The sequence below is a fragment of the Malus domestica genome, chromosome 02 (genome assembly GCF_042453785.1).
Source record: "Malus domestica chromosome 02, GDT2T_hap1".
NCBI lineage: Eukaryota > Viridiplantae > Streptophyta > Magnoliopsida > Rosales > Rosaceae > Malus > Malus domestica.
In genome coordinates this window covers 2,854,601-2,919,519 of record NC_091662.1, presented here as the reverse complement: position 1 = coordinate 2,919,519, position 64,919 = coordinate 2,854,601, and the positions used below count along the sequence as shown (strand labels likewise).

Sequence of the window (64,919 nt, the reverse complement as noted above, 5' to 3'; positions counted from 1 at the left end):
AAGCAAGTACAAGAAATAACGATTCCGTATGTTATTTTCTTTTTTGGATAGATTACCAAGTTTGTTTATAAATGAATTAGCTGGGATGTTCTTTTCTTCAACCTACCACTTTTTTCGTAGTTGTAGCATGTGCATCAAAGATAAGATAATCCAATATTTCATGGGTTGGTTTGCAGTTGGTACATCAATTCTGGTCATCCCTCCAATTATTCTTGCTTTGACGCTGGAGAGGTCCATAGATTTGGATATTGTGCCCATGGATAGAGGAAAAGTACGAGCGTCAGCGTCCTACGGCTTATGTAGTTGATCAAATCAGATAGTCCTTCAGCATGTGTTTTTTTATAAAAATAATGAGTACTTCGCATGGGTTGAACGATTATTATGATCAAATGTTTTGAAAATGGCAAGAGGGTGTATATGATCCTTTATCTTATGTCATTGGTGATGTAGGTTAGACATGAGAAATTAAAATTTCATTTTATTTCTATTCGATCGGGTGTTTCTGTAAGCCAGCTACAAAAGGTTTTGACTCCAAGGTCTTGATAATTAATCAATTTGGTCGAGGTTTTTACTATATATAATATATATATATATATATATATATATGTATGTATCAAACAAACCACAAATTAAACCACTATGGAGTGATCTAATGGTTAGGACGAATTTCAAGCCCGTATTTCACATGACACGTTCTGAGTTCTTTTCTAGGGGAGTGTGAATCACATGATAGTGGTCAGGGAAATGCTGAAATGCCTCTATAATCTGTGAGTATTTTTGGCTCCAGAAAGGGTGAATTGCAGTAACGAAACCACCAGTTGATCCTTAAAAAAAATAAAAACAAATAAAAAAGCAAACCATAAATTCATATATATAGTCTTTATAATGTGCGAGTCGAAGACAATACATTCTTCAACTAAACGGAAACAACTACAACTTCGTAGAAAACCACTCTATCTGATGATAGCTGATGCTTTGGTCATTACTCTCCAAAATCCTGAAACTCTCTAACTCTTGCTCATAATAAAATGGTTTAGAAGAATTTCAAATACAATATGTAACATATAAGACAATTTTTTTGGAATACCTATATACACTTAGGGGGTGTATTTAATTGGGATTTTGAGGGATTTTAATTCTTTTAATGAATTCAGGGATATTCAATCAGGATTTTAAGATAGTTTATTAAAATACTTAGAAATCCAAGTGTATTCAATTAGAATTTTAAAAAAGTTTATAACATTCTAGGTGTATTCAATTAGAATTAGAATTTAAAGAATTTAGAAAAGTTGAGCAATTAGAGGGAATTGGAGAGATTTTGTAGTATATTTTAAGCATCCACACCCATGAGATTTCGAGGGAATTGAATCAAAATTTTACATAGAATCTCTACAAATAAGTTAAACTCCATAAAAATTCATTGATTTATAAATCCATTAAAATCTCTCAAATTCCCAATTGAATACACCCCCTTTAATCTCGACACATATTTAATTGTTGAAAATTGTCAATTTCAACCGTTTGTTTCAATTTTCAATAATCAAATCTGGATTAGCATTAAGTGCATGCAACTAACTCAAGAAAATTGTCATATCTCATATACTATCGTATTGGATCTTTGATTCCGGAGCAATCATTGGAATATGAATAGAAATGTCAAAGAAATATGGGTCGTTTTATTCCTACATTTTATAAAAACACCCCACGTTCAAAAGAATCCTCGAAAATTCCAACTTTGTCCCTCTTTTTTTCTGAAGATACCCCCACCCCGTAAAGAAGTCAACAGCAAACAAGCCTCTCGACGCCCAGCTATCTCTGAATACCTCCGTCATCGACATGGGCACGCCCGATAACTCCCATGCCGTTGGTAACAACCCATCACCTCAACTCATCCAATTGGATAACCCTTTAGCCCCATCACCTTCGTCACGAAAGTAGCCGGTCAACACCATCTTACCCGTCTCTGGTGCATAAGTCTATCGTCAAACATCCTAACTTGCCCACCCCATCTCCAAATTTTCTATTGCCAAACTTCACCAACCATCCAAAATTCCAAATAAGTTGAAGAAGTACGTGCAAGTTGTTGGGAACTGGCGAGAGAGAGAGAGAGAGAGAGCTAGGATATGGTGCCATGGTGAGAGGTTGGTTTTTTACCCTAGAATTCTGTGGTGGTTGGCTGTCAACATGTGGAATAGTAGGGTGTGTGGCTTTTTTTTGTGCTTCTTAGTACCAGTTTGGCACAACTGAAATTATAAAAAAAAAAAAAAGTAGGTATGAAAAAAAGTTAAGATTTTTTTAATGCCTGATAAACACATTTAAATCAGGTTTTTTTCACCGTTGAGGGTGAAAAAAAAGCCAAAATCCTGAAGCAGCAAATCAAAGCTTTGAAAAAACAGTTTTTTTTTCAAAACATGTGGAGCTACAGGGCAATGTTAATAAAACTTTCTAAATTCCAATAACACCCTCGTTAGTTTTGCAAAATGACAATCCTTGTCCCTAAAACAACTGGAATGATCTCTTTCCTATTCCCTCGTTCTCCCCCCGCATCAAATCCCTAGGACCGTCGTTGTCCCTCCCACTCTCGCTCGACACCGACCACCACTGCACCAACGATTATCCCTCTCTTCCTTTCAGATCCTACACGATCAAATGCAATGATTAAATAGTAAAATAAACTTTAAAATAAAAACCCAAAAATTAATTTAGTTGACGGAAATGCTTAGGGTGATAAAAGGACCGATGATTTCTCCGGTAACAGGAATGATGATTATCATCCGCAAGGAATTCATCAAATTAACACCCAATAAATTAATAAGATGCCAACCAATCTTATTTGCACGACACAAAGAAATTCATCAAATTCAATAACAAAACCCTAATTTAAAACCCAATAAACAAACCATTTATTTATTTAATTTTGTACCTCAACAAATTTGTCCGTCCTCGAAGGTGTGGTCGGAGACGTTGACTCGAAGATCCGGTGAAGTAGAGATGAGGGAGGATGAGCAGCGGAGAAAATGAGGGAGAGGAGTGAGAGTGAATGTAGGAGAGATTATAAATAAATAAATTATAGAAGAAAAAAAATAAAAAATTATAACATTTAATATTATACCATTTTTAACATCTACACAGCAGTTTTATATAAAAGTTACCAAACACTTGAATACTGATTTTTTTGTAAAAGCACTTTTAAAAAAAAAGTTTACTAAACACTTAACTGATTTATTTTACAGCTGTTTATTTTCATAGTACAGAAAAAAATAATTCTTTTAAAAACACAGTAATACCAGACCTTAATTTAGATTAAGTAGAGGTAAAAGAGAAGGTTCATGCAAAAAAATAGAAGCGTAGAGATTTTTCATAAGATCATGGGTGTTATTTACAAAAGTCAAATCCTAAAAATGTGTATCGGTGCAAAGCTGTATATTTATAGGAGGTGGATTGTTTGCCCTTCCATTTCCACACTTTTCTCATCTCTTCATATTTGTATAGTTATGGTTAAACCATGTCAATATTTTATATTGATTTTTTTATAAAAATAATAAAACAAAAAATAATAGAAATATAAAATATTAACGTGGCTTAACCGTGACCATGCAAAACAGGAGGAGATGAAAAAAGTATGGAAATGAGAGGGTAGACAATCCACCACCATATTTATATATAGGTCGTACCTGGCTATCTCTTCTTTACATCAGCTACTGATTCAATGAAAAAAAACCTGAAAAATGTACTTATCAATGATTAACTTGTATAAGATGACGTAAAGTGCAGTTTTAATATAGAGTAAACTGCCGATTTGCCCCCTGAACTATCACCCAACTTTCGATTTCCCCCTGAACTTTTTAATTGGAAAATTAAGGACTTAAACTAATTTTTTTGGCCAATTTGCCCCCTGCTGTTAATTTTTCATTCATTCCACCCAAATTTCTGTTAAATGGAAACAAGTGCACAACATGTGTGGGTAGTTCGGTTGCTTCATTCTTTAAAATAATTGAAAACCTTAGATTTCTATAATATAAACCTATGCAAATATGTGCGATTCTATAACTTTTGTGTCTGAATGTGTAGTGAAGTAACGTTTTTGTTCACAAATGAGAGTTACGTGGTTTGCACATGATAAGAGTTAACGTTAATTTGGATGAAATCTATTAAAAACTAACGGTAGAGGGGAAATCGGCCAAAAAAATTAGTTTAAGTCCTTAATTTTTCAATTAAAAAGTTCAGGGGGAAATCGAAAATTAGGTGATTGTTCAAGGGGCAAATTAACAGTTTACTCTTTTAATATATCGTCCGCTAAATTAAGGTGGCCAACAAAAATGAATTCGAGAAGATATAACGTGTAAAATAAAATTGAGAAACACCTACCGTGCGGCTAAAGACGCGTGGTGAGTTGGCTATGTCGTATGTAACACCTTTAAGACATATAGATAATTCATGTATTTGTCCCCTAGCCGTCTTTTTGAGTGTTTCTCAATTTTTAAAATTTTTAATTTAAAAAAAAAAGTTAGATCAGCAAGTTGACTTTGAATAATGTACAATAAATTCTTTTCCATCCATCTAATTCACGTCTCTAGGAGCTTATCCCCCAGATTCCAGACTTTGGTTTCTCCAAAAAATGTCCAGAACTCACAATCCACGGCAATGGCTTCCAGTCCTGCTCAATCTCCTCTTCCTCCTACAGCTTTTCGACACATCAAACGCCGACGTCGGCACTGCTGCCCAGTACCCTCCTCCGTATTTACGTAAGTACAAACTCGCACGCATACACGTGTAAACGACTTTGTGAATACATATGTTCTGACACCTGACTGTAAATACATGTGTTTTATATAGCGACGCAATGTTTTGGAGGCGATTCGTCGCAGTTTCCCTCGAGTAATCTATTCGCAGCGGCCGGTGACGGAATATGGGACAATGGAGCGTCGTGTGGGAGGCAGTACTTGGTGAGATGCATAAGTGCGGAAGAAACGGGGACGTGTGTTCCGGACAAAACGATTCAAGTGAAGATTGTGGACTATGCCGGAACTATTAACAAAGCATCGGTTTCGGGCACCACCATGGTCTTGTCCCAAACAGCCTTTGGATCTGTTGCTAATTCGACGGCTAGATCCATTAACATTGAGTTTCAACAGTTAGTCCATCCATTTCTCTTCACCTCAATTCCTCTTTATATTTTGTTTTGTTTTGATAGCTAGAACATCTTAACTATTCCTCTTAATTTGCTATCTGGGACAACATTTAATTTAGGGTAAAGGAATTCGTTGCTTTGCTTAATTGTATGTATTTGATTATATATGGCTCCATCCCTATGCAAATGTGGATTAGGCAAGTTAATCAGGGTAGAGTATCAACCTCTTGCACTTGAATTCGATCCCCTTCGTCTGGGTTTGAATGCTCTAATACATCTCCCTATTAGGAAAAAAAAAGGGAGATTGGCCAAATACCTACGGTGAATGCACTTAAAGAACTGCAGATTTTGACCGCATTGTACACCTTTATTTCTGGCTATGTATATGAATGTGCATAAAGAAGGGACAGGGCATATCTCTCCCTTTTTTTTTTTTTAGGGGGGAGAGGGAATAAGATGCAGCAGCACCTCACGAATTTCTTACTGATCATTTTTTAAATCTCAATTACTAAGATGATCATTTTCATTCAGCATCATGTCGATATCTTATAGTTATTATAAGTTTTTAATCGATATGTCGCAGATATTAATTTTAATCATCTCAACTATTAGGATATTATTTCTGATTGTTTTAGCTAATTTCTCTTTAAAGGGGATATTATACATACATGATACATATACATATATATATATATATATATATAATATATAACTCCATATATAGCTGGACAGAAGCTGTGTATATTTTCTCCATATGGAGGATGTAAGATTTGTGTTTCTATTTTTTAATGTTCTTGTTTTTGTTTTTCTATGTAGGGTATGATATGGAAGATGCAGAAATGATGGAGCATGGGTTTGAATTTTCAATCATATTCTTCTGCAGGAGTGGAACGTGCAAGCTGATGGCGGAGAAACTTCATGCGTTATCGTATTTATATTTTGATTGGGCAGTGTTTTCACATATTTTTTTTTACTTTTTCACGTATCTTCTATTAATTTATAAGGAAAACTAATGAAAATTGTTTGAAAACTTTGAGTTTTAATGACAAGGACTAAATAAAGGGTAAAGTGAATAGTAATAAATTGACTTTTTAGTGTAAATATGCGGTTTTTCGTTAAAGTGAACAGTACCGGGAGCTTTTCGTTAAAGTTTTTTTTAAATCCTTTGATTTTCTTCAACTTATTGTTTGATATATGTCAACAATCCGCAATAAAATAAATATGCTAATAATAAATACGAATAAATATATTCCAAAGACTCAACAAGATGAAATATTAATTAAGCATAGTAACAAAATATCGAGGCTTATGTACCGCAATGTCTTTGAAACATAAATTTCGCCCCTACTCAGTGCTTGTAGTTCTACGGACGTCTGCTTCACTAGGATTCAAAGATCTAAGTCAGAAATTCCAGAACTGGAAATTGACTTCTGACGAATATTCATGTGGTTCTCTCAACAAGGATGTTTATGATTGCATGAGAAGATTTATGATTTTTTCTGTGTTATAAATGTTATGCAGATAGATGTATATATAATGTGATTATACATGTTCGCAACAAGTATAAGGAAATGATGCATCTGTTGGGAGACATCTACTGAAAATGGTGTTTTTGTTTCTGTGTTTTCACACTTCAGACTTCATCTGAAAAAAATGAAAAATAATTAATTAATTTAAATTCGAAATTAAAAATAATTAATTAATTCCAAAAATAAATAATTAATTTAATTATTAGAGCCCCAATGCCCAAGGCCCATCTTTTGACAATTAAATATATATTAATTACCAATTAATTAGTACACCTCAAAGCCCAACCCCAAGGGTGAGCCGAATTTTAGTCTTCACCTATTACTCCAATAACTTTCTATAAGGGATAAAACCTTATAAAGTGATAAAATCTTTTGGGAATGACCAATGTAGGACAAAAAAATTTCTACTCACACTACTCAAATTTCCAACACTTATTCGATTCGACGGTCAAAAATTATGAAGAGTATGAAAGGTAAAAAAATTGTAGATTTAAACAAATGGAAATTTTGATACAGGGAGAATCTAAAACCTTTTGAATTTTGTTTGGTCATCCGTAAATTGTAGATTTAAACAAATGGAAATTTGATTATTTTGTTAAACGGTGTGTACAAAAATATGTCATTTTCTATTTTATTCTTCGTTATATATGTAATACTTTTCATTACCCAGGAACTTTCCTGCTGCTTGCTGCTCTTTGGAAGCTACCATATCTTGTCGACTTGTCTATGTTTGGTGGTGTGAATTCAATAATTTTAGCATAACGTTAACATCTATTAACTAATATAGTTCGATTATTTTGGTTAATTAATTAAATTGGTTGATATCATTAGAGTATATTTTTCTCCGATCCTTCTGGACGTATTTTTCTTGTCGAAATTCTTCTGGATGTATTTTTCTTGTCGAAATTCTTCATGTACGTGTTTTACTAGTTTCGCACAAGAGTTTGGACACTAGATTTGCGCGTATCGATCTTTGGTTTACCCTGTCATCTATCTACATCAATATTAATATTATCAAAAACTTCAACAATATAATCATTGAGTGGTTCAAATGGTTTTGACTATGGAACCAAATTCCTTCCGAATTCTTTAAAATTGAATTCATTAATCAATGAATTCAGATCGTTAAAATTTGATTTAACAGTTACAAACAGAGAGTCATTCTAAAAGTTATAATAATTGTACTCGTTTGATCAAATCTTAACGATTTAAATTCATTGATTAGTGAATTTAATTTTGATAAATCCGGAGATGATCCAATTCCTTAACCACGTAACCCTTATAACAATTAGCAGTGCCGGCGCCCGCAGCAGATTTTTTCACCACCGTCATCATGCATATGATGTTATGTAGCCTCAGTGCAATTATGAATCCCAGCACTTTGAAAATTATCCGCATGAAACGTGTGGTAGGTGTCTGTGTCAGCTGCACGGTGGACTGGACGTGTGTGTGGATGCTTGACTTGTATGGAATTTAGGTACGTGGAAACTAATGGCCCGTATGCATGGGGTCGGGCAAGCACAGTAAAACTTCAAATGAGTCAAATAAGCCAGAGACTAGTAGTGATCAAATGACTTAAAAACATCAAATCTGGGGACCAGATCATAATGTAATATCCCAGCGTAGTCAACACGTTCACACATTACATTTGGTTTGTATCTGGTGGAATTTGGACAGCGCAGGCCCAGTGCTACCAGGGCCACTGTCTAAGGCCCAAAATTGAAAGGCGCACCTAAAACATCCAACTAATTAGGTAATAGGTATAAAAAAAAATTAAAAAATTATCCAAGAGCCCAAAATAACATAGAACGGCCCAGGTTTTTCCGTTCCACCTCACCCCTGGAAACACACAATTATAAAAATTTAAGACAAAAATACCCCTCATCTTTTTTAATATTTACACATCTAAATCATAAAACAAACCTTAAGGGGGCGTTTATTTGGGCTTGTTAACCTTCACTAGACTGGACTGGACTACACACTAGTGTAGTCCCGTGTTTGTTACTTACACGGACTAAGTTTAATGGGATAAACCGGGACTCGCGTGGACTATCTCCTTCATTAGGAGGTCTTAGCGAGATCCCTAAAAAACCATTGGATTGCTAAGACCTCGTCTGCTTGCTTTGCCAACATCGCCTACACCCACCAACTCAAAACCCAAAATATCCATCTCTTCGTTTGCTCGTTTTGAATCTCGAAGACCCTAGAATCAAGTTGTGCTCTCTCTCTCCTCTCTGCTTTCTCTGCTCTTGTCGTCGTCCGTTCACCTCCGAGTACGCCTGGGCCCTCGCCGATAGACATAGACAGAAAACTTGGCATGCGAACAACCATGGTCGATGCCCACTTCTATCTGCAACCACAGCTTCATCTCAGTTTTCCACACATTTACACAAATTTGATGGAATAAAAAAAAACCCAGATTCGGTGGAAGTGCAAAATCAACTTTCGAATCATGAAACCCAGATTCGAATTGCAAATTGCAAATCCCAAAGAGAGAGATTTCTGAAAAACTAACCTATTTTCAATAGAGGGAGAGAGTGTTCAGGAGATAGAGTTCTGAAAAATTAAGAGAAAGGAGAGGGAAGAGTGTTCGAGAAAAAGGAAAAGGAAAAAGAAAAAGAAAAAGAAAAAGAAAAAGGAAAAAAGAAAAGAAAAGAAAAATATTATTTAGTTTGTTAGTCTGACACTATCAAACGTTTCACTAAGATAGTTCAGCTTAATCTAGTCCAAGCCAGTTCAGCCTAGTCCTTGCAGCTAGTCCAGTCCAAGACAGTCCGGTGCAATAAACGCCCTCTAAAATTCTATCTTTCTTTCCATCTTCTCTGCCACTGCCTTGTTTCTCTTAGTTCTCTGGCAACCTTCCTCCTCATCCTCTCCCGTAGGCTCTGTTTTCTCTTCCCCACGGAGTGGAACTCAAAGCTTTGCATTTCCAGGTTCCATGTTCGATCTTGCTCTCTGTAGAGCTTTGATTTTGTGTATGGGTTTTACTTTTTTGTTTTCTTAATTTTTCCGTGGAAAATTTCAATTTTCCAGGAGAAAGTTCCGAACACTGCTGCTAGTGGGGATGGAAGCAGTAATGGAACATTCTTTAGAGCTGTTCTGTTAGTTCGAAGAGGAAAGGTACACTTTATTGTTCCGTTAATCATTAATACACTGTATTTGCGTTTAAAAGACCACTAATTTGAATGAGACAGAATGCCTCTTTGTTCATAGTGGAAAGTGATTATTGAGAATTTTAAAGTTCACATTTTGTTATACAATCAAGTCTGCTTCTTAGTTTTTATATTATCTGTGTACATAATACATACATATACATATATATATATATATTATATATATATATAATAATATTATATTAATTGTAGAAGAGAAATTTTTTGAAGTTCTCGTTGTAGCTAAAGGATATAATAAGTGGCAACCAGTAAGACTGCCTGAACACTTTGGTACCGTTTGGTACGTGGGACAAGACGGGACATAATGGGACGAGTCGTTCCGTCCCACGTTTTGTGCGCCTAAAAACTGTGGAATAGGTTGTCTCATAGGATAAAATTTGGCTGATTTTTCGTTCCACCTCTTCTCTTTGGAACGACTCGTTTTACATCCGTGGAACACAAATTTATAACATTTTATGACAAAATTTCTCCTTATCTTTTTAATATTTACATAATCTGTTCCGTCATGTCCCGTCCCATCATGTTCCGTCCCGTCCCGTCCCGTCCCGTACTGTCTGTGTACCAAACGGTAACGTTCTTTGGTTTATAATTGTATTTGACCTATTCTATTTTGTTTTCTTTTGTTCCCGGGCACAGTATGATGAAGCACGTGAATATGTTGAGAGAGCTAGGAAATGCTTGGCAACAGAGCTTGCTGCTTTGGTGAGTCTTCTATATTTTTTTTCCATCATATTATGAGTTCTTGTGATTGAGTTTCACATGATGGGGTTGAAGCATTCAGTTGGAATTTAGAAATAATGACCATATCGATTTCAATGCTAATATATTGTCTATGTCTGAATTGTTCTGTATGAGTGCATGAAACTAAATTTACTTAATCCAAAGTAAAGGTTTGTGGGGTTCTGAGCTTTACAGAAAAGGGGGTTAATCTACCAGTTTGGGACCTTTGCGCTTAATGTGATTGATATGAAACATTAATTACTTGTGTTTGTGGATTTGCAGATGGATACCAGTGAAGATTTCGAAAACGTTTTTCTAGCCAATCCTTACAAGTTAAGGCGTAAATTGATGAATACCTCTATTTTATATGATTTGATGAATATATAATTGGATTGGGATGTATTGGATGTGTGTTTAATGTGTTATGTGATTGGTTTTTTTTCTTGCAACTGCTACACCAAAACAAATTAGAGAGTTAATGAAGGTTGATAGCAATGTGATTACCCTCGTTAAATATTTTTGTTTAAACATATGTTTCTGTATAAAAAAAAGGCACATTTTGAGCTTTCACACTGGGTACCAAAAAACTCAGGACTGGCCCTGAATTTGGAGCTGATCATCGGCAGTTTGTGGTGTTTGTAAGAGCAATTCTAGCGTTGTAAAGGTCTTCTATGGCAACTCACTATTGAATCCACCTAATAACAGTAAATGCATTTAATGAACAGTAATTAACTTTTACATCTTCACTCCTAAATTGAATAATCATGGTAATAGGTAATAAAATATTAATATTTTTTCTCACCCAATCCATCAGACATCCCCATCACCATTTCCCTTTCTCCCCTCATTTGACCGGTTCTTCCTCTCTCTCCCCCCCTCTCTCTCTTTTCTTTCCATCTCTCTCTTCCTTTTTCTTTCTTTCTCCCTCTTTTCCAGCTCACTCTCATGAGCTCTCTTCCTCTTCAAACCTTCAACGAATCAAGCTCAAAAATAATATTTTTGGAATCCCTGGAACTCAAGGAACCCAACCATGGCCTTGCATGCAGGATTGGTGCATGGTGCGAGGTCCTACCTTTGAAGTCGAGAGCTTGAACTCTCAATCTCGAACCCAAGTATGTTTCTATCACTATCTTGTGTTCTTGAGTTTTAAATCATGTTGTGTTGCAATTCTTGTGGTTTAATTCGAGGGCTTGATTCCCTACATGCATCCCATTCTTTTTCCAGATTCTGACAAAAGAAAACGGACGAATTCGAGTCGGGTCACCCTGATGTCACCCACACATCACACAACCCTCAGACTCTCGGGCCACCAATTCGAGTCGGGCCTCTCACTCACCCCCCGCTCAGCCCACACGCCCGCATGGACTAGAGCTTGCAGCTAGGACTATTGGGATGGGGAAATCGACGGTCCATCTGGCTAATGGTCTCGGTGGAGTTGCTCTAACTCAATTATAAGGAGTAATTTTATAAACAATTGAATTTAAATGAATAAGCATTACTGTTATTAAGACAAACCAAAACAAAATCATCTAATCACACAAAATCCTTAGGTTTGCCAAGTTGATTTCCCTATTCAAGAATTGAGGTGCCATAAAAATGCATCTTCATGCAGAGTAGTAAGTTTCACTAATATAAAAAATTTATTTCAAGAAATAACCACAACTATTACCATATTTAGCATCCATATTCCCATTTCTATATCTTATGAGCCCTAGAAACATACAACAACTCAAAATTTGCGTATTTGTAAAATTTTTGTCATCTTTTATTTCATTAAACGTCCAGTCTGTAAGGCCATCTCCAACCGAAGGCGGGCCAGATGGCTCGTTTGAGCCCTCTGGCCCTCCAAGATTCCCCAAGATATTAATATTTTAATGAACAGTACAGGGCCATATTTGCCTCTGTCTCCAACCGAGGGCCAGATGGCCAAATGGCTCGTTTTAGCCCTGTCACAAAAAACCGTCTCCAACCGAGGGCCAAAGGGCCATAGGGCCAAACATAATTTATTATTTAAATTTAAAAACTACAACAACTTAAATTTAAAAACAACAACTTATATTTAAACACTACAAATTAAATTTAAAAACAACATTAACTTAAATTTAAAAATTTTAAAAACAACATTAACTTAAAAACATCATTAACTTAAATTAAAAAAAATGAAGGAAATATTGCAAATGAAATGAAGAAATATTATAGATGAAGGAAATATTGAAAAATTGAAACAAATATTATAGATGAAGGAAATATTGGAAAATATATTGAAGGAAATATTGAAAAATTGAAACAAATATTATAGATGAAGGAAATATTAGAAAATATATTGAAGGAAATATTGAGAAATATATTGAAGGAAATATTGAAAAATATTGAAGAAGGAAATATTGCAAATGAAGTGAAGAATTGAAAGAACTTCACCATATTTATAGAAGAAAAAAATGTTTAAAATAAATAAAAAAAAAAAAAAAAAAAAAACCAACGGCTAGCTGACTCAGCTAGCCGTTACATTAAAAAACATTTCAAACTATTAGTGTCGGTTATAACCAACACTAATAGTAGAACTATTAAAAAAAAACCTCTTTAATGCTGTCGGTTTAACCGACAGCAATAGGAAACATTAAAAAAAAAATAGCCAGCCCTCCAGCCCTCTCCGATCCCGTGGGGCCCTCCCAGATTCCAGAGCCCTCTGGCCTAGCCCTCGGTTGGAGACGGTTTTAGGGCTATTTTCGACCATCTGACCCTCTGGACCCTTCGGTTGGAGATGGTCTAACGGTCGTGTATAGAGAATAAATATATACAAAATCAAATTTGATAACATATACAAATAGACAATCTGTTAATTTGAGAAGGGTCTCCCGAACCTTTGTAAAGAAAAAATGAAAGGAATTGTGGCAAGAGATGGATTACATCAAGAAGAAACTTATCAATTTCAATTCTTTTAAATTGGGAGTATGAGAAGAGAGACGTTTTCTTCATGTATAATCATCTTTTAATTCCTTTAAAATAGAAATAATTCTCCTCTACCTTGAGTTTGAGAATAATTAATTATCCATTCCAATTTAATCTTCTTTTCCGCCTACGCTTGTGCTTGCTTTAGGTCTACAATTGAACTCCATAACTTGTCGAACTTCATTCAACGCTCTAATCGACAATAGGATCATCGTCGTTCTAATGCCTCTGAATCGGTTCAGTCACGATCATAGAGCGCCGTTGCACGATCCAGGGGCACCGTTGCAAGAGGAAACGAATGAGAACTTGTGAAGGAGATTTTGGGATTTTCATTTGGCCCAACGATGTAATGTATTTGCTTGCCAATCTATTTCATGTTTAGACTTTGGACTTTGTACCCACATTTCTAAATCACTTATTTTTCATATGAGTAATGGTCTATGACGAAATCTCAATTATTCAAATCTCAACTGCTCACTTATAAAAATAATGTGCGGAAGAGATTTTTTTTTTCTTATTCCAACAATAATAATGGGGATAAACATATACTTATCGAATGTTATTTGGTCATGTATCAAGACCTTTTGTATAAAAAAAATTAGGGACTACTTTCCTTTTCAGTTTAATTTCAGGTTATGGTCTCAATCATTTAAAACGTTATAAATAATTACCTAGTATTTTAAAATTGGACATTCCTAGGTCACAAGCTTTGAGTGATGAAGTCGCTAGTGTTAACTGTTGATGTAAACAAGCCACTTAATATTATGGTCTAGTGGTATTACTCTTCTATTGTAAGTGAGATGTCTTAGGATCTTTTTTCGCCAAAGACGAATTTGAACCACATTATTGTTAGCTCATTATGAGGCTTAACCCACCCCCTTTCCCTTAGTGTAGATAATATCGTTTGTTAAAAAAAATGTTGATGTAAACAAATATCGAAGTTGATGTGCACTAATTCGTCATTTATGGGGCTTTAAATTCTCAAATTGATATTTTTAAACAAAGTTAATTCTGAATTTTCTTGGTTAAAAGTGTCGATTTGGAAGCTCAACAGATAACGTGAGAGTGGAAAACGCCTTCGATACTAATTCACAACATCACTTAAAACTAACGATCAAACAAATGTTCAATTTTCAAAATATCATGCAGTTATTTCGAATGTTTTGAAAAATTAAGACCGATTTGAATTCGCCTTTTAAGTAACTATATGAACTTCACCCAAAAAATCTACATACATAAGCTCTAGCATTTTCAATTAAACTTTATTTACTGCACCCGTACTTTTTCTTTCACTATGGAGTCCTAATTTTCAGTTGCAACGAAAGAAGTTGAATTCGTTATGATCCGTTACCTCTCCCGCCAACTTTCAGTTCAGAGCCATCTTTATATTTACCAATTTACCCTTCGCTCAGCACCTCCTTCCTTATATATCTCTCACTGCAGAGAAGTGCGTCGACTGAAAACACAGAGACACATTCCGTCACCAAATCTTTCAAGAAATTAAGAGAGAGAAAATAGAGTTAGAGAGAGAAGAAAGATCAAGAATTGAGAGGGAACCCAGAATTCTTCATCGTTCTTGAAGCCGAAAATACGAAGAAGATGGTGGTGAAAGACGGAGAGAAGTCTCTGCGAGATTAATGCTGCTTGCATTGCGTAATCAACCATTTCAGTCGATCGAGTTTTGGGAAAGAAAATTTTCTGGGAAAAATGTCGGATTCCTGGAAAGGAAAAGCATCAGCTTCTGGGCAAGTTTCCGATTCCGTTGAAGGAAAGTATGATGATTATGTTCCTGAGTTGATTGATAACACTCAAGTTCAACAGGCAGAGCTTAAAGATATGGCGATTGGGGATCCTTCTTTGCTCGCTCCCTCTAACGAGAACGCTGCGCTTCCTCCTTCTGGGCAAGTTTCTGATTCCGTTGAAGGAAAGTACGATGATTATGTTCCTGAGTTGATTGATAACACTCAAGTTCAACAGGCAGAGCTCAAAGATATGGCGATTGGGGATCCTTCTTTGCTCGCTCCCTCTAACGAGAGCGCTGCGCTTCCTCCTGCCACCGCCGTGACAGAACCCGATTCGCAGCCGAGTGAAAGCGCCGGTGAGAATGTGGAGCCGGGGAAAAGAAAGATCGATGAGAAGGGCAAGGGGAAAGAAGTGGAGCCGAGTGAAAGTGCCGCTGAGAATGTGGAGCCGTGGAAAAGGAAGATCGATGAGAAGGGCAAGGGGAAAGAAGTGGAACCGAGTGAAATCGCCGCTGAGAATGTGGAGCCGGGGAAAAGAAAGATCGATGAGAAGGGCAAGGGGAAAGAAGTGGAACCGAGTGAAAGCGCCGCTGAGAATGTGGAGCCGGGGAAGAGAAAGATCGATGAGAAGGGCAAGGGGAAAGAAGTGGAAGAAAAACAAGAAGATGGAGGAGGAGGAGAAGAAGCAGAAGAAGAAGAAGAAGAAGTGAAAGAAGAAGCTGCAGTTCGGAAGCCGAAACGAAAGAAACGGAAAGGGAGGAAGCAGAAGAAGAGGAGCGTTAGAGGCTTATTGCAAATTACGGAACCGACCGAACTTCGTCCAGAAGATTACTAATTCTGATATAGAAGAAAAAAAGTATCGATATTCAGCAATACAATTCTTACAGTCAATCAATCAAATGTTACGTGCTGATCAATAGGAGTAGGTAGATTTGAGTTCCGGCGGTGAAAGTCTATCGAAATATTGTTCAGTTTTTAGGGTTTTTCGTAACTAGATTCTATGTTTGATGCGGGTTGAAATATCTGCAAATGTTAGTATGATGAAGCACATCAAGTAGATTTGAATTTCAGTGGCAATGTCTATCGGAAATTGTAATTTCGTTTCTCAGATTTCGACCAGTTTCCTTGTTTGATCAATGCGGCTTCTAATCTCCGAAAAAAATTCAATTCGTTTCGCTTTCGACTTTCTATGTTTGTTATGATTAAATCATCATTGTCATTCATGTGAATCGAGTACTAGTTCTTCGTATCATTTCGGCCGAAGTTTATGAAATGCTTGTGTTACCCCACCCTGCTAAGCATGACAATGTGCAGCGATGAATTGGTTGCACATCCCCAAAATGTATTGGAAATGAATATATTACGATAAGAATTCCAAGCATTTACCAAGTTTCTTTGCGATTGTATCATTTTGTTGACGCGTCGCATACACCTCTCAAAATTTGGCCAAGTGCAATGAAAATGATGGAAATAGTAGAAAATTGTGATTGAATTGACGGTTGAGAGCATATTGGCATAAATTTAAAATTTAGAGAGCTCAAAATAAATTGAAAGTTCGGAAGACAAAGTATTATAAAATCCAAAGTTCATAGGGCATTGTTAAAACTCTTCCCCCAACACTTTTTAGTTTTAGGGGCATTACTAAACTCAAGGGTGCCCTTCAATTCCCTGTTCAATGTGTTCATAGCTAGGATTGCTTGTGAGTTAAGATCTTTGCACCCTTCTTGTGTCCAGTATTTCCTTTTTGATACGAGCTATTTAAGGAGGGTTGAATCAAATATAAGACCTCGATAGGTTACTCTCTTCGTAAGTCAGTTGAAAAATATAAAGTTCCACATCATATACTCTACCAAATTATTACAACTTATACTGATTGATCGACTATTAGTGGCAACGAGACCTTTTTGTGTGAAAATCTACCTTCATTGGTTGTAGCATTTTCAACAAAACTTGATACTCACTGCACCTGTACTTTTTTTTTTTTTTTAATTGAGCGGTCAAGTAGGGGTCTTAGTTCTAGACTATTTACTTCTCGATAATGAAGGCTATCCCTAATTCGAGAAAAGATGAGAAACATGTTCAATTTAATTTACAGTGTTTATCGGAAGCTTGAGAGCTAATTATCGAGACTTTGGGATTATCAAGATGCAATAAAATGAGGCCCAAAATATTTAGCCGAACACATAGAGAGCTACGTCATCAGACGCAAAGAAAGAAACCAAGTTAAAGCCGAGCCGTTAAGAGTTTGTTATAATCCGTTATTTCTCCCGCCAACTTTCAGTTCGGGACTCATCTTCATATTTACCAATTTACCCTTCACTCTTCATCTCCCTCCCTTATATCTTACAACGGAAAAGTGCTTACTGAAACCACATACACATTCAATCGTCATATCTTTCAAGAAATTAAGAGAGAGAGAGAGAGAGAGAGAGAGCGAAGAAGTAGACGAAGATGGTGGTAAAAGACAGAAGTCTCTGTGAGCTTAATGCTTCTTGCATTGCGTAATCAACCATTTCAGTCGATCGAGTTTTGAGAAAGAAAATTTTCTGGGAAAATGTCGGGTTCCGGTGAACAAGAAGCACCAATTGCTGGGCAAATCTCCGATTCAGGCGAACAAGAAGCACCGAGTTCTGCGCAAGTGCCATATTCCGGAGAAGAAGCACCAAGTTCTGGGGAAAACTCCGATTCTACCAAACAAGAAGCACCGAATTCTGAGGAAAATCTCAATTCCGGCGAAGCAGCACCAATTTCTGGGGAAATGTCAATGACCGAAGCACCAATTTCTGGGAAAATCTCCGATTCCGAGCAAGAATATCGGCCAATTTCTCCGAAAATGTCGGATCCATGGAAACAAGAGGAAATACCAAATTGTGATGATTATGTTCCATGGTTGATCGATAACACTGAATTTGTACAGGAACTCGTTGAGGAGCTGATGATTGGAGATCCACCTTTGCTCGATTACTCTAACGAGAACCCTGCTCTTCCTCCTACCGTCGCTGCGACAAAACCCTCTTCATCGTCGAGTGAAAGCGCAGCTGAGAATGTGGAGCTGGGAAAAGGAAAGATCGACGAGAAAGGTAAGGGGAAAGAAAAGCAAGAAGATGGTCAGCTCTGATATTCATCAAGACAATAAAGACAGTCAGTCAATCATGCGCTGTTTCTGAATAAAGAAAATGTTATGTGATGATCAATTGGAGTAGGCAGATTCAAATCGAATTTCGGCGGTAAAAATCTATCGAAACTTGTGAGATTTTAGATTTTTATCTAGTTACCATGTTACTAAAATCTCTTCGAATTTCGTTGATTTTGTTTGTTGAATTCAATCGTAGAACCTGGAATTAGTGTAATGAAGAAGAACATCAAGTAATGGATTGCCTGTTGGGTTTTTTTTTTCTTGCATTCTATTTTGTGTTCAGTTTTGTGTATTTCGTAAAGCTTCCGACTTGCTTTCTTTGTTACGATAAATCAGCATCGTCAATCGTGTGAATCGAGTACTAGTTTGTCACATCATTTCAACGGTTAACCATGATTTATCCACGTGATTAACGAAAATTCAATTGTAGTGAATGATATTTGAGTTATCAAGACGACCAAATAAAGGAAAGGGGCCCAAAATATTTAGCCCAAAACAGAGAGAGGTACTCCATCAGACAAGAAAGAAGCTAACATAAAACCGAGCCGTAAGAGTTTGTAATGATCTGTTATTTCTCCCGCCAATTTTCAGTTCGGGACTCATCTTCATATTTACCAATTTACCCTTCACTCTTCACCTCCCTCCCTTATATCTCACAACGGAGTAGTGCTGACTGAAACCACATACGCATTCAATCATCAAATCGTTCAAGAAATTAAGAGAGAGAGAGAGGAGAAAGATCAAGAATTGAGAGAGAGAACCCATGATTCACCGTCGTTCTTGAAGCGGAAAACACGAAGAAGTAAACGAAGATGGTGGTGAAAGACACAAAGAAGTCTCTGTGAGCTTAATGCTTCTTGCATTGCGTAGTCAACCATTTCAGTTGATCGAGTTTTGAGAGAGAAAATTTTGTGGGAAAATGTCGGATTCCAGTGAACAAGAAGCTCCAATTGCTGGGCAAGTCTCTCATTCAGGCGAACAAGAAGCACCAGTTTCTGGGGAAAACTCCGATTCCTACCAACAAGAAGCACCAAATTCTGAGGAAAATCTCGATTCCGGTGAAGCAGCACAAGATTCTGAGGAAAAACCCGATTCCGGCGAAGAAGCGCCAACTTCTGAGGAGACCTCCGGGTCTAGCGAAGAAGCACCAACTTCTGAGGACAACACTGATTCCAATGAAGACCTAATGTCAGTGACCGGTTCCAATGAAGTTGAAGGACCTATTTCTGGGAATATCTCCGATTCCGGCAAAGCAGCTCCAGCTTCTGAGGACAGCACCGATTCTGGCGAGGCAACGTCTGCGGCAATGTCATCGACCGAAGCACCAATTTCTGGGAAAATCTCATATTCCGTGCGAGAACTTCCCCCAATTTATGGGAAAATGTTGAATCTATGGAAACAAGAGGAAATACCAAATCGTGATGATTACGTTCCATCGTTGATCGATAACACTGAACTTGTACAGGCACTGCTTAAGGAGCTGAGGATTGGGGATCCAATGTTGCTCGATTTCTTATACATGAACAATGCTCTTCCTAGTACCGCCGCCGCAACAAAACCCTCTTCATCGTCGAGTGAAAGCGCAGCCGACAATGTGGAGCCGGGAAAAGGAAAGATCGATGAGAAAGGCAAGGGGAAAGAAAAGCAAGAAGATGGTGAAGGCAATGGGAAAGAAAAGAAAGAAGATGGTCAGTTCTGACATGCAAGAAATAAAGGTGTATGCTCTGTTTCTGGATAAAGATGTTATGTGATGATCAATCGAAGTAGGTAGATTTGATTCGATTTTCGGCGGTAAAGATCATATCAAAAATTATGGGATTTTGCATTTGTAGCTAGTTACCATGTTACTAAAATCTCTGCGAAATTCGTTGGTTTTGTTTGTCGAATTCAATCGTACAACTTGGAATTAGTGTAATGAAGAAGAACATCAAGTCATGGAATGCCTGTTGGCTTTTTTCTGCATTCTATTTTGTGTACAGTTTTCTGTATTTCGTATTGCTTTCGATTTCTTTGTTTGTTACGATAAATCGTAATCGTCATTCATGTGAATTGAGTACTAGTTTGTCATACGACGAAAGTTAATGAAATGCTTGTGTTCCCCTTCCATGCTAAGCATTACAATGTGCAAGATGAATTCATTGCAAAGAAGCATACGTTCACTTGTTCAACATTAGACACAATTGATTAAGCAGTAAAAAGGCGACCCCAAGGGCTCCCCGCTTTGCAAGAGTCTGGAAGGGGAAGGGGGGGGGGGTTAAGAAATTAATGGAGAAACTTTGTGATAAAATTGACGGTTATGGGCATATTAGCATGATAAAAGTTCGTAAGGGTTAGAAACCAAATTCAAAATTCGAATGCAAAGTGATATATCAATTGCTAAAATATTTGAGGAGCGTTGTATCAAATATAAAACCTTGAGCGTGGAATCGAATATAAGGCCTCTTACTTGTATCCCAAGCAACAAAGCTTCTTTGGTAAAACAAACTTCTGCTCTACAAAATTACTCCACCTTTCATAGTAGTAGAAAATTCAGAGACAGAAAACTGAATTGGGTCAAGTGGCCCATTATACTTCAGCAACAAGGCCCAGATGATAAATCCATGAGGCCCATATAAACAGCGCCCAAGCTAACTCAAGGATTACCCAGTCAACGGGTCAAGCCATTGCGGCGTGCGCAGTACGCACCGCGCGTTGTATAGAAAACCTCAGAAATTCCAACACAGCTATAGACGTATGGTCATCTTAAAATCACCCCTTCACGAATTTGCCTAGAAATTTCTCTGCAAAACAATCCAGGTATTAATTAAATCCCCAAATAATCCGTAATTTGTTCATCAATTTCCTTCGGAATTCCCGATAAATTTCTGTAAAAGTAACCAATTCTCACTCATAAACTCGAATTGCACTTGAATTTTGACAAATTTTAGGGCCTTTGATCTGTTCTGGTTGGCAATTGGGAGCTGGATTAGGGTTTCGGGCGGCCGATCAATGAAGGGGGAAGTGCAGCTGGGGCCAGCAGGTGAAAGGGAGGGAGGCCGAGACCCTACTGACATCGACCCTCTGCTACAGAACCAGGTTGACTCGTCGCCGGCAAGCTCGAGTGAGATCAACAATGAAGACCTTGAGTCTGGCTCTATTCCCTGCTGTCGAATTTGTCTCGAGAGCGATGCCGAACCAGGTCAATTGGTTTTTGATGAATGAAATTAAGTTTGTTAATTTGAATTTTTGTTTAAGCAGTGTTGGATTTTCAGTGCCATCTGATTCCTGAGGAGTGATTTTATGTTTTGCGGGTTAAATTGTTGTGATTTATTGTAATCGTAGTTCGGAACTTCGAAAGATTGTACCTTGTTGTAGTTTTAAGTCTATGTTTATATATTGCAGTAATTTGATTCAATTGGGAGTTCAAATGAGTATAACACTCTGATTTTCGCATGTTCCCGTAAATTGGGCTAAATTTGATCGCATTGCTGCTGCTGTTGGTCTGATTTGTGTTGTTTAACTCTACAGAGGATGAATTGATTTCACCTTGCATGTGCAAAGGCACCCAGCAGTTTGTTCATAGGTCCTGTCTCGATCACTGGCGCTCTGTTAAAGTAAATAACTTTTTTCTATTAGAGTGAGGATATTGTGTATCATGGTGAATTTTAGTGACCTTTTCTCTTAGATTGCGCGGGAACCGCATGCTACTTAATTATTTACTGAACTTGTTATCTCCTCCATCTTTCATCTGCTTTTCTAGGAAGGATTTGCCTTCTCACACTGCACAACCTGCAAAGCCGAATTTCACCTTCGAGTTGAAACATATGAGGACAATACCTGGCGTAAGATAAAATTCAGAGTTTTTGTGGCAAGGGATGTTTTCCTTGTATTTTTAGCAGTACAATCAGTAAGCAATTGTCCTTTTGATTATGTTCCTTGATAAAATTTCATTCTTTAATTAATGAAGCATTTCTGTTTCGGTTGGAATTCTTTTGATACAGTTTTTTCTTGTAAGGCAATGAAATACTCGTCCATTCTCTAATTAATTATTTTCCAGATAATTGCTGCTATTGGTGGCTTTGCATTTGTCATGGACAAAGATGGTGCATTCAGGAATTCATTTAGTGATGGTTGGGACCGTATCTTGTCAAAACATCCTATACCATTTTATTATTGTATTGGTAAATTCCTACATCTTGAAACTGTTATCTAAAATAGTTATGTAGTTCAGGGTTTTTCCCCTCTTGCATCATGGAAATGCTTGAACACTCCAATAACAAACATGGGAATTTTGTGTCAGAGTGGTAACCATTGCTAATTAATGTTTGGTATCGTTTGTGTCAGAGTGGTAGATGTGAGGGAATTTTGAGTTTCTGACAGAATGAAGGCAATAGAAAACCCCTTCTTGCTGTTGGAAGTAATATTTTGGACATTTCTATGAAATTTCAATGAAAGATGTGCACCAAAGACATTAAGTAATTTCTAGTAATAGATCTTTGTGCTATGTCTCCCTAATCTGTATGGCACACCCCCTCTTGAGTTTATGAAATAGACTCCCTCGTTCCCCCACTTTGGCCTTGTCTTCCTCATAATAGTAGGAATGTTGATATGGATAAATCTGATCTTATCGTCTCATTTGGTATTACGATAAACTTGTACCAGTGTTTATAATGAGAAGGAAATATGAGGACAAATAAATGTTGCACTTGTTATAAATCTCTCACATCTATTGCTTTGTATTTTAAATCTGTGTTTGCCACTGTGCATTTGTATACACCAGGTGTCCTAGGCTTTTTTGTACTGCTTGGATTTTTCGGGCTCATACTACACTGTTCATCGCTCAATAGCAATGACCCACGGATGGCTGGCTGCCAGAACTGTTGCTATGGTTGGGGAATTTTGGATTGTTTCCCAGCGTCTATGGAGGCTTGCTTTGCCCTGGTCATCGTTTTTGTTGTCATCTTTGCCATCCTTGGCATAGCTTATGGTTTCCTTGCCGCCACCATGGCTATTCAGCGGATCTGGCAGCGACATTACCATATCCTGACCAAGAGGGAGCTCACAAAGGTTAGTCTTCAACATTCTTCTCCTGTGCATGTCTGCATACTTGTATTTAATCATTTCCTGGATGTGCCATGGACTTGCATTAGTTTGCCAAACCAAGAGAGTGTGTATCATCTCGTAATTTGCAATTCTTTTTAGATATTTGCATCATTCAGAAGTCCCGGAATGCTTATGGTTTCACAATTTTGCAGGAGTATATAGTGGAGGATCTTCATGGATGCTATACCCCACCGAAACTAGATCCCGAACATGAAGCACGTCTGAAAATGCTGAAGTTGTTGTAGAGAGAGAAATAAATTTCAGGATATGAAATCCGCAATGTGTATTTGCACTTGTAACTTCTTGAAGGACCCTGTGGCTGTGGAGGGAAAAGAAAATTCTCATTTTCCCCAGAATTCACCAAAATTGTAAACCCTAATCTTGGTTTGATGATCCAACAAATGTTGGGGGGATGACCACTTGTCTAGTACTTTTGTACTCTCATGACTCTTGTGATCTTTGCTTTGCTCCGCGATTGTACCAGTTGAGCTAGTCTTCGCCTTGTGTCCTTTGAGTGTTTATATATCTCCCGTGAAGCGGGCTTTTCCGGTTGTGTTCCCACCCCAGGTCATCTCCCCTAATTTCTGCCGAGTGAGAGGTTCGAGCAAAACTCCCTCCATGCGTATCTGGTACATGAAAGAAAATAACGCCTGCAAAGAATCCGGGTCCGGAGAGGAATGACGTCGCAACTGACAGGACGAACGTTGTAGTCGGCATACTAGTAGCGACGTCACCGGTAACAAGACGGATGTGAAGCAGAGACGGATGATCAAGCGGCTCATCCGGCTAGACTAAATGAAGAATGAATGAAGCTACAATTTTCATGAGCGAGTCTGGTAGACTGCGTTGTGAGTTGTTAATTTGAGTTGTGTTGCGAAGCTCTGCCTGTGAAGGAAACAAGCCGAGCCTCAAACTTAAAACACTCGTGCGCTCGGTTCTTGAGCGGCTCATGCCCCTGAATATATGACGTATTGACCTAAGCCACTAACCTAATTTATAGTTGCATGTACTTGTACTACAATTTAATTTCTTTTAGTTGACAACGAGAAAATAATCTGCGCGTTGCTTGAAATAAGACTGATTTTATTTTACAATTTTTACATTTTCAAGCTGTAAATCATTTACATTTTGCTGCTACAGACGTTTAACTTGCACGGTGACTTGACGTGCAAGTCATAATATTGAAAGGAAAAAAAACACGAAAAAATATCAGATGACAGCAGGAGGTTAACTCTGGACATCATTTTTCATCCACATCTCTCAATCCAGCATACCTTAATCTGGATTAGTCCGTGGTAATACCGACAATTTATTTACAAATCCTCCTTAATTAATTGGAGGATTTTAGCTGTTAGGTTCTTCTTGTTCTTGTTGTGATTCACCAGCACTTACAAAAACAAGATGATCACCGTCTCTAATTACATCTATATCGTCGATTCCAGCTCCATCTTTGCTCACGATTTTCGCTGGCAAGAATCCGAATTTCTTTGCCCCCATCTCAAGCAACTCCTCGTAACTCTGTGGCAGCAGCACAAGTTTGCCTTTCACTTCACCCTTTTCAGGGCAACTAATCGTCACCCTAGCAGCAGGGTTGCTTACGTAGTTCTTGGGACTTTTCGTCTCTGCAACTGAGAAGAACAAGTCTTTCTCCCCTGTGTGGGCAGCTGACATCATGCCAAACAGTGAGTTGTGGAAGTTATTAGTCCTACGCCTCGGGCGATTCCTGCTCCATGATCCTCCCTCCGCTCTTGAAAACGAGCTATCTGTGGGTGGAGGGTGGATAGTTGGCTCACTCGTAAACCTCCCAAGGAACCGGATTCCACTCCTGTGCTCGGGAATGGTAATGACAACTTTGGGTTCTTTACTAGAGTGGAAGAGGCTCTTTATGTCTTCGTGTCCTTGTTGTTCCACTAGAGCTCTCGGGGTCCAGCCATGGAGGTCGGGTTTATCAACGTCAGCTCCTTGGTCCAAAAGGTATTTGACAATGTCTACATTGTCTTCAGATACGGCAACGTGGAGAGCTGTGGTTCCGCTGCTCTTCGGACGCGTGACATCTCCGCCATGTCGGACAATTTCCTTGAGCAAATCCAACCTGTTTTGCTCAGCAGCAGTGCAAGCAAATTGACCTATATCCCCTGAGTTCAAGTTTGCACCATTGTCTAACAGCAGCTTGGCAATTTGCTCATGACCATTCAGTATTGCCTCCCAGAGTGGTACATTCCCATCTGAGTCTGTCAATGCATAAAAACAAAGTTAAGTTAATGTTAAACCTAAAAATTTATCTTAAATCACATAGTAAACGAGTAATTAACCAGCAGTTAATAACCGGTACATCTAAAGTACATTTGAAAAAAAAGTAATTAACCAACGAAGATATTCTAAACTATTCTAATTTAGGAGGCGGTCAAACACAGACACTTTGAGAGATACGTTTGAAAAAGTTGTGCAATTTTTTCTGGGAGGTGGACAACCACCCACATTAAAAAATATGACCTAATAATTGAAACAAGACACGTGCATACATACATGCGCACGCTGAAACAGTTCATTGCAAATAATTCCATCAAGTCTACGGAGACGATCTATCCTTGGAAAGGAAAAAGAAACGCGTCAACTATCTTCGCTTGATAAGTCGACATTCTAAACTACTTTAGTTTATAAATAAGGAGATTCGAAGCTAAGCGCAAAAACGTAGTACATGATTTTGACCAACTAACATAACCCACGTTTTTATGCAGACAGATTCACAACAAATTTATATTTACACGAACTATGAGATAAAACAATATAGAAACCAGACTCGTACATTTAGAGATATCATATTACAAAGGATTGGGATAAGATAATTAAACAGATTCTAAAGCCTAAAATAGCATGATGTTTGCCTCTGGACTCTCATGCATATAAAAAATAATTAAACATAAGACTTAGAAACAAATTCCTCTATAGAAGAGTATGTAACTGGATATTCATTTTTTTTTTTTCCACGAGAAGAAAATGAATGACCGGTTACACGGTAGAATCCTCAACAGAAGAGTATTTCTGAATTATAGTTAATTAGTTGTGGCAAAGGTCAACACACAGGACCAGTATTTCTCTACATGGGCAAATTATATTAATTTGATCTTAACTCTTTATGTATATTAAAATGGTTACTCCTAATCGCCTATGGAGCCTACGATACAGTATGTTTGACGATAAATCATAGCGAAATAATTGAACGGACTTTCTTGCATTAGGAATACGATGGCTCTACTAGGAGGATATTTATTATAATTCAAACACGATTACTCTTAATGTCAAACCTCTTGCAACAATATATGTTTAATGGTGGTTTAACTTAATGATTTGTTAAAGGATTGGATAGTACCTCTGCTGTTAGGATCAGCCCCGTAGTCTAGCAGAAGAAGCACACAGTTATCGCTTCCTTTCGATGATGCTATGTGCTGGTTTTTCACAGAACAAAGAGGAAACAAAAAATGTGTGTTAATATTCAGAGTTTGATGCACTAGGAAAAAGGGTAAAACCAAGAGCAGAGGACTTTACATACCAGAGCAGACCTCCCATTATTATCCGATTCATTTGGATCCAGACCCCGTTTCAACAACTGATTCAACAAGAAGTCGTCTCCTCTGATTGCTGCAAAGCATAGACTGAGAGGCAGGTCCAGTCTACCCCGAGCCAGCATGGTCTCCGTCTCCAACAAAACTCCCTCCATGATTGGGTCCTTGAGGTCTTTCAAATGCTGCAACCCACCAAGAAAGAAACACCAATGTAGAGTGCAACAGGTCAAAAATCATCATCCAAATAAATTCCGAGTAGAAACAAATATGTTTTTTTAACTTATGGTTCGGACGTTGCAAGGTTATATCAAATAATCTCACCTCAAGGAGATTATTCATAATCACAGTCCCATCTCCAACATTAGCTTGAACTATGTTTAAGAATGTAGTACGATTCAGCCGCAGAAGCTGAGTCAATCTTTTGGTCCTAACTGTAAAGAGCTGTGGTCTGTAACAAAGTACCCCAATCTCACCAATAAGATCACCAGATTTTGCCTCACCAATGACCTGCAATTAGTAAAAGTAACGTTACTCAAAATTTTATTTGTCACATCAAACCAAGGTCAAAGCAACTACCAAATGCAAAAGATATCCTTTCTATTCAAGTGTTAGACTTGCCTGTTCAGCTCCATTTTTGAGAACCACTAAATCCTGTAAAGTAATTCAAACATCAGATTGGATTGTTCAGAAAAGAAACTCGAATAAAGAGAATAGGAAATTTATAACATCTTTGAAATTTAATGAAAAAGAAAGATGAAATTTTTACCACAGCACCAGTGACAAGTAAGTAGAAATCTGTGGGTGCTTCGTTCTGCAAGATCACATCTTCTTTGGGAGGAAAATACTCAGCTTTCATCTCCGAGACCTTTGAATTCAGAAGAAGAGTAAGAATTTAAACCAAACATCCACACAAGATACTTTGAAAAGTTCGGACAAGTTCAGTAGAGAGAAGCATCTAATTGAAAACTTTGAGATTGGGTTTGAACTTACCAACTGAAAAAGCAAGTCATTTGAAACCCCATGAAACAAGTACACCTTATCTACAAGAGAGTAAAATAGATAATGTGAAATACTCGAGCGGATGGCTTTAGGAAGGGAATCAAGGGTCTCTTGTTGCTGCAGTCCTTCCGAGTCTGTTCTGAACTTCAGACACAAGTGTGCAACCATCTGATCCTGCAGGCGTACAGGCAGTTGGTTCCTCTGTGCAAAACTGGAAGCAGCTTGTATGGTATCCCTCTGGTAAACAGAAGCAACATAAATTAATATTCTAACATGTAATGAATTTTATTGAACAAAATCCAAAAAGTGAATAAGAATTTACTCACAAATTTTCTTGTTCGACTGGTCCCGTGGACAACCAAGTTGGTCATATTTCCAATTAAGTATGATGTCAATCCCAGGTTGAAAAACATGTAGAATATGTCAAAGATCATCTCCCTTGTATTGACTGGATGCAGATCTCCATATCCCACTGTTGTTAGCGTTGTGATAGACCAATAAACTGAAGTCACATACCGAATCCACAGGCTTTGTTCTAGGATTTTTACTCCTATCCACGTTTTCTCAGGGTCGCGATAACGTGCAGCTATAAGATAATAGAAGCATCCAGCACAATGAATGGCAAAAAGGGTGACCTACAAAAGAGCATCAAAATCCCATAAGATGGTGATTCCATATAAGAAAATGCATTTTGTTCATGTAAATAATCCCAGAACCATAAAAAATACTTACGCAAATAAGTTTTGCACAGCGAACCCAAAAGTAGTTATAATTCCTATCTTTCTCCAATCTGTTCAAGCAAGAATAGTGGGGAGGTTAATATAAAGACAAACTTCTGCTTACATATCCATTTTTTGCAGTCAAACAACTTCTGGGACTAATGCCATACCTGGAAAATAGGGCACTAACTCTTCGTAGACGCCAAAGACGAAGCATGTTGAAAAAGCCATAAGACTGCACAGATTTAGGAAAGATCCTTGTGGCAACTTCAGATGGGATTGTGGATATGACATCGAAAATCAACCAGGATCTTGCATACTTCCAACCAATCTTTTTACGATCATCAACAAGTAAATATGTGGTCTTGTCCAGGTAAGCCACAAAGAATGTGAGAATGATATCAATAGCAAAGAAACCATTGACAACATTATCAATAATGGAGAGCGGTCCCCCTGGTCCTTTAAGAAAACCAAATTCGAACGGCGATACCCAAGCAGTATAGATGACGAGAACTACAAGAAATGTCTCCCATATCCTGCAAGAACAAATTCAATCTAAGCCAAATTTAGCAACAAGATTAGATCTTTTACCAGTAAGAAAATCCCAAGAAATATTATCCAAATCAAGATTGCAAATTTATGCTCTGTACATATAATTCTTCCAGAATTTAAAACATATGGGACGTCTTGGTTCAGTGATTAGCATTCAAAACTCTTCCTTTTCCATCTGATTCACAATATGTCAAGAATCATGAAACAAAACTGCAGATTGTTTTCCATACACGAAAAATTCGGATGAATTGCAGGCCTCCAAATCCGAAAGTTCTTGTCTTGTTAAAAGAATTTATATCTTTTTTTTTGTAACCAACGGTCGATTGATATGTCTGATTCAGTTCGGAGAACATACATCCAGACTCAGTCCAAACTAATGTGAATGAAACCAAGCACTTGAAAACAGCAAAGGTATATTCCAACAGAGAATCAACAAAAATTTCTTTTGAAAAAAAGGAAGATACTTTTGGGGCCCCAGAATTTTTAGCAGTGACATAATTTGAAGTTTCAACAACCACCACTTTGCCATGATTCATGATTATTCAAAGACATACCAACAACCACTTTAGAAGCATAAAGCTATGAAGAAATAAAATAAAATGAAAATTAAAAACCAACACAAATGAATCCTTTGAAACATTGAAAAGGCACCCCCAAGATTCAATGCCTGTCTTTTCTAAATTCCAAAAAACATACAGTAAATTAATGCACAAAAAAGCAGAGAAAATATAACCAAATAACACAAATACTAATATGCATTCAAAACAATGCAAAATCCCACTGGAGAGTAATTATAAACAACCCCAGAACAAGGAGAGACTTTCTGTACGCCCGGTACACCAACACCTTAGAATGACACAAAACTCCCAAATAAACAAAAACCACAAAGCTTCAACCTTTCATGGCAAAAATTCAATGGTTCTTTCCAAAACACAAAACCCAGAAGAAAAGGTAATATAAAAATATACAAGGAAACAAGTTTAGTCAATGCAACCGACCCACTACACGATATAGCAAGAAATTAAAGTTTTTTGGGTACACAAGGTGTTTGATAAAAGTAATAGCAGAAAACAGAGGCAACCCAGAAACCAGAAGTCGGAAAAATAACCTGTAGCGGCGGTCGTACGGCGACACAATAAACCGGCCGAGCTTTATACGGCGGTTACTCGACCTTGCACCGAGGGAAGGTAAAATCCCAGTTGTAAGACTGTACTGGCTGCCGTCTCTGGAGAGCTCAATCTGCTCTTGGCCGCACATTGAGACGCTGAAGACTCCTCCGGTTCTGCTATTGCTCTCCATTGGCTGTTTGGAATTTCTAAAGAGAGGGAGGGGAGGAGAGAGAAGGAGGAGGATGTCAGTGGTGGTGGGAGTGCTTTGGTTTGTGTTTCTTGGCAGGTTTGATCACCGCTTTGGTGGGATTTGCAGGTGCTATAAATAGGGAGCTCGGTCTGATGACTTCTATTGGATTTGTAATATTTTATTTTTATAGGGCTTTTGACCTCTATTTCGCGCTCACGCGGTGCTTCTTCAATCTCTGTCCCACTCTGTCTACAGAATTCAGCGTTTACAAAGTGGGAAACAGTTTCTCTACGGCTCTTTTTTACCAAGGTTACCAAATTAAGTGATTCGAATTTTTAAAATTTGATCGAACGATTAAAAATCGAAGTCTTATTTAAAAATTATAATAATTTTAGTCATTAAATCAAAATTTAAAGGCTCAGATCACTTGAGTGGAAGAGATCTGAAAAATATCTATTTTCTACAAACTGCTCTTAAATGAAAAACACTTTTTGAAAAAAATGTTTTTAAGATCAAAAAGTACTGAATGTTTTATTGAGATTAGCTTGCACTTTTATTAAAAATTAGTTTCAAATATACTTTCTTCTTAAAGTATTTCAGTGATTTAAAAATATTTTCTTAACAAACCCGTACTATCTCTCTCAATATATACACACGCTATTACTTTATAGACTTATTAATTGATATGCCCGTGAAACTATAATTTAGTCTCATTTTAATCTTTCACAAAACACAGATTAATTAATAAGTCTTCCTTTAGGATAATACTATGAGACTAAATTTATAGATAAAATTTTGTAAACTAAATGACGTAGCATTTGAAAATTGGATTATTACTTAAACGTTGATAAATGTGTTCATTCCTATTGGTGACATATCATTTAATTTGTAAATTTTGTCTACAAATTTAGTCGTCCTAGTATTGCCCTTTCCTTTATATTGAAGAAAATTATCTGACCCCTTTACCCCTGTTGCAAATTTATAAACTGCGCAATTGATCTCGAATAGTGACGGTATCAATAAATATAAGTTAGACCAGCTAATCAGAATAGTGTGTCCATTCAATGAATCAATTTGGCATAAGCTTGAAAAGATCAAAGGTGAGTTCTCTTACATCAAAGTTTGAAATCCCTTTACATATATTTTCTTTTTAATGAACCAACAAAATTACAAAGAAGATACCATTGGAATCCTAATGTTTAGAAAGTCAAAACAAATATTAACTCATATATTAGGAAGATTAGAGAACCAGATACAAAATTGATTATGATTATGTAGTATGTACCAAATTTGATAATGAATGCGCAACCATATTTACATCTCAGACGATATACTTACAAACTACCGCCACTCATTACTACGGTTTGGTAGTATTCCTCTTCATTTGGAAGTAAGATATTTTAGGTTTGAATCTCATAAATGATAAATTCAATACCAAATTAGGTTTCCCATTATATGGTTTTGCTGAACTCCCTCTCTTCTCAGTGTAAAAAGTTGATGTACTAAAAAAAAAACTACCCCTTTTGATGAAGACCTAGTTTTTTAGATATCAACCAAAATCTTATAATCCCCTTATATAAGTAGTGTCTTGTAATTTAAACGTATTGCCCATAATAAATCATGCTTAAAAACTGTTATCTCAATTTGAATAACCAGAAGCATGACTACTTAAGTAAGTTCCACCAAGTTAAAATTTTCTCAATTTTCCAGTATTTTTAAGTTTTAACAGAATATGCAAATTTTGTCATATAATAACCAGAATTAAGTGGTTTCCAAGTAATCATATATCCACTATTTATTATTCTTTTTCTTCTTTTTAATGTAATTATTTGCATTCCAAAATTTGGATAGAAGGCTTTTAATGTGCAATATATTGTTTATGTTTTTTTTAAGTACAATGATATATTTACACTAAGGGGAGGGAGAGTTTGGTTAAGCCAAACAATAAACAACCTAATTTGATATCGAATTCGTCATTTACCTAAGGCCTCTCACTTACAAATAAAGAAGAATATCATCAGACCGTAGTACTGAGTAACATATATTTTTTATATTAGATTATTCATTATTACTACTTTTACTGTAATTTAAAGCCGTTTAGATTATTGTTTGTAATGTATTTTTTCTTTTTGAAATTTATGTCGCATCATTTTCTGAATGAAACCCTAAGCCAAAAATAGGCCGACAACAAATAGGATTCCATGGGCCCGTTGCAATGACAAATTCATGACTCCGGTTACACGATTCCTACGCTAAAATGCCTCCTTCTAAATTATTTTTTTGCTTTCCGGTTTGTATTTTTTTCGTAAATTCCCTCTAAATTTGTTGTGTTATCGTTGTAGCTTACAAAATTGTACGGCCCAAATAGAAGCTGATGCAAAAATGCTTAGGCTACCTGTGGCTAAGTTGTTGTGAAGTTAGTAACAGAACCGATGGCCAAACTTTAGACACGTCACGTTAAGTGGAGGAAAACTTTCCAGCAACGGGATACATTCCTTCTCTTCGCATCTCACTTTGTAAGTAACATATGACATGACGAGTATGACAATATGTAAGCAAATGAACCTTGTTTGCAGTTAAGTTTTCCTTGTCAAAACACACTTAACTTCTTGCGCCGTGTTGCATGTATACGCGCACCGGTACCACTGTTTTATCTAACGTGTAAATAGAAAGAAAATGGAACAAGAGAAATAAAAAATTCAAAAAATGAGTGAAATAGCTATCAAACAGTTCATCACTGATTCAATGCTCTAGGAGATACAGGTGTGTGACTTTCCATTTCTGAGTGCTTAGGAATAATCTACAGGGAGGAGTTTTCAGAGTTGTTTAAGTTGATTTGGCGTGCAACTTAACAAAGACGTCCTAGTCCTAGGGAAAGAGATTCTCTCTCTGAATTTTTTTACCAAGATCATCAGATTAAGTGATCCGAAATCTTCTAAATTTCATTTAACGATTAACCTGTTTTGATTATTTAATAATTATGATAATTTTTTATCGTTAGATGAAATTTAAAAAGTTCAAATCACTTGATTCAATATTCTTGATGGAATATCTCTTTCCCCGTCCTAGTCAGTCATCATCACCTTCCCTCCAAATGGCACTAATTTTTTATTTTATTTTTATCAGGGGAATGCCAGATTGGTACTCTTTGGATTTTGGAATGGGACTTGGATTGTCTGCCCTCCCATTTCGATGCCCTTCCCGTGCCCTCCTGTTTTGTGTGGTCACGGTTAAGCCACGTTAATATTTTATATTATTTTTTTTATAAAAATAATAAAACAAAAAGAAATAGTAATATAAAATATTGACGTGGCTTAACCGTGACCACAAAAACAGGAGGGCACGGAGAGGGCATCACAATTAGAGGGCAGACAATCCAAGTCCTTTGGAATGATCGACTTCACTGACACTAGATGTGAGATGAGTCAAAATTGGACGGTCTGATTATGATATCCATTTCTGTTTATCTGGAACAACTCACAAACTAATATTGTGAGAACCGACCCGGTACTGTGTTTGCCTGCTGGTGTATCTGTACACATATGAGTGCACTTAGTTTGGTGAAGCGCATACATGAAAATTAAAGAATTAGATTTTTAACACATTAAAATTGTGTTTAAGTGATAGTGGTGTGTGTTAGATAATAAATAGAAAAAGGTAAAAAAAAAAAAAAGTAAATAGCATTCCTCTTCATACATATAGCAATGGATGATGCTAGAATGACCAAATTAGAAAAGATACTTAGTATCCATCTTCGTGTGTGTGTCAAAGAGTGATGTTAGAGATACCAAATTTTACTAGTACACATTCTATAAATGAGTCGATAACAATTTTGATATGTTCACATGTATATATTTAGAAAAATGAACGCATTATATTTTAAATGAAATACTTAATTAGCTTTACCAACCTTCATCAACCTCCATGTTGCCCTGATTTTCTCCATTGATTTAACTTTTCCTAGTGTTTTTTATTTTAATTTGATATTTTGCACTTCAATATAAAAATACAATCACTTTGAACTCATATCCTTAATTAACAAAAATCCCCATAAATTCCATTAATTAAATACTAAATGATATTATCATCAATTCACCATCATAATTTTTTCTCGAACAAAAAAGTATCATCTACACTAAAGAGGTGGAATAGTGGGCTAAGTCTCACAATGGATTTGCAATAATATGGTTCAAATTCGCCTTTAGCGAGAATCGAATCTAAAACCTCTCGCTTATAAGTGAAGATAAATACTATTAGACTGTAGTACCAAGTGACAATTCATCATCATAAGTTTAATTATTCACTTATTCATGCTCTTTTATAAAGAATAGTACCTGAATGATAGAGAAACTTACCTACAATTGAGTATCATTGTAGTGCTATTTCATACAAACCATGCATATTATCACTACAAGAAAACATGGAATAGGTGATCAAATTTTATGTGGCGCCCAAAAATTCGTCACATATTTTTTCTATATGTGACAAATTGTTCAGAGCGTCACGCATGATTTGAGAACACTTAGGTGACGATAAATACGTCACATATTCTAGAATGGAGTGACGAAAATCATAAGCGTCACTTAAAATTATTTTATATCTTTTAAGATGAAAAAGTGGGGACACAAATTTTTTGAAGTCCTTACTAAAATCTATGGCGAGGAACAATGGCACCCTAACGAAGTATGATATATGAGGAATTGCAAAAGGGTTACATATGTGTATTCTCGGTGACGAAAGTGATTCATCACTTTTCCAACAATAAATAAATAAATAAAAAGAAACATAGTAAAGTATTAAACAAATTTGAGAAAGCCCATCTAAATTCTAAACCGTTCTCTTTCACTTTCACTTTCTCTGTCTCTCAAACTTCTCCCATTTCTCATCATTGTGACCCAAGGCAACCAACACGTCTCTTAATCTTATTCTCTCTCTATCGCTACATTACTGGGATCTTCTAAGCCAAATGCTCAAACCCTCTCTCATCTATTCGTTGTCTATCACACTCCACAACCAAAAACCCTAGAGACCAATTCAACCAACAAGCCAAATCCACACCTTGTTGCGTCTCAACCTTCTTCCAGTTTCTTGCGCCACCACCGAAAACCCAAGAACCATAGAAACCCTTTCCACCAATTACATAAATCTATTCCAAATTTCTCCATGCCTACGAGACTACCATGTGGCCAAATGGTTAGCGAATTCAATTTTTATCATTCTTTTTAACTTAGGGTTTTGGATTTGCAGGTAATTGCCTCCAAATTGAGCACTCCAGTAGCCCTCGACCTCTTCATCCATCTTTCAAGGACTCTAATTGGGTAAAATTTGGTTTTTAATTTATAGATTTATATATAAATAATATATATATATATATATATATATATATCCCTGGCTTTTTCTATTTGTTTTTGAAACTTGCAGGTTTACATTCACAAATTTACAAACAAAAAAACTGAAGGAAGGAACATTAATCAATAACTTTAGCAAAGAAACTTGTAAGAATTTCTTCTTTTTTCATGCTACATTCTGTTTCCTTGTGAGATTATATGTATTTGTCCCTGTCTATTTTATTTTGGGTAACCGTTGGGGATTATTCAAATGATTTATTTGCACATATGGAGGCTTTAATAAGTTGTTTTAATTGGTCTTTGTATTTCAATTTTTTGTTTGTTATGAACTTGCAAGTTGGTATTTTTTTTTTCTAGGCTTATTGGTTTTACATGGGGATTGAAGGTAAAATTTTTTGGGTTGGTGATACCATTTATTGAAAATGAAAGTTGTTTGATTTGGCTTTGAATTGCTCTGAAATTTGAACCATAATTCTTTTAAGTGCTCTACATTTGAAAAAGATTGAAAATGGTCTCTTGGGCAAGCAGAATGATTTCCCCTATCATAGATGATTTTCTTTCTTCTGATTATTGGTGGCAATGTCTTTTCTATTTATTGGTGTTATTATTTGGATTCCTAGAAAACCATGAAAAATTATATAAAGAAGGATTTAAGAAACACATATATTTCTCCTATATATATTTTTAGCTACTTAGTTCTTATTAGACGATATGGGGTGACTGATGCTACATATTGATGCTGCATATGGAAATTAGATGATATGGGGTGACTGATGCTGCATGCTGATGCTACATATGGATATTAGACGATATTAGACGATATGCTGCCATATTTTATGTTTCCTCTTTCCATGGGATTCTCTATTAAGTCTAATCCCTTAATTTGAGGAAGATTGACATCTAGATGACTTGTTGATAGTTGTGTGCTAGCTACTTGTTGCACTCCCTTAATTTAAGGAGTAACAGCTTTAGGGTTTACCGGGTTTGTAGGATTTGCCAAGGTAGAGTTGCTTGTAACCTTTTACCTCATTATATATCCCCCCCCCCCTTGTGCATTCAATCAATCTATGAAAAATACATTCAAACAAACTTAAAATTTCCACAGTTTTGTTTAAGCATTGGCTTTTACTTCCTTTTTAAGTTAGATACAAAATAGTTGAAAGCTTATTTCATAGTTTGATTATTAGGACTTTGCCCTGATCTTTAAGCAATTCTTCCAACTAGTGACCATATGACTTGCTCAAAATTCATCCAATGTGTTTTTTCTGTTCTTCTATTGGCTGGAGGCCTTTACCTCAAGTGAATATATCAATTGGGTTGTTTAGTAAGAGCACAACCACCTTTGAAATAACAAAGTTGGTTTCATTTTGGTTGTAAGAGATCCAGTGCAGAGTAAAAATTTAATTATTGAAAACTTTATCTGCATGCGAAAATGGTAGACTAATTTAGATCTTCTTTATGCCTCTTTTGCCTATTTTTTGTATTAAGCACACTAATGTTTTTATTTTCAAAGTAATTTGTTGTTGTGATTGTGTTGTTTGCAGGTTGGTCATGGTTTTTGACAAGGGTAGTTCTCTTGTTTGTGTTTTTAAACCAAGATGTTGTCGGTATAGGTTTTATACTTTACAAGTTTTGGGGTTGTTCTGCTTTCAACATTTTCATCTTAATCTCACTTTATCAACATACTTGGTAACTTAAGTGATAGCCACAACTTCCAGAACTCACCTTTTGAAGGATATTGAATTTGGAAAACTAATATGTTATTCACCTTTTTTTTTCAATACTACGTTAGATTTTGATCTTATTGTTTTTTAGGAATGGTGTTGGAGTTGGGTTTCTATTAAATTTTGGCAGATCTTCATATTCTTGCAGTCGCATATTGGTTTAGAAGTTTAATTATAATTTAAGTAGTTTTTTGTTAATTTTATCTTTTGTTTGTAGATTATCTAGTCCTGCCATTTGGAATCTTGATAACTTACTAACTAGGCTATGATAAATTAGTGAAATTAGATAAGCAAAAGGAAAATGAGGATATGATAGCACAACTGAAGGATTGCAAGCCAAGGGCGGACCAACAACATCTCCAGAGGTAGTGACATCAATTTAGTCTTCATTAGTAGTGATATCAATTTGAACTTTATAAAAGCTGAATGAATGTTTTAAAATTACAGTGAATAAGTAGTCTATGGTATGAAACTAGATATGTTTTTCTTCTTAATTAATGGCCTTTTAATGTAGGATGTTTTCAAGAAAAATTCATATAATTGTAAGAAACAAAAGTATTACCACAAGGGAGGGGCAAAACCATTTCATCCAACATGCAAGAAAGGCTCGCAAGGTAATGAAATTAAAGTACATATAAAACTCATTGTGTAATTTAGATAGGCTCGTCCATTATGTTTCGTTCTTCTTACTGTTAACTATTCCTTCAATTCTTATTTTCTTCTCTTTTGTTATTCAGATTCTCAATGCACCTGCTATTATCTAGACACCAAAGTTTATTTTCTTCTCTTTTATTATGTAAGGATAAGATGAAGAAAAAGAAGGATGGAGTTAAAGGAGAAAGTATTCAAGAAGCACTTGAGGTAGTGATGGTGATCTTTCAAATGACAATGATACATGTGCTGATCTAAAGACCATGACATGGCTGATTATTTATATTATGTATTTTGTTGTTGGTTTCAAATATGCACACGGTATACCTGTTTTGTTATCGACTCAATGCCTTAAAAACTTGTTAGCATCTCAATATGCTTAGAAGTGTTAGGATGCTTATGTTAGCTTTTGAGATATAGACTTGGTGCATGTATTGGATATAATCTAACTTATTGATCAATGAAATGTGATTAACTAAAGTATTGCCTCATATTTGTTATGAATTCTAATTCTAGATGACAAAGCAGGGAATATGTGGTAATTGGTTCGTCACGAATTGTTTCTAATAGGTTTATGATTTTGACACATGTGACACAAATTGCGCCACATGTCAAAGGAATATGCAACGCTTTCAGTCTCACTTATTCTTAGCTATAGCATTCTAGGATCAAATTGAGTGACGATAAATTCCTCACTTATACATTTGTTATCTGACAAACTTATAGGTCACTAACTTTTATGTTTTGTGACGCTTATTTCGTCACAGTTAAAGTTATTAAGTGACGAATTTGGCATCACAAATAGTAAAAATATGTGGTGAATGTAAAATTCGTCACATGAACTATAGGTGATGCTGTATAGGTGACAAACATAGTGACGCTAGATTTTCGTCACATATAATTAAATGTGACGAATTTTCATGTTTATGTGACGAATGTCTATCGCCACTGATAGGGATTTTTACTACTCATGTGAACGGGCTTAAATCTCCTATTTTACTTGCAAGAATCACAAGGTTATTGTAGTATAAACGGATTTCGCAAGGTCGTCTCCACAGGGATTCGAACTAATCAGATTCCATTTAATTATTGTAAAGTAGAAATTGAAGTGATTGATTTTATAATATAATTAAAATAAAAACGAAATTAGTGAGTGAAAATAAACAATCTGCAATATTAGAGCTAGAGAAAGAAAACAGTTTTGGGAGAATAAAATTAAGAAAGCACTAGGGTTCCACCATCACCTAACAATCCTATGAATTTTTACCAATTACTTATAATCTACACATGCCACTTTGAAGGTTAGATTTTCCTAATTCATATTCTACTTGGAACCTCCAACATAGAACGTATATCTAACATGCAACCCGTCCGGACGTTCGGATCAAATCTAAACATGAAAGACTCATTATGCTTTATGAAAATCCTTTGAAAAACCATGCAATCCTTAAGACCTGATATTCATCCTAAGAGAAATTACAATTATTAATCACAAGAAGCCAGCGTCAATTTCAGGGAACCTTCCGACCAAAATTGCATCAAATTACTTTTCTAAAGATCCTAATGGTGATCAGGCATTACGACAATTAGATAGTTTTTATCCCGGTGATTAACAATTCAAAGTACGCATGCAATCGATCATAAGCAATTAAATAAAAATCACATATTCATGCTAAGGCTCAAGGCTTCGCCCTAGCAAAAGAAATTAGTTCCGCATATTCATAATTGAAATCATAGAAAATATTATTAAGAAAATGATTGAAAACACCTTCAAGTAGAAAATCTTCAAAACCCTAACAATTCTCTCTGTTTCCAAAATTGCATAAAAGAAAAACGTCCCTCAAAACTGTAGACGGCCAAGCAATATATTTGCTAAGCCACCACACAAACCCTAGCAAACTAAAATTAATAAAAACCCTAAATAAAAATAGTAAAATTCGTCTAAAATCTGAACAGCCACGTTTTGGCCCATAAGCTGCTCCAAAACTGGCCCAATATAGCTGGATTTAATGTTTGGAATATTCTGAACACTTTTCCAGAAGGCCACGAACCCATCCGAGGTCATCTTGGACTCCAAAAACGTCATTTAAGCCCAAAAACGTCATTTTCCAGCACTGCGCGCTGCTTCTTTATTTCATCGCCAGAAAATAACCGCTTGGTGGAAAAATCCCAAATTTTGATAAGATTAAGCTAAGTGACTCACGAACGTCCTCCAACTGGAATTACTCCAAAATTCGTCCATTTGATCCTGTTTTGCTCCAGAGGAAGTCGAAAGTCCTATATTAAAAATACAATTCAAAGTATCAAAATTCTTCTAATATATTAACCAAAATATACTAAGATTAGGGTAAAATATATAATATAAAATCTACTCATCAGCTACCTAAGCCATGTTTTCTTATAGTCTATGTGTAAATGCCAACGCATGTCACACTACAGTAGCATTCTCGTTGCCAAAATTTTTTCTCTTCAACTTGAACACACACACACACACATATATATATAATTGAATTTTATACTCGGACAGAATTAACGGGATTAAATTTGTGATACACTTTATGGTAAATCATCCGTGCAAAGAAAAATGGTCGGATTCCCATATCATTCGAAAGAATGTCACATCACCTTCGCCTAGACGAACCAAATTCTACTACGATTTTAGATCCTGTCGTTGTTAGGTGTGCAATAATTCCCATCTGGTTCTCCAGGAAAATGTTATTTACTCTTTTAGGCCCTGTAGCCATGATCTAAATGGTCGAGATGCTCACGAACATCATCATTTAGGGAAAATGCATATAGCTGCAGTATTGATGTCCTAACCATTCCCCTTCCCTCAAACAAAGTCAATGCATGTAACAGAATTGACTGTTCATGCATTTAACCAGCCCATGCATGCAGCATACTCAATACGACCAGTCGACCTTCCATCTCAATTCCACATGGAAGACTGAAGGACGACTAGTTTGGTTAGATGTACGTGTTTTGCTTTAAATGCTCGTTATTTCTTACCAAGCCTCAAAGGAAAGGTAGGGGAAGGAGCTCTCTTCCATGTTTATCATCCAAATAGGTTTTTGATATGATATATAATAAGGCTATACCTACCTATTGTGTCGGCATAATGATGTGATGTGAGTGTTTACTTAAGCGTTTCTCATCCAATAATTTAGATTAAGATTTAGGTTTTTTTTTGACGTGGCGTAACCTACCATGATAAGTTACGTCAAGTACTTAATTATGCTGATGGGGATTTGTTAAATTTGATTGAATGGTCGAAATACCTTGATCAAATTAGATTGAATAAATTTGTCATTCTAATGCAAAGAAACAAAATTCAAATAGTCACGTAATTAAATTTGGTTTGTAAAATTTATAGCATATATGTATGGGAAGAGGGAGACATGAAGCAATAATTTGGAGGGTGAGGGGGTTGGATCACAATCAAATATCGATGCCCCGACAAGAATCATATTGATATAAAGCCACGCAGATGAAAAGGAAATAGGTAGTAGATTGAACCCCTTAAAACTCTCACTCCATAACTTTCAATCATTCGAGTCAATTTTACATGTTTTAAAATCTGTGTCAATAGCGGGATAGATGTGCACCATTGAACAACAACTGTTACAAGTACACATAAAAATATCTCTATGACGAGGAACTTAAAGGTCATATTCTTGAAAGTAATTTTCCCTGCATCTGAAATTTTGAGTTCGAATTTATCCTATTTCAATCTTTATTGTATAGAAAAAATAAGGTTTATAAAATAAAATAAAAGACCCACTGAAAACAAAAATTGTAGGCTTGTAGTTACATAGGCAGCTAAATCCTAAATTATGAAATTAGCTTTGCTAATGCCGACTCCAACAACACCAAGCCAAGTAGCCAACCAACTAAGGAAAAGATATGAGGCAGGCCAGTACATTTACACTTTAATTTCTCTTCAATCTTTTCGCACTTTGTTACTTTTGAAGCCATATACATTTTTCCCTCCGGAGTCTTTTCACCATTGCAGATGGCAGACAAAAGGTTTGCAAAGCACTTAATTATATAACTAATAGCACACAATACCGATTAAAAATATAAACTGGAATAGAACTATTGTTCTCTCTAATTATATCTATGCATGTGCAGCACACTTAGATAGGTAGATAGCTAGCTTCCAATTGTATGTGATGAAAATCCTTTAATCATCTTATTGATAAAAGTTACTCTAAGGATAACAGGTTGATCTTCCCTAAGAGCTCACATCAACAGAAAGGTTTGGCACCTCGATGTTGGTTCTTCGCCACCTAGGGCTGTAGTATGTTCCAAGGGTTAGGATGTTCACCCATAAAGCGATATTTGAGCTGGTGAGTTGATTTCATCTTGTATTACAATATTAATTATTGTGTGACTAGAAATCTAATCATCAGCATATCTATCATCAGATGAATTTTGTTGATGATGAGTTTGCCAACCTGAGCCTCTTTCTTCCTCAAAGTCCAGTCTATTTTTTAAGCAACTTTCATCTTCTTGTAAGCAGTTATTAATTATCTTATATTTATGAGATTTCTCGACCTCGTGACATTATTTTGTAATTCCTCTTTTGTCGGGCTATTACCCCTCTGTTTAACCAAAGAAAATTCCTTTTTCTTTTATGCAAAGAGGAAATTAAGTTAATAAGAAGATTACGACTGAGATATACAAATTAATAAACAAATAATATTAAAAAGGCTAAATAGCCAAAATGGTCCCTGAGATTTGCATAATCAATAGAAATGGTCCCTGAGATTGTTCGCCATCAATGATTTTGGTATTTCCGTTAAAAACTCTTTGGGCAATTTTCAAAGCTTTGTAACTCAATCGTTTCTTAACCAAATTTGACCCATAATATATCAAAATGAAGACATGAAAGCGTAGAACAAGATTATACCTATTTGGAAGCCCAATGGTTGCTGGAGATGGCCGAACAATAGCCTGAAAGGTGACTGGTCCACAGGAAAACTGGAAAACTCACCGGAAACTGGGTAAAGTTTAAACGTTAATAACTTATTCAATACTCAACGAAATCGAATGATTAAAAAACAAAAATCATACTTCTAGATGAGAAAAAGATAATGATACTTGATGACTAACTCTCTGTAGTTTGGCCGGAAAACGGCTTGAAAGTGGCTAACCATTTTCGAGTTAGCCATTTTTGAGCCGTTTTCCTGCCAAACCACAACAAGTTAGCCATCGAGACAGGTACCATTCTCTTCGTCTCATCAACAAGTATGATTTTTGTTTTTGAATCACTCAATTTCATTCAGTATTGAAGAAGTTATGAATGTTTAAAGTTTACCCAGTTTCCGGCGAGTTTTCCAGTTTTTCAGCGGACCAGTCACCTTTCAGGCTATTTTCCGGCCATCTCCAGCAACCATTGGGCTTCCAAATAGGTATAATCTTATTCTACACTTTCATATCTTCATTTTGATGTATTATAGGTTGAATTTGGTTCATAATTGATTGTGTTACGAAGTTTTGAAAATTGCCCAAAGAGTTTTTAACGGAATGACCAAAATCATTGATGGTGGACAATCTTAAGGGACCATTTCTATTGATTTTCAATCTCATGGACCATTTTTATTGATTATGCAAATCTTAGGGACCATTTTGGCTATTTAGCCTATTAAAAATTGAGTTCATACTTCAAAAGCATGGGTGCCAAGCATTGCAAATTGTTATGTTGTAAAAGAAAAAGGGTAGGCAAGGGCGAATGCATTATAGGACCAAGGTGGTCCCATGACCACCGAAAGATTGGGAAACAAGCAAGTGAAGGTCCTCGAGGACCCTTTGAATATTTGGTATAGGTCTATATGTGCCCATCAAGTATTTGATGTAATGTATGTTAAGCATATTTCGGCAGTACTTGACAAGTTGCATCAACAATACTCAATAAATGCTCTCGATAGCACTTGTCAGATTATTTCAGTAAATGTCGATATCTATTATCATATACACAACATGATTTTGTTGACACAGTAAGCCGACCAAGTGTCCAATGCAATGTTTCCGTAAATAAACTGAAATTTGTTTGTGCGTTTCGCGCTATATTTTTATCTAAAATCTTTAACTTTTAGCATTAAAACTCCCAAAATTCAAATCATGAATTCGCGGCTAGGCGGATAGAGAGAAACTGGTGCCTCCACGAAGTTCTTGATGATTGCAGAAAAGAATGGCTTCCTTATATTGACTAGAAAAACACAAATAAAGTGGTCCATTGTGACTGATATTTGTTAAAAAAAGAAAGAAAGAAAGCAGATATCTTTTACAAATCGATTCTGCGCCCTTGAATTTTTAATGAAAATATATATGTCTATTAAGGCAAAACTAGGAATGTATTCGTCGATCGATCAGGCCATTAAAGTATATAACAGTGACATGGTACTAGCCTACTAGGTGCAACAAATAATGGACACGACATAATCCATAATTCATTAATTTTAAACTTAAATTATTCCCACTAATTAGAAATGGATAATCTAGTTATCAAGAAATATATAATAACGTATTATGAGATTTGATATAAGAGGTGAAGAATAAATGAATGTTTTGTTTTAATTTTAACTTGATATAATCAAATACAAATTTTAACTTGATATAATCAAATACAAATATTACCAAGAATTTTTAGTCACCAATTGATTAAAAGAACAAAAACAATACAGCAAAATCATATAATTCAATAATAATAAATATTCAATTGTTAACGTGAAATCATATTCTTGTTCTTTTGGTCACACTTTTAATCCTATCACAAAGAACCTGAACCCTGCATATATAACTCGATCAGTACGATTCGAGTTTTTTTTTTTAAGATTCTATCTTGGGTAGCCGAAATATCTCTTAAATGTCAAATTCAACATGTTTGCTCATGGAAGTGAACTGCTATCGTATCATTATTGGCCGTCACCAAACATGTTCCTCCCATAAACCAATTTGGTTACCTTCTTCACTTATTTAAAAATAAATTGAAAGTCAAAAGGGGAAATAATTATTTGTGAAATCAAAGGGTATTTTTGATAATCTTTAAAGGCCCAATATGATTATGATTATGATCTTTAAAGGATACGATCGTATCCTTATTGGCCGTCACCAAACATGTTCCTCCCATAAACCAATTTGGTTACCTTCTTCACTTATTTAAAAATAAATTGAAAGTAAAAAGGGGAAATAATTATTTGTGAAATCAAAGGGTATTTTTGATAATCTTTAAAGGCCCGATATGATTATGATCTAACATCAACGTCATCAATACTATGTCAAATTAACCACCTATTACTAGATATTGAGTTTTATCACAAAAAAAATTAAAAATTCACATATATTGTATATTATTTTTTCAAAGTACCAATGTGAGACCTATTTTCTAACAATTATACATTTGTAGTAAAAAATAGTTGTGACCCCAATATAAAGAGAAGAATAAAACGCAGTTGAGCTTCAGGTTAGTTTGGGTTAATCTAGGCCAGTGATATATTCAAGATTTTAACATTTGATGGTCCTAATCAATGTATGCGAGGTGTTAGTTTGGCAACGGTTTGGGGCCTAGGCAGATTTAAGTAAATGCATTATATCATATAAATAAATGTCTCTTTACACTTAAAACAATATACTTGTATTGGGAATCTGGTTTTATTATATTTATGGAATTGCCATTAGCACTCCAAAAATCACATTCTGCACTCCTCACAACACAAGTTTATTTTATTTTATTTCTAATTATAGAAAGTATAGAGTGCAAAATTAGATTTTTGGAGTACCAATAACAATTTTCTATTTTTATTATATAACATATAACATACGAAAATACCATAATTTTGGCTTTAGTATTTTAGTGAATTTGATGGTATGAGATGAAAATTCATGTGGTTATGAGTTCGTAGTACTTTACTAAATACTTTTAGAAGTCGTATGAATTTAAAATAAAATAACGGTGTTAAACATATGGTATAAAATATATTGGTTGAGTAATACCCCAACCCTTTACTAGCATAACTTGATTGGACAACAATTAAAAAAAGAAAAAGAAAAATGGGAAGTTGGTCACATGGGAAATGGAGAGAGAAAGTCTTTCTTCTTCATTGGAACCAAAGTCCAAGAACAATTGATCTATAGTGGTCTTCTTTATGTGCCTCTTCATCTGAAATTAGATCTTTCTTCTTGGTTGTTGTGCAGCATCTACACAACTATGTTGGTTTTCTCTCTTCCATGACCTACCTAGACCATTGGGTGGTCCTCAGAAGTCCCACATACCCTTCTTCAAACTTTAGAATAATCCCGGTACCACTTGGGTCCATAAATGGATCCGATCCTGATATGGGCTTATATTCAATACGTACGCTTGAAAACAAGAAATTATTATGAGTATCACAAAGACAAATCACGTGGCATATACCATTTTACATGTTACTGAAAGGGTTTACAACATAATTTCTCTTTTAAGACTATCTCCAACCCTGGCCTATAACCTATCTTTCCTCTTTTATTCCTTCCACAAATCCAACAAGCTTAAAATTGAATCTAAAACCTATAACTAAAACAAAGCCAGATTTAACCCAGGATTAGTGGGGTTGGTCTACCATATATGTATATTTGATTTAGTTTTATATTTATGAATTCATTGAATCTAACAGTTAAGATCTAATTTGATGAAATTCAACGGTAAAAACAAAAATTTAACGGCCAAATTTAAATCTAATGGCTAAAAAAAATTAAAAAAAATCTTTTATGTGTTTCATATTTTTTTCATAGTGTTTAATGAGTTTCATGATGTCGGTTAGTGATTTTTCAATATTTATCAGAATCTAAATATTTTTAGATTAAAATGATCATAAAATTAAATTATGATAGTCTATATAATTTTTTGCTTTTAAAAAAGTTACTTTAAGAAAAAAAATTAGCCTAAATTCATTCTTTAACAATCCAAGACTAAAATTTTAGGTCAGAAGGGTTGGAACATAAAAATTGTTTATGGGTTAAAACATAAATTTTCTGGGCTAAAAAAAATTATGTTTTAGGCCAAGGATTGGAAATGGTTTAAGAGTGGATGATATAATATGGGTACGTTGAAAGTTTCCAAAAATGTTTATATCAGGATACATCATCCATGACAGCACACGATTTGATGCTAGAGCTGTGTTTTGTAGACAGAGGCAAAAGAGAAACCACAATTTAATAAGGCTTCTTTCAGATTAGGGCAATTTAAATGGCACGAATAGAGGAACTTAGTTAAGTTGAAAGATGTAGATTGTCCCAATTTGAAAATGCATGGGTCCATTATCTTGAAATATTTGAAGACCTTTTGTCATTTCCTTGAAAGTTCCGAAATTGTCTTGGTTTTGGCATTTAGGGCACACGGGTTTTTTCTGGACCAGGGCTCTTCTACACTAGTGCTGCTGGGAAAAGTGCTTTTGTGGTTGCAAAACCTGTAATTACCAAAGAGTGGACCGATTAATCATAGAAGTTTGACCAGAGAAAAGCTCATTTACCTACACTGATTGCCAGTTTCACAGTTTTACTTACTGATTGCCGGTTTCACAGTTTTACTCATTGTCGTGAGGAAGATCCAGGTTTTTCCATCATTTCCTGAAGTATATCTCCCTTCCCAGGCCTTAAAAGAAAATTTCAATTCCTCCAAATGATTATTGTATTCTAGGAAAACAAAAGCTTGAAGCCCAAGCGATCGATCACAGGAAAAGATGTGCATGCAAAACTTTTGGTACAAGAATGAAGGCTTTGCTAAGATTATTAGTCCACTTGCACGCGCAACTAACCCCAACACTGTTCTTTTAGGTTATCATATTCGAACCAGATCCTCTTTGGATCTAATGATCCTGAGCCTAAGGATCAAATGATCCGGACGGTTGAAATTTGATTCAACGACTACAAACAGAGGTCCCTTTAAAAGTTATAATAATTGTAACCATTGGATCAAATTTCAACGATCCGGATTATTTGATCCTTAGGCTCAGGATCATTAGATCCAGGATCTGGGTTCATCATATTCTTCCTATTAGAACTAGAATCATGTGATCAGCTACTAATATTGCATGCCCTGTCTGCACCTAAGAGGGTTTGGTTGGTAGGATCAGCTGACCCAAAAAATAAAAGACTTAAGACTGTTTGACAGAGTCATGGCCTCAAAATGTTTGATTGATATTAGACTAAAGACAAATAGCTTGTAGGTCATATGCATAAGCGTAGCTGCGTAAGACTTAAAAATAACTTAGCTAGGAGACTACGACATAGGAGCCAACAAAGAATGTAGATTTCACTTTGAATTATGACACGTAGCCGACCATGTGAAATGCATTGCGTATATTCTGGCACATATAGAGATTAAAGTTGGACAAGGATGGTCTGTCCTCTCATGTCATTTCGTGATTTTTTGTTTTGTACGGTTAAATCACATTAACATTTTATATTATTTTTTTATAAAAATAATAAGATAAAAATGAATAGTAATATAAAATATTAACGTAATTTAACTGTGACAAATAAAAAAACACGAGATGACACCTAAAGAAGGCAGACAATCTTGTCTATTAAAGTTAACCGGCCCCCATGATTAGGCTTCAGAAAACAGAAAAGTAACATATGATGGGACATAAAGTTCCTTTTTCATTTCCAAGCTCGTGAGCTTTTGTTTCTCCCAGTCTAGAGGTTAGGTTACACAAACCAATTAATGGGGCAATGTAAACCTCTCTTTGGTTTTTATGCACAAGGATCGTAACCCTTCAAAACATAGACTCCTCATTCATGCGAATTTTTACATGAGTCAGACCGTAATTTGTAATAAATTATTAAATAATACAAAACACTTTATGACTTATAATATTTGCGTTGGTTATACATATTTTTAATCGAACAGCTTACACTCGTTATCCATCCATATCATAACTCATAACACGTACATTAGATATTGTATGTATCAGTGTTCCAATGCCATACAATAGAAAAGTTGCGGGATGAATGAGAGAAAAATGGTGATTAATTGATGGATACTTTGGTCGACGGGTAAGAGGCAAGGAAGGTATATTCTTATATGCGTAGAAAATTTCCAAGAAGATGCTAAGAGAAGCCTAGTCAGCCCACATGATAGAAATGGTTAGCAAAGAAGAGTGAATTGCTAGAAAAGCAGCTAAACATAAGGACCATTTGGGACCCCCTCCAAAGTATCCAATTGAGAATCCTGATTGATTATTCCAGTTCCCTTCCACCTTCACCATCAGTTCATTGAATGAAACTTCATAAAGAACTTTTAGTTTCATTATTGCAATGCCTAGTATGATTCAGGAATTCCGGAGCCTCGAAAATGCACTGTTCAAAATTTAACGACAAAAATCTCAAATATAAAGCACAGTAGCTGGAATATTTTCTCTATCTTTATAGATTAGGGTTTGAAATTTGAATGCATTGATTTTTCATGTGGGTTTGTGGTCTCAAAGTTTGAGAGTGGACCACTACATTTAGCAAGGGTGATAGCTTCATTGACATTTGAACTTCAATGCATGCAAGATGTATCAAGGGACAAACAATTAAGGTCATCTCCAACCGAGCCGGCCAAAGGAATATAGGCCAAAATATAACCCGTTTTAACACAAAACCTATCTCCAATAGAAGGCAAGGCCAAAAAAATTTGGGCCCCTCTAGACCAAAATATAGCCAATTGGCCAGAGGACTGGGCAAACATAGCTAGCTAGCCAGCCAACCCTAAAAGTTGGGCCCATATGTGCTGCTAGATGACGTCATGTAGGTTTTTTTAGTTTTTTTTTTAAAGACTAAATTTTAAAAATAAAAAATTTTAAAATCTAATTTTTTTCCTATAAATACCTAAGTCATTTCTCATATCATTTTCACTCTTTCATATTATCTTACCTCATTTTAATATCTAAGTTGTTAACATGCAAGTAAAATTAAAATATTTAATAACATGAAACTTAAACAACATGAAATTTAAAACACATTTAGTGACAAGTGACCCTCAAAATGTGTCTATAAACCTTATTTTAATTCAATTAATCAATAAAATTAAAGAACAAACTTAAAATAATAAATTATTGAGGGGTCTAAAAATAGCCCTCTTCGGTTGGAGATTGTATATAGATATGACATGACACTGTTCATTAAAAAATAATTTATTGTAGGACTATAATCTGGAGAAGGGCTAAACATAGCCCATTCGGTTGAAGATAGCCTAACCATCGTATAACTGGCCTACCATTGCTTGAAAAGAAAACCTAATTACATTATTGTTAATGGAGGTGGATTGTCTGCCCTCTCATTTCCATACTTTTTCTATCCCCTCCTGTTTTGTGTTGTCACGGTTAAGCCACGTTAATATTTTATATTCTTATTACTTTTTGTTTTATTATTTTTATAAAAAAATAATATAAAATATTGACGTGACTTAATCATGACCACACAGAAGGGGATGAGAAGAGTATGGAAATGAGAAGGTAGACAATCCACCTCCATTGTTAATCATCTCAAAAGTTGCCGTCAATGACCAAACCCAAGCATCAGCCAACTCTTTGTTGTTTAGGTGAAAACAGATTGGCATTAAGGAGCTGCCACGCAACATGAAAGTTGTGATATTAATGCTGCAAGAGTTGGTACAAGTAGCCCTATGCCATCCTGGTCCTCAACTCTGCTTGATTAAGTTAAGCAGTCATTGAATACAGAAAATATATACTCGGCTCGTTATTTGAGAAGAAACTATTCCTACTTACTAATCACATGTTGATAAGTGTCAAACCATGATTTATACAGAGAAGGACTGACTCCTCCCACGAAAGACAACAAGATATGAGTTAGGTTAGACCGGACGATATCGATCTTTCTCTAGAACTGGTGCTAGCTATGACACTCATTTTTATACATGAAAATGTACTTGATTTGTTCAGCTTGGATTAAGAGGGAAAACTGTCAGTAATTAGATGCTAATGGAAAATATAGGAGCTTAATTCAACTTGTTTAATTTGTGATCCTACTGCTTATATATTTTGGTTTCTCTGGGCTAGAAGATTTGTTTATATAGTGGGCAATTTTTTGTTTTGGACTTGTATTATTCCTTCTTGGGCTTCAATGAATAGGCATGCACTGATCAGTATATATTATATACTGCAGAGATGGGAAAAACTTTCGATTTCTAGGGCCGACGTGTATAATTTTCCATGTTGTCAATATTTGTACTCTTATTGGGTTTAGGGTTTAACGACGAATGATCTTTATGGGACCAAACCGCCCTCCTATTTTCTTAATATTCACTGCTCATATTGTTGAGTATGAATCATCGGTCCGGGAAAAAAAAATCATGTACTCTCTTAGAAGCAATTAGATTAGACTCTTCGTATTGACAATTGAAATAAAGCACCCAAATAATAAAGTAACTAGTTAGATGTAACTATTCCAAGCATCTCACAACTACTATTGAGAAGCAAGATGACGCAGATTTTCTGGCTAGGAAAAAGGAAGCGTATCTTGAGTCCATGAACCTGGGGTTGTCAAAGGCGAAACTACAGAGGCACAAAGAGGGGTCGTCAGAAATCGTCACTGAGTGAAAATTCCGTGCCTCTGCTCATTGAATCTGGGGTTCGTTCTGATTTGTGGTGCTTCGCTGCAGCAATGATGCTGCTGTGTTTATTTTTTATTTTTTAAATACCCAGGACAAAATAACATTGTTTTCGACGTGGGATTAAAAAATAAATAAAATGGTTCGTCTGGTTTTGTTGAAAACTAAAACGGTTCGTTTACGCCATCATACAATTCAACTTGACAAAAAGGCAAAACCTTTTTCCTGCCATTGGAGAACACAACATTCACAGCAAGGCTGCAAGAGTCTCTCCAGACTCCAGACTCCTGCGCCACCGCGGTCTATCCATCTGAACACCTACGCTGAAAAGCTTCCCATGATGCAATGGTTTAATCTAAGTATGTGTACATGTTAATTAATGATATGAATCTACGAAACAAAAAAAGCTCATACAAATGCGGGAGCTGCTGAGTTAATGGAGGAGGCCAAGTCTATTTATCTTTCTTCTTTTTTCACAGCACAAATATTTTTGTTGCTCAATAGGGAATGATGATCAGTCGACCGACGTTGTTCTGGGTGTGCCTTTCACCACGCTGTTGCTCTCTCCTTTAGTCGAGATTTTCAGCGCTGCGAGAAGAGAATCTTCAATGGAAAATCGTCTAGGGTTGCAAAAAAATTCAAATCTAAAGTTCTCCTGTTTTTACTTTGCAAAGTTTTGCTTCCATTGATTTTTTAGGAGGTTCCATTTTTTCTAGTAAATTAGTAAAAATATGCTCCTTTTTTATTTCTTCCCTTCAAGTTATCCAAGCTTTCAACTTGTGGTGCTAAATAACTTGTACAATTGCCCAAGTATGTCTGCTTACTTATTCATCCGTAGGTTGCCAATTGTTAAGTAGTACGTAAATTCAGCTCAACCGACTTTTAGATCTTAGATCCGTCACTGTTACTCAGAGTCGTACTCTGTCAAATTTTATGGCACGAAAAGTATTTGAGATGCCAGAATATGGACGAAGCATGCATCTTTGATATTGCTCTACATCATCATGCAAATCATGCGCTTAGCATCGATCCAAATATTCCATGCTGACTTCGACGTAGCTATTCTGGCAGTCGGCCAATTAAGACGAGAAAGCTGATAAGCTCATTGCCGGACAGCATATTGGGAAACTTCCTCAACATGTTGCATGTCCAAACCAATTTTGAATGATAACTTGGCTTCTTCCTATCTTGGAAATGTCACAAATAGCCAGTCGAGAGCGAATTTAAAGAAAAAAAAACTCGTTTTTTGTGTTTGTATGTATGATTTATTGATTTGGACAACTTGGACAACAAGTTAAATTGTTATTTGTGTGATCCAGATTGCTGCTCAAGCAAGGGAGATTTTCTCTTTTCTAGCTCACCTGTGTATATAATTTGATCAAAAGGAGTTGATTTGGTTATTAATGATACACCCAGATCCGTAATATTTACCCGAACATTCAAATTGAGCTGTGTTGGTTTTATCACCTCCAGCATAGTTTGATTCAGGTGTCCAGGTGAACATTATAGGTCGGAGTATGTCAATTAGTGTGTGGTTTTCCAGTACTGCAAAAATGCATTGGTTGACCAATATTAGCACAAAAATGCATATTCCACAATGAATGCACGAAGTAGAAGTGGGCGTAATTACATTGGTTAAAACATACGTGCTTCTCGGTATATGTATTAATTTCAAATCTCCATCTTCGGAACTTTAGATTAGTTTAAAATATAATATTGCTAGTATAAAGAAACAATAAATGTGTGCATAATGACATGCTAAATATAACTCATTCGATTTGAATACCATTTATCATCAATACATACCAAACTAATAAGTAATTATGTACAAGTAGCGTTAATGATGAATTGTTTATTTCTTAATTTATCTGAATGACTAAACAATCTCTAAATTAAACGGATTTTCTAAACTTGTCAAGACACAATATATAATCAAAAGAAGTTGCTACAATATGAATTAAAAAGATGAAACCAAGGTTAAAATTAATTTGATAAATAATTAGGTAAAATCTCAAGAACTAAACTTAGCTAGGCGGCCCATAGTCTTATTCAGGACCAAATAATTAGGTTAAGCAAAGTCAAGGGTATTTAGGTCTAATCAAATTAGTCATCGCTATCAACGCGACCAAACCCTTAGCGCAGAAACAGGGAGACCGGAATAGCCGGTAAAATGCATTTATCAAAAGCGCACGATGGACCCCACACGGTGCATGGACCGGTAATTTCTCATTGACACGCGTCCTGTCTTATCCGTTTTCCAATTTTCCCTTTAAATTCTGAATCCAAACCCCCAAACCGTCAAAAATGTTAATTTTGGTAATCCGAATTCCCAAATCCAACGTCTCTCTCTAAAAATGTCCACTAATCTCATCAACTTCCGTCCAATCCTAACCGCGCCGTGCGCCGCCGGACACCGAAGGCCCAGCTCAGTTGGCGGGAAAGGCTCGCCGTCCAAGTGGTGGACCCCGATCTTCGGGTGGTCCTCCGAACCCGACTACATTGACCCGGAGGCAAAGACGGAGTCCGACGACAAGGACGAGGGCGGAGCAGCCGACTCGAAGCAGAGGCGATCGCGGTTCGCGCCCGGCTGCTTCACGGAGGAGAAGGCGCGGCAGCTCCGGATCAAGACGATCGAGATGGAGACGTATCATGACGCGATGTATCACTCGTCGATCGCCAACAGACTCGCCTCCGATTTCAGGAACCGGTCCGATCTATGAGCCGGCGATTTAGAGATGATGAGAGAATAATGTTTTGCCCCAAAGAATCTATTTTTCTTTTTTGATAAAGTAGGATTAGGGGCGGTGAAAAATGTGAAAGATGGTGACGTCCATGATGTAATTAACGCTTTAGTTGCGTGATTTAGACTATTAAGCTTGTAATTATTGATGTTGTTTATAAATAATATGATTTTTGTTTTAAATTTGGTTTGTAAATTGGGAAAATTGGCCAAATTGATGGGAGATCAAATCTCAAAAACTGATCAAGTATCGACAACATACTCTAAGATGGGTGTTTTACATCTCTCCCGCTAAAGAGTTTTCCGCTTAACCAAAAAATATAAAATGCTAATTTTAATGCATTTTGTAGATGTCCTAATAAACTTAGGGAATTTGAATGAAACATTTTCAATATTATTCACTTTAACGTTAAAGATATTTTTACCTTAAAAAGTCACTCTTGTATTATTCACTTACACCTTTATTTTGTTATTTTCATTAAAACTAAAGTTTTTGGGAACTTTTCGTTAATTTTTCTATAAACGTAATTGGTTTACATTGGTTGAACTGTTCAAGATCAATAATTAATCCTAGTGATATTCGGGAAGAGAAATGACGAGAAGTCGAGAACACATGACCTCGGATGCAGATGGCGTACTACAAACGCCTTGCAAGGTCTAGGTCAAGTTTTTTCTTTTGGGTCAAGTTGGATGTGGCATATTTGGATCGTTGGTAGGATCCTACAACTTGGAAAAGTATCCAAACTAGGAATATGCCGGTGACTATCGCACCGAATACATGGGTAATGAAACTCATGATTCGTGACAGGGACACCGTGCTTGGGACTTGGGAGGGGCATGGTCGGGATATTTTCACCAAAAAGTATACATGTAACGTATCGGAAGCCAAACTCCGCAGGAGAACTTCTATGCACCCGGGATGCCACGTTGGTTGTAGCCCAAGCAAATCACGCACAGGCACAGTGTTGCGTAAGAAGTCAAAATTTTAAGTACCAAAAATCGAAATACATGACATTGCTCCACTGGCTTGCGATCATAGGCATAGGTGAGTAATTCTCCTACTGCACAGATGCAAGCCAAAGAAAAAGACAGGCAGGCAATGTTAGCATATATAACTGCAACCATAACAAATCTAACAATTGACAAAACCAGTTCACTCATTTGTATTTATTCACTAGCAATTATATGCCGAAAACAGATTGCGGTTGTATCTCCCGCCGGCGAAAAGAAGAAGAAACGCAGTATGCGGTTATCAGTATAGCTCCATAATAGATGGAGATAATCTGAAATTATCCAAAGACAATGTATCAAAATAGCCTAAAGTAATTGCGGTTGTATCTCCCGCCGGCGAAAAGAAGAAGAAACGCAGTATGTGGTTATCAATATAGCTCCATAATAGATGGAGATAATCTGAAATTATCCTAAGACAATGTATCAAAATAGCCTAAAGTAAATGTTGGTGCAGTTGGAACATAGAGCTGAAAGAACCCGCAAAACGATTCACGTTGGTGTAAGCTACTGCATAATCTCAAACCCTGCTCTTGAAATTTACTTGCTCTCAGCATCATACAGATCAGTTCTGAATATGTCTGTTAAGGATAAACACACCAGAATGTGGAGAAGACAACGAAGACATGACAAGAGTGAAATACAAAGAGCTCAAACAATCAAATAAATGTAATATTCATGAGTAGCAATTTACAAAAGTACGAGTATGTTCTTGATTCTCTATTACTTTGAGTGAGAAGTAGACTCGTTTGAAAATGCTTTTAAAATGGTTGAAAACGGTTTTTGTGAAAGTGTTTTTGGATCCAATCTTTAGTAAAAATGTAAGTAAATCTTGAAAAAGCACTTGAAGTGCTTCCTACAAGAAGCACATAACTGATGCTTCTTGCAAGAAGCCCTTTTACGTACTTTTGGAACCCAGAACATTTTCTCTAAAAAGCGTTACCAGTCATTTTAAAAACACTTCCAAACGAACCCTAGTATCTTATGCCACAACGCTACACTTATACTTTTATCTTTACATAAGTCAAACAGAATGTGGAAAAGACAACAAAGACATGATGAGAATGAAATACAAAGAGCTCGAAGAATAAGATAAATGTTATATTCATGAGTAGCAATTTACAAGAGTATATTCTTGATTCCCTATCATTTGAGTGAGAAGTAATATCTTATGCCACAACGCTACCCTTACGCGTTTATCTGTACACAAACACAAGGATTTCTTCTCAAAGACAGAATTTCAAATTTCGAAAGGAACCACAACAAGTCAGCCTGTCATGTGTATCAAACGAACTCGAAGCTAATCTATTTCAACGGGTGATATCTCCATATCATCACCACATAAAAAACCAACAACAACAACAACATCTACGGAACTCGAAGCCAATATATTTCAACAGTTGATATCTCCAAACAACAACAACAAACAACAACAACAACCACCAAGCCTTATCCCACTAAGTGGGGTTGGCTCAAACCATCACCACATCAACACCACAAATTCTAGCTTGCAAATCGAACAATTCTCTAAAACCAATTCCCCTACCCTGCTCCTTTCACCTACATATACCACCAGAACATGCTCTAATGTTAGCAAAACCAAGCCCCATCTTATTCGAACAGACATCTTTCGCTATTGCTGCCAAGATTTTGGACAAAAAATATCCAAAATCTTGGCAGCAAATGCGAAAATCTATAAACTACGGTTCCATTTTAAAACCTAAGTTACTAATTCTTCCACCAATTCGCATTCATTCCGTAACTTATAGCAATCAAAACATGTCATTTCTCATAGCACCAATCTATCCATTCAATATATGATCTATAAATCCCCAAAATACTAAAGTACAAAAAAGGATACACCAAATAAAAGCCATGAGCAAATGCTCCAACCAGCACAGCAGTAAACAAGCGGTCCCGCACAACCGGATTCTTCCGCAATGAGAGTCGAACTAAGAAAATCAAACATCCACATAAAAATAATAATAAATTGTTGGGAAAAAAACCCAGATGGGAAATACAGATTAAAATCACAAAATTAAATTTAAAAAGAAGTTGAGAAAATTGGGAAAACTTACTGAGGGGAAGAACAGGGGCATATATAAGAGGAATCAAGAACTTGACTTGATGTCCTGGTTGTCTCTTTCGGATTGCAGCACCACCCTCCCTATCAATATTTCCATGAATAAAACGAAAATAAATAATTAAAAATGGAATTAAAATTTCGATGAGTTTGGCGGGACTAACTGATTAGAGCGATCGGAGGAGGCGGGCCAGGAGGCCATGGCGGGTGGGTGGGTCGATGAAGGGATTTGAGATCTGGAGATGTATTGTCCGATTACTTCTCTGCGCCTAATTGAAACGGTGCGGTATGGTCAATTTATCGGGCCCTTTAGAATATATATAAAATTCCAACGGCATTCCTCGCATAAATTATTAATTTAAAAGAATTATTATTACTAAGGGAAATGTGAGTTTCCAATCGAGACGCACTGAAACTTATTCATTAAAATATTGAACTGCATGTATATTTTGTAAATAAATCATTAAATTGAAGGTGAAATTACTTTTGTCTTTTATTTGAGAAATTCCTTATTTACGCATCTTTTTTACATCTTGTCATAAGTAATATCATTTACAATATTTTAAAGTACCATAGGGTGCGTTTGGTACGCAGACGGGACGGGACGGAACGAAGGTGTAATTTTTGAAAAAGACATGGGGTATATTTGTCTTAAAATGGTAAAACATTGTGTTCCACAGACGTGGAACAAACCTGTTCCAAAGGGGGAGGTGGGACGCAAAAACACCCAAAATCTGTCCCGTGGAACAGCCCGTTCCACCCATTTTTGGCACACCAAACGCGGGACGGAACGCCTCGTCCCGTTCCGTCTCGTCCCGTCCCGTCCCACGTACCAAACGCACCCATATTGTACAAGGTAGGGTAATTCAAACTCACATGTAAGACGGATAAAATAATGGTAATTATTAGATAGCTGGTAAAACAAGATTTACAATTTTAATTTCATTCTTGAAAAAAATTAATTCAAAATTTTTGTATCTATATCTATATACATAAAGTGAGCACCCTAAAATGGTGAAACATTCAAAATACCATAAATTGACCTTTAAGAATTTCATAAATTACAATTGAACCAAAAGAAGCTAAAGTATTTAACCATATTTTTATTTTGAATGAATTTAATATTTAAAATTATAGAAAAAAAAACAAAACAAAACCTCCCACATTAGTGGGTGGTTTCACATTTTTAATTCATTTCTTCTTTTTTTTTTTATTTTTTTTTTTAAAAAAAAATATGTAAATTAATTATTTAAATAAAAAATATATAAAAATGTTAATTGCCACACGCGTATGCGTGTGGCAAGAGGCTAGTTATATTGAATTCTCAAATTCAAAACTGTGGATAATTAATTTTTAGGATATCAGAGCCATTTTAATTTTTTTGAAAAATACAAAACTCTAAACTGCCTTAATTTAGAGAAAAAATTCAAATCTAAAAATTAAGCGCGCTGACTTAGTCAACTAAAGGAATCCAAATTATGCTAAAACGGGTAAAGTTGCAAAAGTTTTATTTTGGTCAGGGGTATGTCATGCGCCATCTAAATGCGCGATCAATGATTCAAAATTGTTCACGAAGTATCATATATACCGATGCATACTAAAAATGTTTCTAAATTAAAACACGTGTTTTAAAAAATAGATGTTGTAGTTGGTCCCCAATTCTCCACGATGGATACAGTTGTTCAAAATGGAAAGGGCCAGGTGTCCGGACCTACAGTTGTGGGACCCATAAATTTTTGAAAAATGGTTTCTTCTAGAACTTACATTGAGGAAAACAGAAGCAAAGAGATCCAAAGGCCGAGATGAAAGCGTGAATCTAAAGCCAGCCGCAGAGTCAGCCAAGCCATATAAAAGTAGGCTCCCTGCCCACCTCCATACTCAAATCGCCACCTTCGTCTCCGTCTGTCTCTCTCACTCGGCTGCGACTCTTAGATTCTCTCTCTCTATCGCCACTCGCCGCCTCGAAGCCCCAATGGTAACTCTCTCTCTCTCTCTCTCTCTCTCTCTCTCTCTCTCTCTCTTCTTTTTCTGCTTTTTTAGGGCTTAGGGTTTAAGCTGGTGATCGATGATTTGGTTCGAATTTGAATTTGTTCCCGTAGGCTTTGCCGAACCAACAGACTGTTGATTATCCGAGCTTCAAGCTAGTCATCGTCGGCGATGGAGGCACTGGTAATTTTCCGTTTCCTTGTTCTGTTTCTTATGCTCTGAGTTGATGTTTTCATCGACTGTGTTGGCAGATTATTGCAATTTTAAAATTAGGGTTTTGATAAGATTTTGGGTTTAGGGTTTTGTTGGCACAATTATAACACACTCCCTCCCTAAGAAGAATTTGATTTAATTGTTCGGATATTTACAAATATTTAGTAAATTGAAAAGGCACAATATTTGGTTTGATATTTGATACCATCGAATTAAATTGATATTGATGGAAATAAACAATCTTCTTAGAGGGAAATGATTTTACATTTATTTGTCTGTAAATGAGATTATTTTCCTGGAATTTTCTTTTGATAAAACCAGTGATAAGAGCAGAGAAATTCGAAGCTAAACACCGGTTAATTTGGAGAGACAATGCCTAGGAAAGAAGAAACAATTTTAACTGTTCTCCAAGTTATAATGTTGTGTGGCGATTTGGATTTGAACTGAATGGTGATGAGTTGTGCAGGAAAAACCACTTTCGTGAAGAGGCATCTCACTGGTGAATTCGAGAAGAAATATGAGCGTAAGAGACTTTTCTGGCATTTCTCTCCATTGCGCCGTGTTGTTAGTTTGTTGTTATAATTAGTTTGACCTTGATATGTTCGCTTATACTTAACATTCATTTTCTGTTACTTTTCTTTGCAAACAGCCACCATTGGTGTGGAGGTTCATCCACTGGACTTCTTCACAAATTGTGGAAAGATCCGCTTTTACTGCTGGGACACTGCTGGGCAAGAGAAGTTTGGCGGTCTTCGAGATGGTTACTAGTAAGTGAAAATTTTCCTGTTGCTTTTGTTCTTGATATTTCATATCCACATAAAAAATCATGTGATGCATTACTGATTTTGTGTATATTTAATGGCTCCCAAAGCATTTTACAGTATCTTATAACTTCTTTTATACGTGATTACCTATCTAAGTTATTTGCCCGTTCATTGTGCTGCTTAGTTGATGGTCTCACCTAAAATTTTCCGTTGAAATATGCAGCATTCATGGGCAGTGTGCCATCATCATGTTTGACGTTACTGCTAGGTTGACATACAAGAATGTTCCTACATGGCACCGTGATCTCTGCCGGTGAGTTAACTAAATTAATGTTGTGTCAAGTCTAATGTTTCTTTATTGTTTTATTTTTACATTAGTTGGTGGTGGTTCGGTTTATTTGACTCCTCACGTTACGATTTCAGTGTGTGCGAGAACATCCCTATTGTTCTCTGTGGCAACAAGGTTGATGTGAAGAACAGGCAGGTTAAAGCCAAGCAGGTTACCTTCCACAGAAAGAAGAATCTGCAGTACTATGAGATATCAGCCAAGAGCAACTACAACTTTGAGAAACCCTTCCTCTACTTGGCGAGGAAGCTTGCAGGGTAATTACAAAGATTCTCATTTTTATTTGGTTGCTATAGCGTATCGATAATAGTAATTGAGATTAATGCTGCTGCTGTTACTTCAGTGACGCAAATCTTCATTTCGTCGAGTCTCCGGCCCTTGCTCCTCCAGAAGTGCAATTTGACATGGCTGCCCAACAACAGTAAGTATTTTCTCTATGTTAATAAACTTGAATCTTCTTTGATGTTAACATTGAAATCAGTAACTTTTCAATGCAAACATCGTGGATTCAGCATGAAGATGAAAATTGTCTCATCTCGGTCATTGTTGCTTCATGCAGGCATGAAGCTGAGCTTGCGGCAGCAGCTGCCCAGCCTCTTCCTGATGACGATGACGAGGCATTCGAATAGACGGGGAGATGACGCATTTCAATAGACCGTGGCATATTTCTTCTAGGACATGGCTTTCATTCGTTCTGCTGGGATTTGATTTTCAAAGTGTCATGTGTTAGAACTTAGAACACAGGGCCTCTTTTAGTCAGATTCAGCTACAGCAAACTATTAGCTCTTGTTTATCATTGGTTGTGCTGTTAGTTAATCGTATGGATGTTCGTTCTCCAGTAAATTTCTCCTTGAATTTGCGTTGCCTAAGGCCAATAGTGTATTTTCGGAACTCGATTGTTTCCGAACTTCTATAGATTGATTAGTTCCCTGTTCTTGGTTCTAGATGAAAGGCATGCACAAAACCATTTTAGATCATAATTCCATAGGCTTTTCGCTTCGGAGCAAAGCAAAATCTTGCACTCGTTTAGGGTTGCGAATTTACGAGACGCTACCACAAATCTGAACTGAAATTGAGGGAACTGAGAGTTTCTGTTGAGTCGAACAAGGCTACAATCTTTTGATACGAACCGGATTGGACGAGAGGAGTTCAAACACCGTCCTCTGGTGCAGGTGTAAATACTATTGAACCAACGAAGAACCTCAGGTGCATGCTTAAACGCTCTTAATCACTTCAATTACAGTCTCGCAACAAGGCTGCAGCTTGTGTTGCTCAAATGTTAATGTTTTTCGACGATATTGACGTTGTCTTTCTAGCACAAACCCTGCCCTTGTTGCAATAACAAGCGCATATGGTACGTGCTTTTCTGATCTGTCTGCGAGAACAAGGAGGGGAAGCCAAGTAGCCTTATCATGTCTGTGTTATGTGTTTGTCCCAAATTTCCAATCATGTGTTTGTGTCTTGTCTTAAGAACACAAGGGAAGGGAGCAGTTAACTGCAGTACAAACCTTTCAACAGCATAAGTTTGCCTCATCACAACATGTGAGGTCCACATGGCACGAGATAAGTGCCCGTCTGCTGGCTCTGGCTAAGTGCTTCTGGGCCGTACACACAACACACAAAACATAGGTCCCAAACCCACTTGCCGTGTCTCAGGAACCCAATATAGCCAAAGATATGCAAGCATTTAGTAAGCGTGGCGTACTTTCCTTCGATAGCTTCACCGTCCCGCTTTGTGCAAGACGTCGTGTCCCTTCTAAACTTTAATTTCATTTATTAATATGATTGATTGTTATAGTGTGCAGAATCATTATTTGAAACCTAAGCTGTGATATATAAGGATATATATGGTTGATTGCTTCAATCTGGCCATTCACGAGAGCATAATCTATAACCTAGTACTTTCAAACTGAGTTGAATACATTAGACTATAGTTTGAGTGGTAACTTTAATACTTAAAACCTAACATAAAATTTACCCTAACAAGGACAAGGCGCCTACAAGGAATCTCTCGCTAGTAGGAACATTGTTCATTTCAGAAAACAAGTAAATGATATGGCTCCCCCGGTTACCCAATTTGAGCCCCAATATTATTACCAAAGATCGCAAGGTCTAGTCCCTGTCGGTGTCGGTTCGAAGCACACTCAAAGAGACCACAATTGTGTTCAATGTGAGTGTACATACAACTAGAACTAGGGCATCCACATCATTCCAACCAGGAGTGTGGGGGCATGTGAAAGCTGGTCTTGGCTCTTGCCATCATGTTCTGTGACAGTCTATGATATCTTATGTTTCTTTCTGTGCCTTGTGGCTGTAGGGGTGGCCCTTCAACTTCAAGGGCACCGTCCAAAACTCCAGGGGCTCTCATATGGGATCACAGGCCCCATTCCTGCTCCTCACGAGTAAGAGGTAATTTTAGCTTTATGGCAGCAAAAAGGGTGGCTTTCGCTGTCCGTTGTCGGTCCGGTTTAGGGTTTATGGCTTTGGGCTAAGGCTAGCCCTAGCAGGGCCACAATTATATATCCCAATTGGCTTCCATTGTCATCTTTTCAAAAGTATCTTCTACTGCTATTATCCTGAATGGGCTCTCTTTCCAGTGACTTTCACTGTCTTGCTTCCTTTTTGTGAAATGGCTATTCTTTCTTTTTCTTAGGGTTTCTCTCTCTCTTAGCTTTAGTACCGACGTCCATATGCGTTTTCTAACTTCTTAAACCCTAATTTATTTCATGATAGATACTCTATCGAATTGTGACAAATATATACGAACTAACATGTTAAGATTTTAAAGGAACGGTCCAACAGTACACTACTAATTATTACTCCATGTCAAAACCAATAAGTGCGACATTTTTTCACAAAAAGTTTACTTTATTAAATTAGAAGTGAAACCATCCAATATAATTTGTATGTAACTAGTTCAGGTTTCTGACGTGAGACTCATTAGGCAGAGTCGCATTTTCTTACGTTCCCTAGCTCACTAACTAATTAATCATACTTACTGCTTCTTACTCATACAACGATTAATTAAAATGCATATATAGGTTTATGTGGTCGGTACATTTGTATGTGTGCGTGTGTGAGTAATGCATTTGAGTTTGCGACTCAACATACTTGCCCATCATAAGCAAAATTCAGATACGAATTCATATGAATAAATATGGAGAAAGGAGGGGGGGGGGGCTCCTTCTCCTCCTCCTCCTCATCGATCCTCATGGTAGGGTAAAGTGGAGCATGAAGACGATGATGGCGACGAGAGGAATTCATTGTGGCCTGCTGTGTGGTATGCTTATATTACAAATATTTCATGTAAACTTGAAACAGGACAAGTTCTGTAAAGGAGGCATGTGCCTTACGCATAACGGGACTATCATAAATACAAGGATAGCAAGCAACTGTCTTTGTCTATGCTATATGCATGTATTTCTCATGCTACTATACCTGAATTTAATACCACCATTCATAACTTCATACTTGTAGTAGCTTTTTTCATTACCTCTCTCTCTCTCAGCTTAGTTGTGACGATCTGGAATCCCATGCTTTATTTTCTTTCAACTTCATGTCACTTGAAAGCGCAAAGACTTTGGTCCTATATAGCTCATCTAATATTCTCAGCTACCTACTTTTATTCACTTGCTAATTAAGAAGTTCGTTTGGTAATTGTTTTGTTTTTACTTTTTACTTTTTGTGCTTGAGGTATTGAGTATGAAAGAAAGGAAAGGTAAAGAAGGGTAAGGGAGAGAGGGAAAGAAATAAGGAAGAATGAACGTAAGAAAAATCTTGAAAGTAAAAACTACTTAAAATTGTTTTTAGTTTTCATTTCGTATGCCTTCGTAAAATTTCTTCTACGTCTTTCTCCCCGTTCTTTATC

The 64,919-nt window shown here is 36.3% G+C and overlaps 9 protein-coding genes and 1 long non-coding RNA gene across 11 annotated transcripts; 8 read left to right on the top strand and 2 right to left on the bottom strand.

The window, feature by feature from the left end:
- The first annotated feature begins 4,439 nt into the window (after positions 1–4,439).
- On the top strand, positions 4,440–6,232 carry LOC103418002 (EG45-like domain containing protein). The gene is made up of 3 exons (XM_008356162.4): positions 4,440–4,745; positions 4,837–5,134; positions 5,948–6,232. Exons 1-3 carry the CDS (start codon positions 4,619–4,621, stop codon positions 5,952–5,954), a joined length of 432 nt encoding a protein of 143 aa, XP_008354384.1. The 5' UTR covers positions 4,440–4,618; the 3' UTR covers positions 5,955–6,232.
- A 217-nt stretch (positions 6,233–6,449) lies between these two features.
- LOC108171426 (uncharacterized) lies at positions 6,450–11,291 on the top strand. The gene is made up of 6 exons (XM_070808906.1): positions 6,450–6,596; positions 6,653–6,658; positions 9,415–9,600; positions 9,694–9,780; positions 10,470–10,535; positions 10,836–11,291. Exons 1-6 carry the CDS (start codon positions 6,450–6,452, stop codon positions 10,938–10,940), a joined length of 597 nt encoding a protein of 198 aa, XP_070665007.1. The 3' UTR covers positions 10,941–11,291.
- A 3,918-nt stretch (positions 11,292–15,209) lies between these two features.
- Positions 15,210–16,079, top strand: LOC139189734 (uncharacterized). Its single transcript, XM_070808902.1, has one exon. It carries the CDS (start codon positions 15,210–15,212, stop codon positions 16,077–16,079), a length of 870 nt encoding a protein of 289 aa, XP_070665003.1.
- A 3,220-nt stretch (positions 16,080–19,299) lies between these two features.
- LOC114822588 (uncharacterized) lies at positions 19,300–20,079 on the top strand. Its single transcript, XM_029097273.1, has one exon. The coding sequence runs from the start codon at positions 19,300–19,302 to the stop codon at positions 20,077–20,079; it is 780 nt and encodes a 259-aa protein (XP_028953106.1).
- A 958-nt stretch (positions 20,080–21,037) lies between these two features.
- On the top strand, positions 21,038–24,016 carry LOC103426611 (uncharacterized). Its single transcript, XM_029109495.2, has 7 exons — positions 21,038–21,176; positions 21,308–21,558; positions 21,888–21,973; positions 22,120–22,266; positions 22,417–22,540; positions 23,140–23,426; positions 23,615–24,016. The coding sequence occupies exons 2-7, from the start codon at positions 21,369–21,371 to the stop codon at positions 23,705–23,707; spliced, it is 927 nt and encodes a 308-aa protein (XP_028965328.1). The 5' UTR covers positions 21,038–21,176; positions 21,308–21,368; the 3' UTR covers positions 23,708–24,016.
- Positions 24,017–24,524: 508 nt separating this feature from the next.
- LOC103426610 (potassium channel AKT1-like) lies at positions 24,525–30,831 on the bottom strand. Its single transcript, XM_029109489.2, has 11 exons — positions 30,404–30,831; positions 28,914–29,279; positions 28,757–28,814; positions 28,351–28,659; positions 28,016–28,261; positions 27,792–27,890; positions 27,644–27,676; positions 27,347–27,532; positions 27,013–27,207; positions 26,833–26,908; positions 24,525–25,693 (listed from the first exon to the last, which is right to left on the bottom strand). The coding sequence occupies exons 1-11, from the start codon at positions 30,592–30,594 to the stop codon at positions 24,807–24,809; spliced, it is 2,646 nt and encodes an 881-aa protein (XP_028965322.1). The 5' UTR covers positions 30,595–30,831; the 3' UTR covers positions 24,525–24,806.
- Positions 30,832–35,446: 4,615 nt separating this feature from the next.
- Positions 35,447–38,797, top strand: LOC114827528 (uncharacterized). Of its 2 annotated transcripts, XR_003776606.2 has the most exons (6): positions 35,447–35,912; positions 36,016–36,089; positions 37,487–37,509; positions 37,944–38,031; positions 38,181–38,280; positions 38,468–38,797. It is a non-coding gene; the product is annotated as an uncharacterized lncRNA (long non-coding RNA). The 2 variants fall into 2 exon arrangements; XR_003776607.2 differs by lacking the exon at positions 37,487–37,509.
- Positions 38,798–54,265: 15,468 nt separating this feature from the next.
- LOC103426706 (uncharacterized) lies at positions 54,266–54,631 on the top strand. The gene has a single exon (XM_008364790.2). It carries the CDS (start codon positions 54,266–54,268, stop codon positions 54,629–54,631), a length of 366 nt encoding a protein of 121 aa, XP_008363012.1.
- A 1,159-nt stretch (positions 54,632–55,790) lies between these two features.
- LOC103448416 (uncharacterized) lies at positions 55,791–58,085 on the bottom strand. Its single transcript, XM_008387685.4, has 4 exons — positions 57,907–58,085; positions 57,738–57,826; positions 57,521–57,611; positions 55,791–56,230 (listed from the first exon to the last, which is right to left on the bottom strand). The coding sequence occupies exons 1-4, from the start codon at positions 57,942–57,944 to the stop codon at positions 56,200–56,202; spliced, it is 249 nt and encodes an 82-aa protein (XP_008385907.2). The 5' UTR covers positions 57,945–58,085; the 3' UTR covers positions 55,791–56,199.
- A 1,337-nt stretch (positions 58,086–59,422) lies between these two features.
- LOC103448409 (GTP-binding nuclear protein Ran-3) lies at positions 59,423–61,985 on the top strand. Its single transcript, XM_008387674.4, has 8 exons — positions 59,423–59,717; positions 59,842–59,911; positions 60,408–60,464; positions 60,591–60,708; positions 60,929–61,018; positions 61,129–61,308; positions 61,395–61,472; positions 61,611–61,985. Exons 1-8 carry the CDS (start codon positions 59,715–59,717, stop codon positions 61,678–61,680), a joined length of 666 nt encoding a protein of 221 aa, XP_008385896.1. The 5' UTR covers positions 59,423–59,714; the 3' UTR covers positions 61,681–61,985.
- The last annotated feature ends 2,934 nt before the right edge of the window (positions 61,986–64,919 follow it).

Bases quoted from the DNA above. Each gene is read 5' to 3' on its own strand.
- LOC103448416 (XM_008387685.4), bottom strand. From the start codon at position 57,944: ATGGCCTCCTGGCCCGCCTCCTCCGATCGCTCTAATCA. The intron at 57,827-57,906 runs GTTAGTCCCGCC...AAATATTGATAG, and splicing joins TCCTCCGATCGCTCTAATCA to GGAGGGTGGTGCTGCAATCC. The intron at 57,612-57,737 runs GTAAGTTTTCCC...TGATTTTCTTAG, and splicing joins TGCCCCTGTTCTTCCCCTCA to TTCGACTCTCATTGCGGAAG.
- LOC103426610 (XM_029109489.2), bottom strand. From the start codon at position 30,594: ATGGAGAGCAATAGCAGAACCGGAGGAGTCTTCAGCGTCTCAATGTGC. The intron at 29,280-30,403 runs GTTATTTTTCCG...TTGTTCTTGCAG, and splicing joins CCGTACGACCGCCGCTACAG to GATATGGGAGACATTTCTTG. The intron at 25,694-26,832 runs GTACTATCCAAT...ATGCATTGACAG, and splicing joins GGCTGATCCTAACAGCAGAG to ACTCAGATGGGAATGTACCA.
- LOC139189734 (XM_070808902.1), top strand. From the start codon at position 15,210: ATGTCGGATTCCTGGAAAGGAAAAGCATCAGCTTCTGGGCAAGTTTCC.
- LOC108171426 (XM_070808906.1), top strand. From the start codon at position 6,450: ATGTCTTTGAAACATAAATTTCGCCCCTACTCAGTGCTTGTAGTTCTA. The intron at 9,601-9,693 runs GTTCGATCTTGC...TCAATTTTCCAG, and splicing joins TTTGCATTTCCAGGTTCCAT to GAGAAAGTTCCGAACACTGC. The intron at 9,781-10,469 runs GTACACTTTATT...TCCCGGGCACAG, and splicing joins TGTTAGTTCGAAGAGGAAAG to TATGATGAAGCACGTGAATA.
- LOC103426706 (XM_008364790.2), top strand. From the start codon at position 54,266: ATGTCCACTAATCTCATCAACTTCCGTCCAATCCTAACCGCGCCGTGC.
- LOC103448409 (XM_008387674.4), top strand. The intron at 59,912-60,407 runs GTAATTTTCCGT...TGAGTTGTGCAG, and splicing joins CGTCGGCGATGGAGGCACTG to GAAAAACCACTTTCGTGAAG. The intron at 61,309-61,394 runs GTAATTACAAAG...CTGTTACTTCAG, and splicing joins TTGGCGAGGAAGCTTGCAGG to TGACGCAAATCTTCATTTCG.
- LOC103418002 (XM_008356162.4), top strand. From the start codon at position 4,619: ATGTCCAGAACTCACAATCCACGGCAATGGCTTCCAGTCCTGCTCAAT. The intron at 4,746-4,836 runs GTAAGTACAAAC...TGTTTTATATAG, and splicing joins GTACCCTCCTCCGTATTTAC to CGACGCAATGTTTTGGAGGC.
- LOC103426611 (XM_029109495.2), top strand. From the start codon at position 21,369: ATGAAGGGGGAAGTGCAGCTGGGGCCAGCAGGTGAAAGGGAGGGAGGC. The intron at 21,974-22,119 runs GTAAATAACTTT...CTGCTTTTCTAG, and splicing joins ATCACTGGCGCTCTGTTAAA to GAAGGATTTGCCTTCTCACA. The intron at 23,427-23,614 runs GTTAGTCTTCAA...ACAATTTTGCAG, and splicing joins CCAAGAGGGAGCTCACAAAG to GAGTATATAGTGGAGGATCT.
- LOC114822588 (XM_029097273.1), top strand. From the start codon at position 19,300: ATGTCGGATTCCAGTGAACAAGAAGCTCCAATTGCTGGGCAAGTCTCT.